Genomic DNA, 72,089 nt, shown 5'->3' on the forward strand with positions numbered 1-72,089 from the left:
TGATATGAATGCTGGTAGCCCTGAGGAGCTACAAATGAGACTTGACAGGAATAGACGCTGGATGGTTGGCTTTATCCCCATTGACTTGAAACTGAGAAATAACCAAGTCATGGCAAGTTGTAGTGATGCCTGCCCTTGATAATATGAGCAAGGGTAGATTTTGTTGGGAACATAAAGTGAATAACTGTAATTTTTACTGATTTGTTCTGTAATTAAGCTAAATTGTACCATGATCATACTGCAATTGGGAGATTGAGTTAAAGTGCCCTCATTATGTAATATCTGAGAAAGAAATAGACCTAATTGGCCATCAGTTTATTTCTGTGCTAAATAGTTCTGCACAAGCTTATCACAAGGTACAAATAGCAGTAGGTGAAGGAGAAAAAAGAATAATCAAATTAATACAAGAATATAGAAATATATATAGTGGATTTATAGGACAACAAATTAGTTGTTTATTTTAATCCACTCCTATTCCACATGACCACAGACAGATAGATATAGATAATTTCTGCCCTCAGATCTCTTCAAACTCATAATTTCCTAAGCAATAATGGTAATAGGAGCATCTTGTATTCTAATTAGGCAACTTTTGATGGGCTCCTGGATGGAGGTTGGTCACCAGAAAGATCAAGCCATTATTAGATGCTTGAAACTTTCAACCCTACTTCTCATCTTACTGGGAGGGGAAAGGTGCTGGTGATTGAATTAATAATCAATCATGTCTACATGATAACGTCTCCATAAAAATCCCTAAAGTATGGACTTTGGAGAGCTTCTAGGCTGGCAAACACATCCGCACTTGGAGGGCAGCTCATTCCACTTCTACAGGGACATGCATTTATTATATCACCTGACAATTCGATGTCTAGATATTTGCCCAGAGAAATAAAAATATATATCTTCACAAAGACTTTTTGACAAATATTTATAGAAGTATTATCTATGATGGCTTAAAAACTAGACTTAATTCAAATATTCATCAGTGGGTGAATGGCTAAATTACTATATCCATAAAATAACATATGCCTCATGCATTTAAAAAACTAAGATACAAATACACATGACAACCTGTATGAATATAAAAACATTATGTTGAATAAAAAAGCTATATGCAAAACACTACTTACTTCTTAATTTTATTTATAAGAAAATATAAAGCAGGCAAAACTAATATACAGAGATGACAGGCAGATAAGTGGCTACATTTGGCTGAGGGTGTTGGAGAGGAATGTGAATGATACTTTTGGTGTGATAGAAATGTTTTATACTTTAATTGTGATGGTGATTACATGGGTGTTATTTTTTTAAATTCCCTGAACTGTACCCTTAAAATAGGCATCTTTATTTTTTGTGTATTATTCCTAAATAAATTTTATTTGGAAAGTTAACAAAAATCATTATGATCGACAAAGCTATAAATAAATGAAAATAAAAACAAAACAAAAGCCAGATGTGGTACTTAGCCATGGAGGCTAATGATAATTTTATATAGCATAAACTATGACAGTTACTATGTATAAAAACTGCTATTAGCAGATAACGTCAATGACACTATAAAACAGGAAGACTGATTTACCCTGGGGCTTTAGAGGTGACTTTGTCAGGAAGAGACATTTGTGACAAGATATGAATGATGAGCGGAGATTAACTATGTAAAGGGGGAATGATGATGTGCAGGGGAAGAATGTTCCCAACTGCAAGAAGAGTATGCGTTAATTCCTGGTGGGAAGTAAAGTCAACCCTGACTGGGGCACAAAAGAATTGGCTGGAATTTGGTTGAGATAAAGGTGAAGACATAGACAATAACTAGACCATGTAGAGTTTTATAGGATTTTAGTCTACTAGCCTAAGGCTACTGAAGGATTTTAAGTTGGAAATGTTTATGTGTACCATGATCACATGTGCATTTTAAAAATATTGTGCTGGCTGCTGGGTAGAGATTGATGAAATGGGGTTTTGGAGAATGGAAGCTGGGAAAACATTTATGTGGCTCTTGCTATAATTCTGTGAGGAAATGATGGTTAGATAATAAGCTGTTGTGGTAGAAGTGGTGATGGAGAAAAGCGGTCAGATTTTAGAAATATTTGGGATCATAAAATCAAAGGGACCTGGTGTTATGTTGAATAAAAAGGGGAAGGAGAGTATGCTGACAAGGTTACCTCCTATATTTTCTTCTTGTAGAACAGGACATATAATGATGGCATTCACCGAGATAAGAAACGCTGGAAAAAGATGCAATTTGGTGGAAAAAAAGTCATGAGTTTAGTTTTTGGTATGTTATGTTAAGGTGTCTCTTTTTGCCCATTTGGGCTGCCATAACAAAGTACCCAAACCAGAGTGACTTGTAAACAACAAACATTTATTTCTCACAGTTCTGGAGGCTAGGAAATCCAAGATCAAGGCATTTTCAGAGTCAATGTCTGGTGAGGGCTGGTTTCCTGGCCCATACATGGTGCCTTCCATCTTCATGCTGTATTGTCACATAGTAGGAGGGCCAATTCCCAAAGGCCCCATGTTCCTTTTGCACCTTCTGAAGGTGCCTCTTAATATCATCACATGAGTAATTAGGTTTCCATATATGAATTTTGGGAAGACACAAACATTCAGACTATAGCATTTCACCCCTTGCCCCTCAAAATTCATATTTTTATTACATGAAAATTACATAAATCTTATCCCAATAGCCCCCAAAATCTTAACTCATTTCAGCCTCAACTTTAACATCTAAGCCTAAAGTCTCATCTAAATATCATCTATAAGGATGGTTAATGGGTACACACAGAAAAAAATGAATAAGACCTAATATTCAATAGCACAACAGGGTGACTGTAGTCAATAATAATTTAATTATATATTTTAAAGTAACTAAAATAGTATAATTAGATTGTTAGTAACACAAAGGATAAATGCCTGAGGAGATGCATACCCCATCTTTTATGATGTTATTATTGTGCCTGTATTAAAACACCTCATGTACCCCAAAATACATGCAACTACCATGTACTCACAAAAGTTAAAAATAAATAAACACCATCTAAATTAGATATGGTTGAGACTCAAGGTGCAATTCATCCTGAGGCAGATTGGTCTCCAGCTGCGGACCAAATTAAACATGTTACATGCTTCCAAATAATGGGAGGGGCATAGGATAGATATTTCTATTCCAGAACAGAGAAATCAGAACAAAGAAAGGGACAACAGGTCCCAAGTAAGTCTGAAATCTGGCATGGTAAACAACAGTAAATCTTACAGCTTGAGAAAATAATTTTCCTTGACTCTGCGTCACACATTCCAGACACACTCGGGTTGTCTGGTTGTCTCCAAGGTTCTGGGAGACCCCACGACCATGGCTCCATTAATCATTGCCCTAGTCGAGAACCTGCAGTGGTCCCACTCTTGCAGTAGCCCTTTGCCAAGATCACGCAACCAAAGGCTTCAGGCAGGACCATCCTTTAAAGTCTAGGTAGAAGTAGCGACACCTCCACAGCTGTGCACTCTGCACACTGGCATAGATGGTATTGCATGGACACTGTCAAGGTGTAGTACCAGCACCTTCCAAAGGGGCAGCCACCATGACCTGCACTGTACCTAGGGCCACTGGAGCCACACCTAAGGCAGCTGAGGAGCGCTGCCCCAGAATTCTGTCGGACCCTTGCACACTTGGTCTGTGATGAAAGGGCAGCCATGATCTCCAAAATGTTCAGGATCATTCTTTTATTATCTTTATGAATAACACCTGGCTTCCACTGAGATGGCCAATTCATATCAATGTCCTTATCACACAGTCACTTGGCATAGCATTGTTCTCTTCCAAATAGCATTTTAAATTTTTTCCAACATGGATAGGCCAAGAATTTTCCAAATTTTTAAGTTCTACTTCCCTCTTGATTAACAATCCTTTCTTTAAGTTTCTTTCTTTTTATGTCACACCTTCAACATTTAGCTTGGAAGTTTATTTAGCCAAATATTAAATTTCATTTCTCACAAGTTCTACCATCCACAGAACCCTAGGGCATTCAGTCACGTTTTTGCCACTTTATAACAAGGATCATCTTTCCTTCAGTTTCCAATAACATATTCCTCATTTCCATCTGAGGCATTATCAGAATTGCCTTTATCACCCTATTCCTACCAACATTCTAAACAGAATTACTCAGGTATTCTCTAAGACTAATGCTTTCTCTGTAGCTCTCCCCCTTTCCATCTGAGCCCTCACCAAAATTACCCTTACCAATCTATTTTTGGAAATGTAGGCTTTAATCAAGCATGCTTTAAACCCTTACAGCCTCTATTCATTACTCAGTTACAAAGCCACTTCCACATTTTTAGATATTTGTTATAGCACCCCCACTTCTCAGTACCAATTTTCCGTCTTCATCCAGTTGACCTGCTGTAACAAAATACCATAAATTGAGTAGCTTATGAACAATAGAAATTTATTGGTCACAGTTCTGAAAGTCAGACAGCCCAAGATCAAGGTGCTGGCAAATTCAGTGTTTGGTGGGGGCCCTCTTCTTGGTTCATAGATGGTTCCTTCTATTTGTCTCCTCACATGATAGAAGGAGCATACTAATTCTCTGGGGACTTTTTCATAAGGACACTAATCCCATTCATAAAGGCTCCACCCTCATGTCCTAATTACTTTCCACAGGTCACTACCCATTACTCAGTTTCTAAACCAATTTTACATGTTTAGATATAATCCTCATACCATCATATTGGTCATCACGTTTCAATATATGAACTCTGGGAAGACACAAAGATTCCTACCCTACCAGTGTCCCTGAGACAACTAAATGAAGTTGTTAGAGTACAGATATAAATTTGAAAATTAAACCAATTGTATTTCTCATCTTTTCCCTTTTTCTCTAGTCCTTTTTCTATTTAAAAATATTTTTCTCTTTGTTAAAAAACCCAGGGCATAATTGTCTTCCTGAAGTTAGATGATGAGCACAGTATATTACGTAGATTATCATGGAGCATTTTGCAGAGTCAGTAAAGTGCTATGGGACTGATGTCAATATGAAAGATATTGAGGTCAGAAATCAGTCTGCACTAGAGATATGTCTACAAACAATATTTTTATTTGTAAAAGTTGAGGTGAAGCTTATTAGTAAGCTCAATAATTTATAGTCAACAAATATTTTCTGAGCAACTACCAAGTGCAAGCATAATCTAGATACTGCAAGACATACTAATAGTACGTTATCTAATAATGGGTTTAAGAATAAAAAATAAAAAAGAACCAAAGACATCATGTCCTCTTGGAAATTAACCAAGTATAGTGTCAGAGTGACATTTAATTTTACATAGTACTGGAATCAAAAACAGTAGTAGAATTCATTATTTCTGCTGTCTTCCAAACACATCTATCCTCAGTTTTTTTGAGGCTTTTTATCATGAAGAATGTTGAGTTTTATCAAATGCTTTTTTAGCATCCATTGACATTATTATATTTATTTTAACCTTCATTCTGTTGACATGATGTATCACATTGATTGATTTGCATATGTTGAACTATCCTTCTATCCCAAAGATAAATCCCACTTGGTTTTGATGAAGGATCTTTCTTTCTAATGTATTGGTAAGTTTGATTTGCTAGTATTTTGTTGAGGATTTTTTCATCAGCGTTAATCAGAGACATTAGCCCATAGTTTTGTGGGGGGTTTTCATGTGTCTTTGGTTTTGGTATCAGGGTAATACCAGTGTCATAGAAAGAATTTGAACATATTCCATCCTTCTCTATTTTTCAGAATAGTTTGAATATGATTGGTGTTAGTTCTTTAAATAGTTGGTAGAATTCAGCCATAAAGTCATTGAGTCCCAGGCTTTTCTTCACTGGGAGACTTTCTATTATTACTTTGATCTCAGTGCTTGTTACTGGTCTGTTCAGGTTTTGGACTTCTTCCTAGTTCAATCTTGTAGGTTGTACATATCTAAGAATTTATGCATTTCTTCCAGATTTCCCAACTTACTTATTGGCATATAGCTGCTAATAGTAGCCCCTAACGATCCTTTGAATCTCTGCAGTATTAGTTGTGTTATCTACTTTTTCATTTCTGATTTTGTTTATTTGTATCTTTTCTCATTTTCTCTTTCTGGTTAAACATTCATCAAACTTGTTTAACTTTTCAAAAACCCAGCTTTTTGTTTGATTAATTTTTTTGCATTGTTTTCTCCACTTCAAATTTATATATTTGTGCTCTGATCTTTATCATTTCTTTTCTTGTACTAATTTAGGTTTCATTTACCCTTGCTTTTATAGTTTTTTAAGATGCATCATTATGTTGTTTATTTAAAGTTTTTCTTCTTTTTTGATGTAGGCCCTTAGAGCTAGAAACTTCCATCTTAGTATTGTTTTTGCTGTATCCCATAGGTTTGGATATGCTGTACTTTCAATAACATTTGCTTCAAGAAATTTTCCAATTTCCTTCTTGATTTCTTCATTGGCCCACTGGTCATTCAGGAGTATATTGTTGAATTTCCCTGTGTTTGTATAATTTTCAAAATTCCTCTTGTTATTAACTTGTAGTTTTATTCCATTGTGGTGTGAAAAGATGCTTGATTTTATTTCAATTTTCTTAATGTTTTAAGACTTGTTTTGTGACTTAACCTATGTTCTATATTTGAGAACGATCTATGTGCTGATGAGAAGAATGTGTATTCTGCCATGGTTGGATGAAATGTTCTGTAAATGTCTACTAAATCAATTTAATCGGTACTGCAGATGAAGTCTGATGGGTTTTTTTGTTGATTTTCTGTCTGGAAGAGCTATCCAATGCTGAAGGTAGCTTACTGAAGTTTCCAGCCATTATTGTGTTGGGGCCTATCTCTCTATATATAGCTTTAATAGTATTTTCTTTATATATCTGGGTGCTCCAGGGTTGGGTATATATATATTTGAAATTCTCATATCCTTTTGCTGAATTAACTCCTTTATTATTCTATAGTGACTTTGTCCTTTATATTTTTTGTCTTTAAATCTATTTTATCTGATATGAGGATAGCTACTCCTGCTTTTTATTTTGTTTCCATTGTCATGGAATGTCCTTTTCCATCCTGTTATTTTCAGTCTATGTGTATCTTTGTAGGTAAAATGGATTTCTTGTAGGCAAGAGATCAATGGCTTTTATTTTTTATATCCATTTTGGCACTATATGTTTTGACTGGAGAGCTTAGTCCATTTATATTCAATGTTACTATCAATTAATATGGACTTACTGCTGCCATTTTGTTATTTGTTTTTACATTGTTTTGTGGTCTTCCTTCTTACTTTACTTCTTGTTTTGTTTTAGTGAAGAGAACTTTCTCTTGTGATATAATTTAGTTTCTTGCTTTGTATTTTTGTATATCCATTCTAAGATTTTTGGAATGAGTTTACCATAAGGCTTGCAAATACTATCTTATAACTCATTACAGTAACCTGATAACTAATTAACACTATTTGCGTAAACACACAAGCAAAAAGAATAATAAAAACTCTGTGCCTTTATTCTCCCAATTTCATTTGGGGGGAATAAAGTTAAGGCTTGGGTTGTTGTCTTCTTTTATATCTTATTGTACTATGTCTTGAAAAGTGGTTGCTATTATTTTTGATTGGCTCATTGTTTAGATAGTTGTTAACTTGGTGTCCTTGCCAGGAGACAATTGGTAGAGACTTCTATTCTACCATCTTGCTCCACCTCCTCTCCCAAGATCCAGAATTTAAAACCTGAATATGGTTATAATCTAAGCAACAGAAAAATAATCGACTTTATTACATACTGTTTTGAAAAAGACAGCAAGAACAGCAGCATTGGCGGCAGTAGAAGCAGCACCCATCCCCCACCACATGGGTAGAGCTTGTGCTCACCTCACCTGTGTGGTTCACATTGCTAGAGCAGTAGCAAGAAGCGAGTCTCTCCATCCCAGTAGAGGAAGCAAGAAAATGGGAAAAATGTTGCTATCACATTCTAAACATAAACCAAATTTTAAACCAGAAGTATATGTAAACAAATGATTCAAAACCAAAGCAAATATGCACACATGAGACCAAGACCAAGAAGTATTTTGTGACTTTAACCAAGGTCTTCAAAGAAGGAACAAAAGCTGCAACCTTTCCAAAATCCACTACTTCAAATGACAGCTTAAAAAAAGGAATGTCTTGCTAGCTGCAAATGGGGTACAATCCACAACTCCGTTTAGCTATATTTTCTATGGTTCCAACTTCCTAGGTGGCCATCTGCACAAATAGGTGTGTGTGTCCCATAGACAAAAAAATGAAAAGAGACAAACAGTAGATAAGACAGGAAATCAAAAGCTGTGCATGTGAACAGAAAGATACAAACAAATGGGTGCCTCAAAAGGTCAGGAGTCATACTAATGTAAATTAAAGCAAGTATTTCAAAGTAATTTTTTAATAAATATTTCTTTTTCTTTGACTTAAAGGATTTACGTTTCCAGAGAACTGGCTCCCTGACCTGTAATCAAACTGAATCATGACAATGAAACTGTGAATTCTAGCCAGTACACTACAGGATGAACTTCCCTTTGGCAATTCTTACAGAGAATCCAAAGCAGGCAGCTTGTGCATTTAAAGGATTTTAACTTTTAAATCTGATTTCTGCTTTTAAAATTGTACCTAGGAAGTTGCTAAGGCTATATTTCTGTTGTATCTTTTCATAGGTCCTAAAAAGATAGCCATTTAAGAAAACAGCTCTCTAAAACTTTTTTTTTAAATATAGCTCATTTATTTGTCTGTGAGCTAAAGCTATGAGGACTGGCTGCTGGGCTCCACTGAAGCCTCACACACATCTTACTGTGAGCTTCTGTCTTTTGTTTTAAGACTCTGTATCCTGGAGTCTGGACAGGTGGCTATGATGATGTCTAGTGCCATACGTGTCTGCAGTGCCTGGGCCACCAGCTACAAGGAAAGCTTAGCCCAATACGGCTCTGTCCTTCCTAGCCTAGCTCTGCTTCCTGGCCATGCTGGGAGTGGTGGATCCTTTAGGCCTCATCTTCACAGCTCTATTCTTTGTCCCCGGCTCCATACCTGGTGTGTAAATCCAAAACCCAGATAGGCCTTGCCTTTCTTAGCTTCACTGGGTGCCATGTACCCAGAGAAGGGTACATGGAAACTTAGGACAAATGTGTTTGAGAAGAGAAGGAGGATGGGTGTCTGTGTCAGTATTTCATCATATTCAGTAGAAGAAATAACTTGAATGGCTAGCTTTGTTTTCTCTAAACAATTCAGATATAATTATTAAGAATGAGTAAAATAGGTACATGTAAATTAAATAAATGTTTGTAAATAAAACTTGGTTTCAAAAATCTGTTCAGTAAGTCAAACTTTAAAGATATGTTCAATTAAGTAATAGATAGATAATCATAAAATGAGTTAAGTAAAAATACTGAAACATTAATTATTAAACATAAGTTTAAGTTTAAACTTATGTACTTTGACATTTTGTTTTTATATGGTACAGAAGAGTTAAATATATCTGGATCGGTTGGAAAACATTTTAAAAATTGAGAAAAACATCTTTCTAGAAATTACAAAATGATTTTCATCCCTGAATACTGATATAAAACAATTCAAAAGTACTTGTTTCTTAGGTTTTCACTAGAAATTACAGTTACTAAGAGTTAAAATTATAATTAATATATGTAATTAAAACTACTAAATATAAGAGAAACAATTCTGTATTCATAGTGAATAATGAAAATAAGATGTTATAAGGTATGAGGATGTGTTTTTTAAGAAAAAATGATTTTTGTCTAAGTGAAAGTTATTTAAATGTTGTTTTTGAAGCAAAATTAATGAGTAAAGGAATGAATGTTATAGATAAAAATAAATGGATATTAAAAGTTGAAAAATATGGAAAATACATAAGAGATTCAAGAAGGTGTATAGTAATCTTATCTTGTATGGTAAAAGCTGACTGAAGTAAAAGGGATTTGTTTATAAAGTTTTATTAAAATTAGCTTTCAGTTATTTCTCAAACTGAGTCTCCTCTCTATCAATGAGTAAACGTTTTTGGTAATCTTTTAATATCATTTTGGTTAAATACATATTATTACAGAATGACGGTGATTCTATTTTTAATCAAGCGTTTTGAACCTTTCTTTTTGATAAATTTTCCAAATAAAATTCAAAATTGTTTTTTTTCACCTCAGACTAACTTTGGAATGTTTTAGAGGGTTCCAAAACATTTTAATCTTTTTCAAATTGTATTTGTAAGGATATGTTATTATGTACTCCATATTGTATAAGATTTCTGAAATCTGGCATGTCTTAGTATACATTATTATGAATAGTTATAATTATTATGTTAAATAATAGGCCACATGAAATAACCAGATTTTCTTGTAAATTGTGTCTTTAAGCATGACTATTTTAAGTCTTATTCTCAATTAATTGCCTTGTTTTGGTATTCTTTATAAAACCATTTTACAGCCAGTTAAAGCCCAAAATTTGCTACTTCTTCAAAGAAATGTATGGAAAGGACCCTGACAAGTACTCTTAAAAACAAGTTTCTTGATATTAGACCTTTGTCAGATGGGTAGATTGCAAAATTTTTTCCCATTCTCTAGGCTGCCTCTTCACTCTGATGATAGTTTCTTTTGCTGTGCAGAAGTTCTTTAGTTTAATTAGATCTCATTTGTCAATTTTGGCTTTTGTTACCCTTGCTTTTGGTGTTTTAGTTATGAAGTCTTTGCCCATGCTTACATCCAGAATGGTATTGCCTAGGTTTCTTTCTAGGGTTTTTATGGTTTTGGGTTTTACATTTAAGTCTTTAGTCCATCTTGGGTTAATTTTTGTATAAGGTATAAGGACCAAGTCCAGTTTCTGTTTTCTGCATATGGCTAGTCAGTTTTCCTAGCACTGTTTATTAAATAGGGAATCCTTTCTTTATTGCTTGTCTTTGTCAAGTCTTTGGATGATCAGATGGTTGCAGATGTGGTGGTATTATTTCTAAGGTCTGTGTTCTGTTCCATTGGTCTATATATCTGTTTTGGTACCAGTACCATGCTATTTTGGTTACTGTAGACTTGTCTACGAAAAACTGAAACAAATTTACAAGAGTAAAACAAACAATTCCATCAAAAACTGGGTAAAGGATATGAATAGACACTTCTCAAAGGAAGATATTTATGCAACCAACAAGCATATATAAAAAAAGGTCATCATCACTGGTTATTAGAGAAATGCAAATCAAAATCACAATGAGAAACCACCTCACACCAGTTAGAATGGTGATTATTAAAAAGTCAGGAAACAATGAATGCTGGAGAGGATGTAGAGAAATAGGAATGCTTTCACAATGTTGATGGGAGTGTAAATTAGTTCAACAATTGTGGGAGACAGTGCGGTGATTCCTCAAGGATTTAGAACCAGAAATACCATTTGACCCAGCAATCCCATTACTAGGTATACACCCAAAGAAATATAAATCATTCTACTACAAAGACACATGTACAACTGTGTTATTGCAGCACTATTTATAATAGCAAAGACTTGGAACCAACCCAAATTCCCATCAATGATAGACTGGATAAATAAAATGTGGCGAATATACATCATGAAATACTATGCAGCCATAGAAAAGAATGCGCTCATGTCCTTTGCAGGGACATGGATAAAGCTGGAAGCCATAATTTTTAGCAAACTAACACAGGAACAGAAAACCAAACACTGCATGTTCTCACTCATAAATGGGAGTTCAACAATGAGAACACATGGACACAGGGAAGGGAACATCACACACCAGGGCCTTTTGGGAAGTGGGGGGCAAGGGGCCCCATTAAAATCTAGATGATGGGTTGATGGGTGCAGCAAACCACTATGGCACATGTATACCTATGTAACAAACCTGCATGTTCTGCACATGTACCCCAGAACTTAAAGTAAAATTTAAAAGAAAGAAGTTTAATCCAAAAAAGTTATTATTATTATTATTACTTTAAGAGCATATCATTGGACTGGATAAAAATTTTAGAAGTATAAAAAAAAATAGTAAACTGATAAAATTGCTAACCCAACATGAACCAGAGCAAGAATTAATTTCATAGGTCTAAACTGGTGGGCCAAAATGATGATGTTTTTGTTTGAATTATTGCTGATTCTATGTTTTGTTTCCAGAGTTAAGAAAGCTTTCTTTTTTTTTTTTTTTTTTTTTTTTTTAGCTACCTATAGCTTTATAGTAATTTGATAAAGTATACTTTGGTTATCAAAATTGAAACCTTTACCTTTCTTCCTACCTGGTCCCCGCAGAACTTGAAAACTATTCATGAGTATTCTTATTTCATGGCAAAATATTTATTTGCATAAATTCCATTAAAAATTGTTTTCCTTTGCACAGGACACAATTGGAGGCTCTGATTATTTTATCAAGACTTTGACTGAAATGTTATGTTTTCAGATGTATCTGAATTGCTTTGAAGGAATGACGTTGACTTTATAAAGCCAATATACTTGGAAAAAGACAGGCCTGGTATCTTGTGTACACAGTTTTCTTACAAGGTTCCTGGCCTTGGGTAAGTAATAACTGTCATTTTCTGACAGTCTCAGGAACCTCAGGATATTTGAGGGACCACAAAAAGGGAAGAATTCACCAAATCCATACATGTATTACAGACACAGTCTGATGATGAGATCTTGGCTTGGCTCCTAAACTTTTAATAGGTTTTTAAAAGTCTAATCTGACATTTCTTGTGAAAATTCCAGCAAATCCAATTTAAAAGGAACCAATATAAGATAAATCATTATTCTTTCTGTACCTTATGGAAATAGTCAACCCAAGTTTATGAGTCCAAATATATTTAATAAATAAATTTGTCTTATTGTAAGTACATTTGGTAGAAATGGGGGACTGGAGAGAGAAAAATGATGTTTCTGAACAAAATCTATAGTACACTCATTATTAGATTCCAGCTCATTGGTTTTTAATATTGTAACCACCCAACAGGTTCACCTTGTCTGCTGTCTAGACAGAGCTGATTTATCAAAACAGGGAATTGCAATGGAGAAAGAATAATTCACACAGAGCTGGCTGTGTGGGAGACAGGAGTTTTATTATTACTCAAATTAGTCTCCCTGAACATTTGTGGATCTTTTTTTTTTTTTTTTTTTTTTTTTTGAGACGGAGTTTCGCTCTTGTTACCCAGGCTGGAGTGCAATGGCGCGATCTCGGCTCATCGCAATCTCCGCCTCCTGGGTTCAGGCAATTCTCCTGCCTCAGCCTCCTGAGCAGCTGGGATTACAGGCAGGCACCACCGTGCCCAGCTAATTTTTTGTAATTTTAGTAGAGACGGGGTTTCACCATGTTGACCAAGATGGTCTCGATCTGTTGACCTCGTGATCCACCCGCCTCGGCCTCCCAAAGTGCTGGGATTACAGGCTTGAGCCACTGCGCCCGGCCTGTGGATCTTTTTAAAGATGATTTGGTGTGTAGGGGCTCAGGAAGTGGAGAATCCTGATTGGTCAAGTAGGAGATGGAATCATAGGAGGTCAAAATGAGTTTTCCTTGCTGTCTTTTGTTCCTAAGTGGGATCTGGTTAAGCCAGATTATGGATCTGGGGTAGTCAGCTGGTGCATCAAGTCTTATATATATCTCAATCACTGATCTTAGGTTTTACAATAGTGATGCTATTCCCAGGAGCAATGTGAGGAGGTTCAATCTCTTGCAGCAGGAGGCTGCATGGCACCTAAACCATAATTTTTAATCTTGTAGCTAATTTGTTAGTCCTACAAAGGCAGACCGATCCTCAAGCAAGAAGGGGGCCTTTTGGGAAAAGGGCTATTATCAATTTTGTTTCAGAGTCAAACTATAAACTAAATTCCTTCACAAGGTAAGTTCGGCCTACACTCAGGAATAAACAAGGACAGCTTAAAGATTAGAAGCAAGATGGAGTTGTTCAGGTCTGATCTCTTTCACTGTCATAATTTCCTCAGTCAGAATTTTTGCAAAGGCAGTTTCAATATTTTATTATTTACCTGAAATTTGAACTGGATCTGAATTTTTATGGTTTCCTCCAATACCTGGTTGTGAGTTGCCAAATTAACATATTCATTTTTTTTCCTCCAGCTCTTCTGCATCACTAAAATTAAAATTGTGTTTTCCTGGAAGCCTTACAAACTGATAAACAGACTCCAGAGAAATCACAATGATGCCATGTGTAGGGACAACTTTTATGCTGGAAAAATCTTTCAGATTACTGCTGTTTTCCCTGCTACAAGTGAAGATGCTTCAAACCTATTTCAGAAATCTTCTAAACTTGCCGCTCTCTAGACTCTTGAAAAACTAGCTTATAGACTACTCTAGACATTAATCTTTGTTTTTCTTCTCTTTCCATAGAAATGCCTCTTAATAAAGATCTGTCTCCTGCTCATATATATAGGTTGAGCTTTCTCAGTCCAGTTGCAATGTCATCTCCTGAAATGAAACACAAGTGTTTAAATGAACTAATCTATTCCCAGGATTAAGAAACTGATTCAAAATGATATGAAACAGTTACTAAAATTTGTTCCTTTTCACTTGTTCTTCCCTTTGCCAATTTCTTATCTCATAACCTCTAACCCAAAATATTCTATAGCTACCAGTTCTACTTTAATATGTAATACTTTCTGAAAATAAAGATTCAAATGGGGAAATAAAGGAGACAAATAATATTTCACCCCAAACACACTTCTTTCGCATATTTTAGGATGACTAATGAAAGGGGCTGCAAATACAAGAATAGCTGTAAACCTGCATTTTGTGGAGGAGATTTGCATCTGTAGAGGAAATCTGCATTAGTAAAGTAAACAACAGATGCAAACATCTTTTCTCTGAACACCCACCTACTCGCCACCTTGGATTTAGAAAAGGTTATCTAACAGGAAAAGGAGTAAAGGTCTGTCAGAGAAACCTGTACCACAGGCTACCATCTTTTCTTTTTGAGAGATGCTGTGAACACAGGGAGAAGAAAGGATTTGGAGGAAAAGCTAGAAGATACTGAGTTCAGTATCCTTGTGGTACAGCCATGTAGATGTGTTTGATAGCCAATGGATATAAGTTCTGGAGATCAGGTGAAATTTTGATGCTGACAGTAAATATATTGGAATCATCCACTTATTGTGATAAGTGGTGCCACGATGGTGTATGAAACTACCCCAGAAAAGTGGGTAGTGTAAGAGAAGAAAATTTGTCTCCAGACATGGCATATGGGAAAACTAACATGTAACATGTATACGAGGGAGAAAAAAATCCCACAGAGGAAATAAATAAAAAGTGAAACACTCAGAAGAGCAGGAAGTTTGGCTCCAAATAAGTCAAGAGAGAAGAGTATTTCAAGGAGGAAGTAGAGTTATCAGTGTCAAATATTATAGAGAAAAATGTCTATAAGATTTAGCAATAAAGAAACCACTGGTAACCTTGGCAAAAGCAGTTTCAGTTGAATTAAAGTGATAAAATATTCCAAATTAAAATGATTGAAAAAATAATGGAAGATGAAAAATAGATGTATAAAGTGCACTACAGTTTTTAGAAACTAGCATTCCAAGGGAAAAAAATGGACAGAGTAATAGAATTGAGATAGAATTTTTATTGTTTTAATGGGAACAGCTTGAAAATGTATATATGCTATTAATGAAAGAAAGCAGAATAGAAAGTGAGAATTGGAACTTAGTGAATATCAAAATCTATCAAATGAATCAAATGAGTAGGTATCTGAAGGAGTGGAAAGAACTGGAATCCAAAATAGAGGTGGATGGATTCACCCTTGGGAGGCCCAAGCAGCTCCAATATACCTGGCAGCAGACTTTTCAGTGGAAACCTTACAGGCTAGGAGAGGGTCACCTGATATATTTAAAGTACTAAAGGAAAAATAAATAAATAATTTTTCACCCTAGAATAGAATATCTGGTGAAAAAATCCTTCAGACATGAAAAAGAAATAAAGGCATTCCAAGACAAAACCAAAAAAAAAAAAAAAAAGTGGAGGGATTTCACCAACACCAGAAATCCCTCCACTTTTTTTTTTTTAGTATTGCTCATTAATGTCCTATAAGAAATACTAAAGAGAAGAATTCAATCAGAAAGAAAAGGACATTAATGAGCAATAAATAATTATCTGAAAGTACAAAATCAATTAGTAAGTACAAAGAAATACATAGTATTATAACACTGTAAGTGTGGTGTTATCATAAGTAGAAAGACTAAATAATGTACAATAATGACGACTTTTCAAGACATAGTACAGTAAGATATAAATAGAAATAATAGAAAATTTTAAAGCTGAGTAACAAAGTTAAGTTTTTATTCATTTTCTTTTTGCTTGTTTATTTTGTGCACTATGTTCCTTTTCCTGTTTTTACTTACTACCATTCACCCATTTGTCGAAGACAGAAATCTGTCTAATTATTCTCTTTTAAGCACACCTCCTATCCAGTTAGTCATTGTTCTTGTCGATTGTGCATTGCTATAAAAGAATACGTGTGGTTGTTATGATTTCTGTTTTTTGTTTGTTTGAAAATAAATCTTTATTTTAAACTTTATAAAAAGCAATGCAGTACCCCATAGACTGGTGTTAAATGTTGTCTACGGTGCAAAATCCATGTTCTAACATATGTAATAATTTCCAGGAGTACAGTGCTTTTGTCGATCTTGTATTCAGTCAGGTTAAAACAATGGACAAAAGAATGAACACATTCCTCATGTGTGTGATTCACTCTTGTCTAAATGTCCCAACCTGTGACTTTTTTACTTTCCCCACCACTAGTTATCCAAAATCTTGAAGAAGTATTGAACCTCTAAAAGGCCATCCTCTGGCAGATCAGTACAGTGAACAGCATTCTGGATCTTAGTTTTACCGAAGATTGCTCTGAGAGTTCCGGGGCATAAATGCCAGGCAATTTCATGATATTCAGTCACTACTCCTTTATAAACTTCACAGAAGTCTTCAACATTAACCCGATCCATATTGAACATCTGCATAGCTGAGACTTCCAAACCTGCATCTCAGATAGCTATCAGGATCTTTCCCAAAAGTCCTTCACTGACAGCATGGGGTTTAACAATGCAACAAGTACAATTGGTAAATTTAGCAGTGTTTGCCGGCCCACAACCTCCACTTGAACGAAAAAAAACAACTCCATTTCTCTGGCAGAAGCAAAAGAATCTGGGCCATACGCTGCATTTCTTATGTCATCTGTTCCAAAGACGGCTCTAATGCTTCCAGAAGCATCTGTGCATGCCACCCCAGAGTTTGCAGGTCCCAGTAGTCTTTTCCATTCACATATAGCATCATCTCTTAAAATTTCCATGGAAATAATAGAACCAGTTGTAATAAACTGGATCAGCTCATTGTAAAAGGGCCTTGATTGATGATCTACGTGAAAATCCAATGCTTCTTTCCTTGAAAGCATCATCATTTTGAGTTTCGTTATAGTAAATCCAGCTCTGTTTATTAGTTCAATTATCTGTCCAGCGTTTGATATTGCATCTGGTTTAATCAGGGCTAGCAGTTTTTCTTTCCTACTTCCCAGCTGGCGAGCTGTATATTGATCTCCATGGTCAATTAATACCAATTGTTGAGAAAAGACATTCACTTTGTTGCCTATAAATAAATCTTCCGGCTGGGTGCGGTGGCTCACGCCTCTAATAACAGCACTTTGGGAGGCCGAGGTGGGTGGATCACGAGGTCAAGAGATTGAGACCATCCGGGTCAACAAGGTGAAACCCTATCTCTACTAAAAATGCAAAAATTAGCTAGGCATGGTGGTGCGCACCTGTAGTTCCAGATACTTGGGAGGCTGAGGCAGGAGAATTGCTTGAACCCAGAAGGCGGAGGTTGTGGTGGGCTGAGATCATGCCATCACACTCCAGTCTGGGTAACAGCAAAACTCCATCTCAAAAAATAAAAAAACAAAAATCTTCCAAGTGCAGGTTATCATATTTGGCCCACTTTAAAAGGTGCAACGATTCTTTACATCATGTATTTCAACAGACCCATCCCCTGGGTAAAATAAAAGCTCATAACATTGAAGAAGAAGCATTTGGACGACACCACTCTGCAATGAAAACGAATCTTTCACTATGATTCACTGTCTCAGGATATCAGCACTAGAAAAACCGTTATCATAGAGACAGGAAGACACCACCACCCATGATTTCTGTTCTTTTGCATTTGCTGAGAAGTGATTTACTTCCAATTATCTGGTCAATTCTGGAGTAAGTGCGATGTGGTGCTGAGAAGAAAGTAGATTCTGTGGATTTGGGGTGGAGAGTTCTCTAGTTGTCTATTAGATTCACTTTGTCCAGATTAGAACTCGGGATTAAGAAACTCACTCAAAACTGAACAACCACATGGAAACTGAACAAACTGCTCCTGATTGACAACTGGATAAATAATGAAATGAAGATAGAAATAAAGATGTTCTTCGGAACCAATGAGAACGAAGACACAACATACAAGAATCTCTGGGACACATTTAAAGCAGTTTCTAGAGGGAAATTTATAGCACTAAATGCCCATATGAGAAGCGAGGAAAGATTGATAATGAACACCCTATCATCATAATTAAAATAACTAGAGGAGCAAGAGCTAACAAATTCAAAACCTAGCAGAAGACAAGAAATAACTAAGATCAGAGCAGAACTGAAGGAGATAGAGACACAAAAAAATACTTCAAAAAATTAATAAATTCAGGAGCTGGGTTTTTGAAAAGATCAACAAAATAGACAGACCACTAGCCAGACTAATAAAAAAGAAAAGAGAGAAGAATCGAATAGATGCAACAAAAAACAATAAAGGGGATATCACCACTGATTCCACAGAAATACAAACTACCATCAGAGTTTATTACAAACACCTCTATGAACATAAACCAGTAAATCTGGAAGAAATGGATAAATTCCTGGACACTTCCACCCTCCTAAGACTAAAGCAGGAAGAAGTTGAAACTCTGAATAGACCAATAACAAGTTCTGAAGTTGAGGCAGAAATTAATAGCCTACCAACCAAAAAAAGTCCAGGTCCAGATGGGTTCACAGCCGAATTCTAACAGGCATACACAGGAGCTGGTACCATTTCTTCTGAAACTATTCCAAACAATACAAAAAAGGGAAGCCTCTCTAACTCATTTTATGAGACCAACATCATCCTGATACCAAAACCTGACAGAGACACAAATAAAAAAGAAAACTTCAGGCCAATATCCACGATGAACATAGATGCAAAACTCTTCAATAAAATACTGGCAATCCAAAAGCAACAGAACATCAAAAAGCTTATTCATCAAGATCAAGTTGGTTTCATCCTGGGGTTAAAGGCTGGTTCAACATATGCAAATCTATAACTGTAATCCGTCACATAAACAGAACCAAAGACAAAAACCACATGATTATCTCAATAGATGCAGAGAAGGCCTTTGACAAAATTCAACAGCCCTTTATGCTAAAAACTCTCAATAAACTAGGTATCGATGGAATGTATCTCAAAATAATAAAAGCTATCTATGACAAACCCACAGCCAATATCATACTGAATGGGGAAAAACTGGAAGCACTCACTTTGAAAACTGGCACTAGACAAGGGTGCCCTCTCTCATCACTCCTGCTCAACATAGTATTGGAAGTTCTAGCTAAAGCAATCAGGCAAGAAAAAGAAATAAAGGGAGCTGAATTAGGAAAGGAGGAAGTCAACTAGTCTATTTGCAGGTGACAGGATTGTATATTTAGAAGAGCCCATCATCTCAGCCCAAAATCACCTTAAACTGATAAGCAACTTCAGCAAAATCTCAAGATACAAAATCAATGTGCAAATATCACAACCATTCCTATATGCCAATAACAGAAAAACAGAGAGCCAAATCATGAGCAAACTCCCATTTGCAATTGCTACAAAGATAATAAAATACCTAGGAATACAACTAACAAGGGATGTGAAGGACCTCTTCAAGAACTATTTCCTTGAGCAAACCACTGCTCAAGGAAATAACAGATGACACAAACAGATGGAAAAACATTCCATGCTCATAGCTAGGAAGAATCAATATCGTGAAAATGGCCATACTAACCCACGTAATTTATAGAGTCAATGCTATCCTCATCAAGCTACCATTGACCTTCTTCACAGAACTGGAAAAAAAAAACACCTTAAAGTTCATATGGAAACAAAAAAGAGCACTCATAGCCAAGACAATCCTAAGCAAAAAAAAAAAAACACAGCTAGAGGCATCACGTTACCTGACTTCAGACTATACTACAAGGCTACAGTAATCAAAACAGCATGGTACTGGTACCAAAACAAAGATATAGACCAATGGAACAGAAAAGAGGCCTCAGAAGTAATGCCACATATCCACAACCATCTGATCTTTGACAAACCTGACAGAAACAAGCAATGCAGAAAGGATTCCCTATTTAATAAATGGTGTTGGGAAAACTGGCTAGCCATGTGCAGAAAGCTGAAACTGGACTCCTTCCTCACACCTTATACAAAAATTAACTCCAGATGGATTGAAGATTTAAACACAAGACCTAACACCATAAAACCCTAGAAGAAAGCCTAGGCAATACCATTCGGGACATAGGCATAGGCAAGGACTTCATGACTAAAACACCAAAAGGAATGACAACAAATGCCAACACAGACAAATGGGATCTAATTGAACTTAAGAGATTCTGCACAGCAAAAGAAACATCGTTAGAGTGAACTGGCCACTAACAGAATGGAATAAAATTTTTGCAATCTATACATCTGACAAAGGCCTAATAGCCAGAATCTACAAGGAACTTAAACAAATGTATAAGAAAAAAAAAACAAATCCATCAAAAAGTGGGTGAAGAATATGAACAGACACTTTACAAAAGAAGACATACATGAGGCCAACAAACATGAAAAAATGCTAATCATCACTGGTCATTGGAGAAATGCAAATCAAATTCACATTGAGATACCATCTCACGCCAGTTAGAACAGTGATCATTAAAAAATGTGGAGACAACAGATGCTGGAGAGGATGTGTAGAACTAGGAACACTTTTACACTGTTGATGGGAGTATAAATTAGTTCAACCATTGTGGAAGACAGTGTGTCTATTCCTCAAGGATCTAGAAATAGAAATAGCATTTGACCCCACAATACCATGACTGGGTATATACCCAAAGGATTATAAATTGTTCTATTATAAAGACAAATGCACATGTATGTTCATTGCAGCACTGTTCACAATAGCAAATACTTGGAAACAACCTAAGTGCCCATCAGTGATAGACTGGATAAAGAAAATGTGGCACATATACAGCATGGAATACTATACAGCCATAAAAAAGGACTAGTTCATGTCCTCTGCAAGGACATAGATGAAGCTGGAAACCATCATTCTCAGTAAACTGACACAAAAACAGAAAACCAAGCACTGCATGTTCTCACTCATAAGTGGATATTAAACAATGAGAACACAAGGACACAGGGAGGAGAACATCACACACTGGGGCCTGCTGGGGGATTCAGGGGCTAGGGGAGGGATAGCAGCGGGTGGAGGTATTGGGAAGGGGTAACATTAGGAGAAACACCTAATGTAGGTGATGGAGGGGGATGAAGGCAGTAAACCACCATGACATGTGTATACCTATGTAACAATCCTGCATAATCTGCACATGTACCCCAGAACTTAAAGTATAATTTAACAAAAAGAATACCTGAGGCTGGAGAGTTTATAGAGAATAGCGTTTTATGTGGCTCACAGTTCTGCAAGCTGTACAAGCATGGTGCCAGCATGTGTTTCTGGTGAGGGCTTCAGGAAGTTTCTACTCACAACAGAAGGAAAATGGGAGTGAACAAGTAGAGATCACATGGCAAGAAGTGAGAGAGGGGAGGGAGGTGTCATGTCAGGCTCTTTTCAACAACCAGCTCTGGGAGGGAGAGGTGGCTCTCAGATTCCTCAAGGATTTGGAAGAAAAGTTGGAATGAATAGAGTGACAACTCCCTCATTACTATGAGGACAGTACTAAGACCTTCATCAGGGATCCGTCCCCATGACCCAAACACCTTCCTTTAGGTCCCTCCCCTCCTCCACTATTATGGATATAATTTTATCATGAGACTTGGAGGGGGAAAATATCTAAACTATAACAGTCACCAAGTCCTGTTTCTTCTCCTAACTTAATATAATTCCTTCTTCTTTACCTACGGCTACTATCTTGGTTCAGTCCTGCATCATTCCTAGATTATGATTACATTATTCACTAAATGTTTACTGAGTGCATACCAAGTGCCAGGCACTGTTCTAAGTGCTGGTGATACAATAATGAGCAAAACATAGCAATCCCTATTCTCATGAAACTTGCTTTCTACTTGCAGGTCAATAAACAAATGAATAAATAATATAATTAATTTCAAACAATGACAAGTGTTATTTCTTTTTTTTTTTTTTTTTTTTTTTTAATTTTTTATTGGATTATAGGTTTTGGGGTACATGAGCAGAGCATGCAAGACAGTTGCCTAGGTACACACATGGCAGTGTGCTTTGCTTTTCTTCTCCCCTTCACCCACATTTGGCATTTCTCCCCAGGCTATCCCTCCCCACCTCCCCCTCCCACTGGCCCTCCCCTTTTCCCCCCAATAGACCCCAGTGTTTAGTACTCCCCTTTCTGTGTCCATGTGTTCTCATTTTTCATCACCCACCTATGAGTGAGAATATGTGGTGTTTCATTTTCTGTTCTTGTGTCAGTTTGCTGAGGATGATGTTTTCCAGATTCATCCATGTCCCTACAAATGACACAAACTCATCATTTCTGATTGCTGCATAATATTCCATGGTGTATATGTGCCACATTTTTCCAATCCAGTCTATTATCAATGGGCATTTGGGTTGATTCCAGGTCTTTGCTATTGTAAACAGTGCTGCAATGAACATTCGTGTACATGTGTCCTTATAGTAGAACGATTTATAGTCTTTTGGATATATACCCAGTAATGGGATTGCTGGGTCAAATGGAATTTCTATTTCTAAGGCCTTGAGGAATCGCCACGCTGTCTTCCACAATGGTTGAACTAATTTACACTCCCACCAACAGTGTAGAAGTGTTCCTTTTTCTCCACATCCTCTCCAGCATCTGTTGTCTCCAGATTTTTTAATGATCGCCATTCTAACTGGCGTGAGATGGTATCTCAATGTGGTTTTGATTTGCATCTCTCTGATGACCAGTGACGATGAGCATTTTTTCATATGATTGTTGGCCTCATATATGTCTTCTTTCGTAAAGTATCTGTTCATATCCTTTGCCCACTTTTGAATGGGCTTGTTTGTTTTTTTCCTGTAAATCTGCTTGAGTTGTTTGTAAATTCTGGATATCAGCCCTTTGTCAGATGGGTAGACTGCGAAAATTTTTTCCCATTCTGTTGGTTGCCGATCCACTCTAGTGACTGTTTCTTTTGCCGTGCAGAAGCTGTGGAGTTTCATTAGGTCCCATTTGTCTATTTTGGCTTTTGTTGCCAATGCTCTTGGTGTTTTGTTCATGAAATCCTTGCCTACTCCTATGTCCTGGATAGTTTTGCCTAGATTTCCTTCTAGGGTTTTTATGGTGCCAGGTCTTATGTTTAAGTCTTTAATCCATCTGGAGTTAATTTTAGTGTAAGGTGTCAGGAAGGGGTCCAGTTTCTGCTTTCTGCACATGGCTAGCCAGTTTTCCCAACACCATTTGTTAAACATGGAATCCTTGCCCCATTGCTTGTTTTTGTCAGGTTTATCAAAGATTGTATAGTTGTATGTATGTTGTGTTGCCTCCGGTGCCTCTGTTTTGTTCCATTGGTCTATATCTCTGTTTTGGTACCAGTACCATGCTGTTTTGATTACTGTAGCCTTGTAGTATAGTTTGAAATCCGGTAGTGTGATGCCCCCCGCTGTGTTCTTTTTGCTTAGAATTGACTTGGCTATGCGGGCTCTCTTTTGGTTCCATATGAAGTTCATGGTGGTTTTTTCCAGTTCTGTGAAGAAAGTCAATGGTAGCTTGATGGGGATAGCGTTGATTCTGTAAATTACTTTGGGCAGTATAGCCATTTTCACGATATTAATTCTTCCTAACCATGAACATGGAATGTTTCTCCATCTGTTTGTGTCCTCTCTGATTTCGTTGAGCAGTGGTTTGTAGTTCTCCTTGAAGAGGTCCCTTACGTTCCTTGTGAGTTGTATTCCAAGGTATTTTATTCTTTTTGTAGCAATTGCGAATGGCAGTTCGCTCTTGATTTGGCTTTCTTTAAGTCTGTTATTGGTGTAGACGAATGCTTGTGATTTTTGCACATTGATTTTATATCCTGAGACTTTGCTGAAGTTGTTTATCAGTTTCAGGAGTTTTTGGGCTGAGGCAATGGGGTCTTCTAGGTATACTATCATGTCGTCTGCAAATAGAGACAATTTGGCTTCCACCTTTCCTATTTGAATACCCTTTATTTCTTTTTCTTGCCTGATTGCTGTGGCTAGAACTTCCAGTACTATATTGAATAGGAGTGGTGAGAGAGGGCATCCTTGTCTAGTACCAGATTTCAAAGGGAATGCTTCCAGTTTTTGCCCATTCAGTATGATATTGGCTGTTGGTTTGTCATAAATAGCTTTTATTACTTTGAGATACGTTCCATCGATACCGAGTTTATTGAGGGTTTTTAGCATAAAGGGCTGTTGAATTTTGTCAAATGCCTTCTCTGCGTCAATTGAGATAATCATGTGGTTTTTGTTTTTGGTTCTGTTTATGTGGTGAATTACGTTGATAGACTTGCGTATGTTGAACCAGCCTTGCATCCCTGGGATGAATCCTACTTGATCATGATGAATAAGTTTTTTGATTTGCTGTTGCAATCGGCTTGCCAATATTTTATTGAAGATTTTTGCATCTATGTTCATCATGGATATTGGCCTGAAGTTTTCTTTTCTCGTTGGGTCTCTGCCGGGTTTTGGTATCAGGATGATGTTGGTCTCATAAAATGATTTGGGAAGGATTCCCTCTTTTTGGATTGTTTGAAATAGTTTTAGAAGGAATGGTACCAGCTCCTCCTTGTGTGTCTGGTAGAATTCGGCTGTGAACCCATCTGGACCTGGGCTTTTTTTGTGAGGTAGGCTCTTAATTGCTGCCTCAACTTCAGACCTTGTTATTGGTCTATTCATAGTTTCAGCTTCCTCCTGGTTTAGGCTTGGGAGGACACAGGAGTCCAGGAATTTATCCATTTCTTCCAGGTTTACTAGTTTATGTGCATAGAGTTGTTTGTAATATTCTCTGACGATGGTTTGAATTTCTGTGGAATCTGTGGTGATTTCCCCTTTATCATTTTTTATTGCATCTATTTGGTTGTTCTCTCTTTTATTTTTAATCAATCTGGCTAGTGGTCTGTCTATTTTGTTGATCTTTTCAAAAAACCAGCTCTTTGATTTGTTGATTTTTTGAAGGGTTTTTCGTGTCTCAATCTCCTTCAGCTCAGCTCTGATCTTAGTAATTTCTTGTCTTCTGCTGGGTTTTGAGTTTTTTTGATCTTGCTCCTCTAGCTCTTTCAATTTTGACGATAGGGTGTCAATTTTGGATCTCTCCATTCTCCTCATATGGGCACTTATTGCTATATACTTTCCTCTAGAGACTGCTTTAAATGTGTCCCAGAGGTTCTGGCACGTTGTGTCTTCATTCTCATTGGTTTCGAAGAACTTCTTTATTTCTGCCTTCATTTCATTGTTTACCCAGTCAACATTCAAGAGCCAGTTGTTCAGTTTCCATGAAGCTGTGCGGTTCTGGGTCGGTTTCTGAATTCTGAGTTCTAACTTGATTGCACTATGGTCTGAGAGGCTGTTTGTTATGATTTCAGTTGTTTTGCATTTGTTGAGCAGTGCTTTACTTCCAATTATGTGGTCAATTTTAGAGTAGGTGTGATGTGGTGCTGAGAAGAATGTGTATTCTGTGGATTTGGGGTGGAGAGTTCTGTAAATGTCCACCAGGTTTGCTTGCTCCAGGTCTGAGTTCAAGCCCTGGGTATCCTTGTTGATTTTCTGTCTGGTTGATCTGTCTAGTATTGACAGTGGAGTGTTAAAGTCTCCCACTATTATTGTGTGGGAGTCTAAGTCCTTCTGTAAGTCATTAAGAACTTGCCTTATGTATCTGGGTGCTCCTGTGTTGGGTCCATATATGTTTAGGATCGTTAGCTCTTCTTGTTGTATCGATCCTTTTACCATTATGTAATGGCCTTCTTTGTCTCTTTTGATCTTTGTTGCTTTAAAGTCTATTTTATCAGAGATGAGAATTGCAACTCCTGCTTTTTTTTGCTTTCCATTAGCTTGGTAAATCTTCCTCCATCCCTTTATTTTGAGCCTTTGTGTATCCTTGTATGTGAGATGGGTTTCCTGGATACAGCACACTGATGGGTTTTGGATTTTTATCCAATTTGCCAGTCTGTGTCTTTTGATTGGTGCATTTAGTCCATTTACATTTAGGGTTAATATTGTTATGTGTGAATTTGATACTGCCATTTTGATTCTAAGTGGCTGTTTTGCCTGTTAGTTGTTGTAGATTCTTCATTATGTTGAAGCTCTTTAGCATTCAGTGTGATTTTGGAATGGCTGGTACTGATTGATCCTTTCTATGTGTAGTGCCTCTTTTAGGAGCTCTTGTAAAGCAGGCCTGGTGGTGACAAAATCTCTGAGTACTTGCTTGTTCGCAAAGGATTTTATTCTTCCTTCACTTCTGAAGCTCAGTTTGGCTGGATATGAAATTCTGGGTTGAAAGTTCTTTTCTTTCAGAATGTTGAATATTGGCCCCCACTCTCTTCTGGCTTGTAGTGTTTCTGCCGAGAGATCTGCTGTGAGTCTGATGGGCTTCCCTTTGTGGGTGACCCGACCTTTCTCTCTGGCTGCCCTTAGTATTCTCTCCTTTATTTCAACCCTGTTGAATCTGACGATTATGTGCCTTGGGGTTGCTCTTCTTGCGGAATATCTTTGTGGTGTTCTCTGTATTTCCTGCAATTGAGTGTTGGCTTGTCTTGCTAGGTGGGGGAAACTTTCCTGGATGATGTCCTGAAGAGTATTTTCCAGCTGGGATTCATTCTCTTCGTCCCCTTCTGGTACACCTATCAAACGTAGGTTAGGTCTTTTCACATAGTCCCACATTTCTTGGAGACTTTGTTCATTCCTTTTTGCGCTTTTTTCTCTGATCTTGGTTTCTCGTTTTATTTCATTGAGTTGGTCTTCGACTTCAGATATTCTTTCTTCTGCTTGGTCAATTCGGCTATTGAAACTTGTGTTTGCTTCGCGAAGTTCTCGTATTGTGTTTTTCAGCTCCTTTAATTCATTCATATTCCTCTCTAAGGTATCCATTCTTGTTATCATTTCCTCGAATCTTTTTTCAAATCTTTTTTCAAGGTTCTTAGTTTCTTTGCATTGATTTAATACATGATCTTTTAGCTCACAAAAGTTTCTCATTATCCATCTTCTGAAGTCTAATTCCGTCATTTCGTCACAGTCATTCTCCGTCCAGCTTTGTTCCCTTGCTGGTGAGGAGTTTTGGTCCTTTCTAGGAGGCGAGGTGTTCTGGTTTCGGGTGTTTTCCTCCTTTTTGCGCTGGTTTCTTCCCATCTTTGTGGATTTGTCCGCTGGTCGTCTGCGTAGTTGCTGACTTTTCGTTTGGGTCTCTGAGTGGACACCCAGAATGTTGATGATGAAGTATTTCTGTTGCTTGGTTTTCCTTCTACCAGTCTAGCCCCTTCGCTGTACGACTGTTGAGGTCCGCTCCAGACCCTGCTTGTCTGGGTTGCACCTCTAGTAGCCGTGGCACAGCGAGGGATGCTACCAGTTTCTTTTTCTGCTCTCTTTGTCCCAGGATGATGCCTGCCTAATGACAGTCTTTTGGATATAGAGGGGTCAGGGAGCTGCTTGAGGAGACAGTTTGTACTTTATAGGGGTTTAATTGCTGAGCTGTGCACTCTGTTGTTCATTCAGGACTGTTAGGCTGCTATGTTTGATTCTGCTGCAACACAGCTCATTAAACAACCCTTTTTTTTTTCTCAAATGCTCTGTGTTGAGGGGTTTGGGCTTTATTTTTGGATGTCCGATCAGGTGTCCTGCCCAGCTCAAAGGCAGACTAGCCACTGTTTGGCTGCCGAGGCTCCGCCCTGCTGTTGTGTGATTCGCGCTGTTCCTGCCGGCTCTGCTGTGGTCTCCGCCACGCCCTGCGGCGGAGTCTCTTCGTTGTAGCGTGTTGCCTCAGCAACGGCAGGCTGCGTCAGCAGTGGGCATGTATCTCAGTAGGGACGGGTTGCCTCGGCAACGGCTGGCTGCGTCAGCAGTGGGCGTGTATCTCAGTTGGGGTGGGTTGCCTCGGCAACGGCTGGCTGCGTCAGCAGTGGGCATGTATCTCAGTTGGGGCAGGTTGCCTCCGTAGTGGTGGACGCCCCTCCCCCACAGAGCGTCTCGGACCGTCTGCCCGGGATAGTTTGAAATCGCGGTTTTGTTCGTCCCACTGGGTATCCCAAGCGATCTGTCCCTGCAATCCCCTGAGCTGGGCTACTGTGCAAGTCTCGTTCAGTCTCAAGTCCAGCCCTCTCAAGTCTCGGGTTGCCGGTTCAACAAGGCACCCGGACAAGCGCGCCCTGTGGGGATTGCTGGGTAGGGCCGGCCGCCGCCGCCCCGGCTGCCGGCTTCGCCAGGCAGACCTACTGCCTGGCGTCCCGTGTCTTTTTATACTTGGGAGTTTCCCCGTTCTGTGGGCAACAAAGATCAGTCTGGAAATGCAGCACTGACTCACCGTTTGCGAATTCAACGCGGGCTCCAATCCTGGGTTGTTCTCACAGCGCCATCTTGAGTCCCCTCCGACAAGTGTTATTTCAAAAAAAAAAAAGTAAGATAAGAGAGCCAGTGTCAAGTGTGCATGTGTGTTGTGTGTTTTTAAACAGGGAAACCAGGAATGGCCTTTATGAAGAAATGTTATTTGAATAGACATCTGAATAATGAGGGGGGGGTCAGCCAAATAAATGGAGGAAGAACATTCTAGAAAGAAATAGCCAATATGTCTTAGAGAGAAAAATTAGCTTAATGATTTAATAAATAGCAAAAAGGTCACCATGACAAAAGCTTAATTGTGAAGAATGGAAGGAGATGAGATAAGAAAGGAGATCAGATCATGTAGGTCCTTTAAGGTTATGCTATTTAGATTGGTTTTCTAGTAAAGATTTAATGGAAATACAAATAAAGGAAGGATTCCCATTTACATTTTAGCTTCTGTGTAGAAAATAGACCATAAATGAGCAAGTATAAACATGAGAGCAAGTAAAAAATTAATAAAATCTGTGAGAGATTAAAATGATAGCTACTGAAATGGTAAAAAGTGGTTAGTTAGATATCATATATATCTCAGAGTTAGAGCTAACAGGACTTGTTAATGGAAGAGGTAAGAAAAAGTGAGGAATCAAGGATGTTTCTTAAAAGCTGACCTTTCTTTTTCTGGTTTTGGCCTCCTTTAAATTCATTCTCTAAAATAGTACCACTATGGTTTTTCTAAAAGAATATTCTGATAATGACACTTTTTATCACAGTCGTTATTAATGAGGGTTAATTTTGCCCTTCAGGACAGGTTTGGCAATGTCTGGAGACATCTTTGTTTGTTACAACTTGTGGGGAGAGGGCTTTTGACTGGCATCTAGTGGGTAGAAGCTAGGAATGCTTCTAAACATTCTACAAAGCAGAGAGCAGCTCCCCACAACAAGAAATTATTTGGCCTCAAATGTCAATGGTAACAAAGATGAAAAATCCATCTCTACTTACTTTAAATGTCACCTTCTCTGGGAAACCTTTTCCAGTTTAACAATATAGCAATAATAGTTAACATTAGCTAAGACTTGTTATGCCTCTAGTATTAAGAGGCATGCATGCATTTGTGAATTAGGAATTATCCTCATTTCACAGATAAGAAAACTGAGGCTAAAGGGATGGAAAATTTGCCTAAAAATAAAATGTTAGAGAGAAATAACAAAGCTGAGATTTGAGCCCAGACAAATTTGACTAAAGGTTTCTTAATAAAAATATTGCCCCTCCACCCTGAAGGTTGAAATAGAGGTGCTCCTTCATGGTAAATGGTTTGATTTTAGAGCCAATTACATTGTCTTTTAACTGTTTATCTGGCTGTCCCTGCACTAAACAGTGAGCTCCTTGAAGGCAGGCAATGTGCCCTTTGTCTATGTATTCATAGCATATAGAATGGCACACTATAAACCCTCAGTAAATGTTTACTGAATGAATACTTACATTGTAGAGATGTGTGTACAGATTATTATTTCTCCAGAGTAGCCATTTGAACTTCATTAAATTCACAAATATATTTCACGTTTTAAAGATGGGATTAGTTTCTAAGGGAGATGGCAACGGGCAAAATTTACATTTGTAGTCATATTTTGAGATTTTGTTGGTGGTAGTGTGGTAGGAGTTGAGGAAGAGACGAGCAATTGCTATTCATTTTATCAGCTTTAAAGTGTGGTTTCAGAATGCTGATAGCTTCTTTTTGTTACAGAAATTTAGGGCACTGTATATCTTAATTCTCTGAGAAAGATCTGAGTTTCTGTGTCTGGCCCAACACTCACTTAATAAGAAAATATATGAAGGAGCAAATAAGATTAATTCAGTTCATGTTTTCAGAAGAATGCTGGTGACCTTGCAAAGTTAGACACAGATTTAGAAAACAAACAGAACAAATAGATACAGTTGGTAGAAAACTACCATACTAACTACAAATACACAAAAATAACAATTTTCTGGATTTACTTTAATACTAGAATTGTTGAATATCACGTGGCTGTGCTGATATAATAGGTCCATTTTGCTAATCATTGCCTAACCTTGCCCTGGCATGTCCAAGAGATTCTTGATTTTAAGAAAAAGGAAAAATAAAAGGCATAAGGCTATTTTAACTCTCTTCCTGGACCACTCTCTGGATCCAGAGCCTGGTACAGGTTTTAGCCTGGCTTGGCTACCTACCCAATTTTGAGAATTTAGATGATCAGGTCTTCTCGTTAAATTATACTGTGGACTCACACATAAATAATCAGTAACTTTGATGAATAACTAGTAATAATTAATGATAACTAGGGATTTATTCAGTAAGAGAGCAGTGCTGACACAGGAGGAGGGCAGATCTAGGACACTTAGAAGAATACCAGCAAGCAGCAGGCAATTATGATCACAATCATAGAGCTACAGACTGTCAGTCAATGGAGAAGAGGCCAAAGCTAATGTTGGAGAGATCCAATAAAAGGTGGCAGGGAAAAAGGTTTTAAGATTGAATGTACAAAGAAGACATTGTTCCTAGGGTAATTGGCAAAAAATGAAAATGGAGATCCAGGAATTAGGGGAAAAGACATGAGTTTTAGAATGAGGCAAGAAAACCAGTGTTGAAATGTAAGAGTGTTATCAATAGCTAGATTGATTTGATATTGAATTATTGAAAAATAATGGTCAAAAACACCTTCTATTCATCTGGACCAGGAATATGACTGGTTCTAAAACCTAAGAAAGAAAAGTTTTAATTTTCCAGAGCTATAAAATTTAAGGGAATTCAGTGACAGAAACTTATCATATTATTTTATATCCCCCTCCCTGGGGTTGAAAAACAGGGTGGATGACTGTTCCCTTTCTCCCATTGGATGACTCACTCTGGAGGTGGAGAGGAATGAAGGGGTCTGGTGGCCTCCAGGTAGAAAGACTTTCCTTAGCCCAGTGCTCTATCTTTCTGTTGATGTCACTTAATGCATTTTTTTCTCTATGTGGAGATTCAGAGTTTTCTCCATTAACTACACAAATGCCACAGTGCTGTTCTTCTCTAAGATAACTCCTGATATGTCAAGCTCATTATGTGTCTTCATTGAATGATGGTATTTCTGAGGTTATCTTTCTCTACATACAGTTACCAATATCCTATATTCATTGACTGAATCTACAGGATGCTGGTCAGCATCACCAGTCTCCTTTCCTGGAACACCATTTGTAGCTATCTTCCAGCACCTTTCCAGGAGAGCCAGTAGAAATACTATAATTTACCCTTCTCATAGCAACTATGAAATCATGCAGTTTTTTTTCAGGCTATATCTGATTTAAATTAACTCCGTATACCTTAACTTGGCCCAGATAGTTAAACCTAAGTCAAAGTAGAAGGTAGATCTACTGAACAGCCCCTAGTCTCCCCTACCCTCAAATGTAGGTTATGTGTCGGTTGACAAAGTGGAGTATATTATTTTGTCTTTGTAAATGTCATATAAAATTATGTTGGGGATTTGATAACAGCATCCAAAATATCTTTTCACAACATACGACTTAGAAGGCTGGACCCAGTGGCTCATCCCTGTAATACCAGCACTTAGGAAGGCCAAGGCAGGTGGATCACTTGAGGTCAGGACTTCGAGGCCAGCCTAGCCAACATGGTAAAACCCCATCTCTACTAAAAATACAAAAATTAGCCAGGTGTGGTGGTGCATGCCTGTGATACTAGCTACTCAGGAGACTGAGGCAGGAGAATCACTTGAACCTGGGAGGCAAAGGGCAAGGTTCATGTAGAGAGTCAAGAATTGAAGATACAGGAGATAAAATGAATAAATGATGATGAAAGTCATCAGAGAAAATAGTGTTGGGGTAATATAATGAGCATTGGAGAAGAGGTTAGGCTTTTCACAAAATAGAGATACTGGCTGGGTATGGTTGTCCATGCCTGTAATCCCAGCACTTTCGGAGGCCAAGGTGGGTGAATCATGAGGTCAAAGGATCGAGACCATCCAGGCCAACATGGTGAAACTGCGTCCCTACTAAAAATACAAAATTAGCTGGCTTTGGTGGCACTTGCCTGTAGTCCCACCTACTCAGAAGGCTGAGGCAGGTGAATCGCTTAAACCCGGGAGGTAGAGGTTTCAGTGAGCCGAGTTTGCCCCACTGTACTCCAGCCTGCTGACAGAGCAAGACTCCGTCTCAAAAAAAGAAAAAAATCCAAAATAAATAGAGATAATGTGTTTTCTTTCAGGCAAGAGCACAAGAGTTTAGATCAGGAAAATAGGAAGAAATTTTCAACCATGAAAGAGTCATGACATCTCAACCCTTAGCTATAATAATACACTTTTAAACCTTTCTAAAGAGCTGAAGTTTTCTGTTCATTATTGTAAAAGGGGACACATATGACATGGAGTACTTTATAACTATATTCAGGAAATTTATAGATACGTTCTTGTTGGGAAATGCAGCCGCGTGCATCCAGTCTTTTGAGTCCTGCACAGTGGCATGAGCGTGTGTCTTGGGGCCTAGATCATTCCCTTGCAAAGAGATAAAGAGCCCTCAGAGTTTGTATTGGGCATATCTTTTTGCTTGGGAATATTATTCCCTATTCTGGATTTGATTTGCACTTCTTTGTTCTGATTCAACATGCATGTCATATGGTACCTAACCAACTCTACAGCAGAATCTGTTCCCAGTTGGGAGGCAATGGAGTCCTTCACCTGTAGCACAGGAGGGACCCATCCAAACCCCCTCACTGTACTGGCTGTGGGGTGAGATCTGCTGGTCATGGGGTACCAACACTGTCTATTGAGCTAATCTTGCTCTGTCTCTTCTCTATGTTAATATAGTGTTATTCAATCCAGGGCCTGAATGAGCTGTATCTTTCTTGGCAACCCCAATACCTGCAAATTATACAGTGAGTTGGCATACTCAAACTGCTGCTCTTGGTGGTAGACAACAAATGTTAATTGCTCATCAATTTCAGCCTGGCCAGTCTTTTTAAAATAAAGCAAAAGACGAGGCTTTGCTCAATATGTTACTGATTCCCTGAGAGCCAGACTCATTTGGGGGCCTTGCTGCACTTTGCTAGGTCCAGACTCTCAACTGAAATTGCATTTTCCAAGATCAATTGCTTTTAGGGCTTACTTCAGTGATAGGTTACATCTCTGAAATAATAAAAATGGATCTTTCCCTTGGAAAAGAATAATGTTTGGCTTGCACCAAACCCTATGGTGTAAGATACTGAAGTACAGTGATGAAGTTCTAAATCACATTGATAGAGGTTTACTCATGGTGAAAAATTATTTTTGCAGTCACTGAGTGATTGAATGTGTAGTGAGAGGAGGGCAAAGAGAGGGTGAGGAAGTACTACTACAATCAAGAGTTACGTATACCAAAAAATTATTTTCTGGACTTTCTGGGTTTTGTTTGATAAAACTACAAATAGCTATCACTTCTAGATTGCTCACTACATGTTACAAACTGGACTATATAGATTTGCGTATTGTCCATTCAGGCTGCTATAACAAAATGTCATAAATTGGTTGGCTTATAAACAACAAACATTTATTTCTCACAATTTTGGAGGCCAGGAAGTATAAGAGCAAGGAGCCAGCTAGTTTGTTTGATGAGGGCCTGTTTTCTGGTCCATAGGTGACACTTTCTCACTGTGTCTTCACATGGTGAAAGAAGCTAGTTTTTCGCTTTACATATGTGTCTCCTTTATAATAATAAACTGAAAACTTCAAATCTTTGATTATCTAGGAAGCTTTAAAAGTGTATTAATTGATAATAGACTGGATTGGAAAAATGTGGCACATATACACCATGGAATATTATGCAGCAATCAGAAATGATGAGTTCGTGTCGTTTGTAGGGACATGGATGAATCTGGAAAACATCATCCTCAGCAAACTGACACAAGAACAGAAAATGAAACACCGCATATTCTCAGTCATAGGTGGGTGATGAAAAATGAGAACACATGGACACAGAAAGGGGAGTACTAAACACTGGGGTCTATTGGGGGGAAAAGGGGAGGGCCAGTGGGAGGGGGAGGTGGGGAGGGATAGCCTGGGGAGAAATGCCAAATGTGGGTGAAGGGGAGAAGAAAAGCAAAGCACACTGCCATGTGTGTACCTACGCAACTGTCTTGCATGCTCTGCTCATGTACCCCAAAACCTATAATCCAATAAAAAATTAAAAATAAATTAAAAAAAAAAAGTGTATTAATGTCCTTTTAAAAGAGATCTGGGATCCCTTCCACTCATGAGGACTCCACCCTCATTACCTAATAACTTCCTAAACACCCCACTCATAATACCAACAACTTAGAGGTTAGAATTTCAACATATAAATCTTGCAAGAACAGAAACATTCAGACCACAGCACATATATTAACTCATTTGTTCCTCATATAACACTGTAGAATAAATATTATCCTTCTGAGATTTGCAGTGGTTAGGTAATTTGCTTAAGGTCATAGGCTGACAAGGCATAATCAAGTTTTGAATACAAATCTATGTGGCTTTGAAGTTCATTCTCTTAACTGATATTGTATCTCATTTTTTTCTAAGACCCAGTTAATCATTCTTATCACCTGGAGAGCCTTAGAAAAAAAGATTCCAACATAAACCAAGTTTCAGAACAAGTGTTCTATACTAAGGAGGAAAGAAAGATGCACCACATACTACAGCACTAGACTATTATCACCCCCAACCACCCCACTCTACCTTAAAATAGCAACACAAAACAAAGAAATTAATACAATTCTGTGGGTAATGATGTAAGTGAAGTGAAAAGTATACTGATAACATTCTTGGACCTGTGATTTTAGTTGAATCCTAGCCAGGTTTCCATTGTAAAAGATTTCCTATTCTACCATATGTGGTTAGGAATATAAAAGGTAATCCTTCTGCTACATACACATGTACTTCAGGAGCAAGCTTAAGGGAATGTGTTCTTTTTCTGGATTCACAAGGGGGCACAGATTTAAGGGCAAGAACTTCCCAGCACAATGCCCTGCTCCCATCTCTCTCCATCCAGGAGATTTCACGGTTTTTGTTTGAATTTCATGGGCACGGGAAGAAACTAAGAGCCAATTGCTCCAGCAGAAGTTCTAAGGAATTCCTTTCATTGGCCCGGGGTCTTAGAGAAGGTGGGGGTTCCTACCAGGTTAAAAGTCCCCTACTTCCATGCCCCTCGGACTCCATTTTGGTCCCCTTCCATGAACATTCTCTCATGGAAGCTGCTTCTCCTCTGCTAAACTCCATCTGTCTCCTCAATTCCCTTCTACTCAGTGTGGAAGCTGTCTTTCCTCTCCTTGATTCCATCTTTCTGGATTCTCTCACTCAGTGTGAGAGTTAGGTGTTTCTTTCTCCCTCTCCTGTTTCTCTCTCTGTTTTAAATTACTTTCTACAAACACTTTTGAGTCAGGCATTTACTGTGCACTGCACTGTGGTCCCCTCTCTCACTCTTGTAAGGCCAGGAGATTAAGAACCTGGAGAAACATCCTCTCAGGGGAGCTGAGGGCACCCTGAACCCCAATATTACAAGCTCAAGAAAAATTAGACAATGATGACCAATATTTTAAGTAGGTGGAGACATCCTACTCAGTAAGATATAAGAAAGGATTTAACCATGTTTGTGTGAAGACAGACTTTGGATGGTATTATTAGAGTGGTTAGTATAATATGGCTTCCACAAATTCCTATAGCTTCAGTAAATTAGTCTAATCCATTCTCTTAGAATATTTTATCTTGTCAAATTCTCCTTTAAATTATTCTATAAAATATATACTACAACCTTCTATTCAAAAGGTAGTAATACTATCTAACCTCTGTTGAAAACCGGTATTCATTCTAGGCCAGTGCTCTGCAAGCTGCCATCCCTTTTAGTCCTCAATGTTTTCTGAAAACTATTTTTACTTAGTACTCTTTCCTCTAAACTGTGGTACCTCAAAAGATGTCTACTTTTCTGCATGGAAGCATTTTAGTCATTACTAAATCAAAATCACAGACACACACAATGTCTATGATTTATATGTTTTAACATGAAAATGGTAAACATGAGTAGAAATTAAATGAACATAGAAACTATGGCAATCTCACCAGATATTAACATATTAAAATGAGAGTTAAAACCTTAGTTTGGTTTTATATGGCTAGAGATAAAGGTCAATAGGATTTGGCAAGGCACCTGTCAGTGAATTGATTTCTTCTCATTCTTTCAAGGATCTGGATTATCACAAGCGTTTTTGTCTGATGAATCTAGAAACAGAATATCAAATAAAACTTTTTGAGAAAGCCTTTATTAAAAGAGTTTTTCTCACCCACACAGAAACATAGCATGTCTCAGACTATAGTAGATAAGAAAAGGAAGTGTTTTTAGGTGAGATAGTTAGAAAAATGGTTTTTTGTCCCTAATATTATACCAAAGAATCATTCATTCAATATATATTTATTGAATTACTACTATATACCTAACACTGTAGCAGAGAGGCTAGAGATGAGGCTTTTAAATCACCCAATACCTACTTGCAATCCTTGCCATATTCTGTGATGGCATTTCCATTTTATTGCTGTTGAAATTTTTTTATCTGAGCTCATATTTGCAGATAATTCTGAGAGTCTGTTTTCTTCTTAGATCAAGCCTGAATCCAATCACAGAGTAACTGACAGGGAGAGTAGAAATTTTAAACCTGTTTTTTATGCAGGCCATAGCTGGCATAGACTTCCAAAGATGGAAGGTGACCATGAGGAATCTTGTTGTCATACAAGATAAGAGAGAAGAAAGAACATCAGAAATTCGCTTAATCTGTTTCCAAGGAACTTGCTGGATTTTTGTGTTGCTATACATACGAACCTTCACAATTTCCTATATCTCTTCCCTGAAAAATAAGAGGATTTATGTTTTGGGTTTTTTTTAAGTTTTTTTTTTTTGTGTGTGTGTGTACATAGTAGGTGTATGTATTTATGGGGTACATGAGATGTTTTGATATAGGAATTCAATGTGAAATAAGCACATCATGAAGAATGGGGTATTCATCCCCTTGAGCATTTATTCTTTGAGTTACAACAATCTGATTACACTCTTTAATTTATCCAGTTATACTCTTTAATTTAATTTTATTCTTTAAATTATTTTAAAGTGTACAATTAAGTTATTAATATTGGCTATTAATATATTATTGACTCTTTAAATTATTTTAAAGTGTAGAATTAAGCTATGTTTGCCTATAGCTAGTGTTGTGTTATCAAATAGTAGGTGTCATTCATTCTGTTTTTCTCTGCACCTATTAACCATCCCCACCTCCCCACCACCCCTCAGTCCCCCACTAACTTTCCCAGCCTCTGGTAACCATCCTTCTACTCTTTATATCCATAAAATAAACTGTTTTGGTTCTTAGATCACACAGACAAATGGAAACATGCAATGTTTTTCTGTGCATGACTTATTTCATTTAACTTAATGATCTCTTCCATCCAGGCTCTTGCAAATGACAAGATCTCATTATGTTTTATGGCTGAATAATACTTCACTGTGTATGTATACCACATTTTCTTTTTCCATTCATCTGTTGATGGACACTTAGGTTACTTCCAAACCTTAGCAATTTTAAATACTACTGCAGCAAATGTAGGAGTGCAGATGATATACTGATTTCTTTTCTTTTGAGGTTGCTGGATCATATGCTAGCTCAAATTTCAGTTTTTTGAGCATCCTTCAAACTATTCTCCATAGCGGTTATACTAATTTACATTCCTACCAACAGTGTATGTGAGTTCCCTTTTTTCCCAACATCCTCAGCGGCATTTGTTATTGCCTGTCTTTTAGATATAAGGTATTTTAACTGATGCGAGATAAGAATTCATTGAAGTTTTGATTTGCATTTCTCTGATGCCCAATGATTTTGAGCACCATTTCAAAAAGCCTTTTGTCATTTGTATGTCTTCTTTTGAGAAATGTCGATTCAAATCTTTTGCCCGTTTTTAAAATCAGATTATTCCATTTTTTTCTGTTAGAATTGTTTGAGCTCCTTATATATTCTAGTTATTAATCCCTTGTCAGATGGGAAGTTTGCAAATATTTTCTGCATTCTGTACGTTGTCTCTTCACTTTGTTGATTGTATCATTTTTTGTGCACAAGCTTTTAAACATGATGTGATCCCATTTTTTGAAGTTCACTTGGGTTACCTGTACTTGTAGAGTATTGCTAAATAATTTTTTGCCCAGACCAATGTCCTAGAGATTTTCCTCAATGTTTTCTTGTAGTATTTTCATAGTTTGAAATTTGAGATTTAAGTAATTAATCACTCTGATTTGATTTTTGTATATGGCAAGAGAGAGGGGTCTAGTTTCATTCTTCTGCATATGGATATCCAGTTTTCCCAGCACCATTTATTGAAGAGACTGTCTTTTTTCTAGTGTATGCTTTTGGTACCTCTTTCAAAAATGAGTTCAATGTGGGAGTGGATTTATTTCCGAGTTCTCTATTCTGTTCCATTGGTCTATGTGTCTTTTTTAATGCCAAAACCATAGCGTTTTGGTTATGATAGCTCTGTAGTATAATTTGAGGTTGGGTAATATGATTCCTCCAGTTTTCTTCTTTTTGCTGTTGGTAGCTTTGCCTGTTCTGGGCCTTCTGTGGTTCCATATAAATTTTAAATTTTTTAAGATTTTTAAAAAATTTCTGCAAAGAATGTCATTGGTGTTACACTGAATTTATACATTGCTTTGGGTAGTATGGACACTTTAACAATATTGAGTTTTCTAATCCGTGAACATGTAACATTTTTTCATCTTTTGGTATCTTCTTCAATTCCTTTCACCTGTATTGCATAGTTTTTATTATAGAGATTTTTCAATTCTTTGGTTAATTCCTAGGTATTTAATTTCATGTGTGACTATTTTAAATGGGATTACTTTTAAAATATCTTATCCTTACACAATGTTTAAAATAACTTTTCTCCTTTGTGCCCTCAAAAAAGTTACACCTTCGGAAAAGGTACCTCATAATTTTGTGTAATATCAATGTGCCTATCATTATTTGAAAAGGAAGGTTTTTTCATTGTATAAACTCAAATCTTTTAGGTTTTCAAAAGAACTGAAATAACTTCCTTAATAATATATTCCATATTGCTTCCTCTCTCTTGTATTTCTTGTATTCTTTTGTTTTGGGGGAGTGTGTCCTGGGTGATTCCTGAGATAGGGTAAAAAGGAAGCAAATCTTTTAAGAACATGCATGTTTGAAACAAATTTCATTCTACATTAATATTTTAATGGTATATTTTCTCAGAATAGAATTATAAATGGGGAATCATCTTCCAGTTGTGATGGCATTTCTCCAAAATCTTTTAGTTCCCACTGTGGTAGTTGAGTAGTCCAGTACAATTCTGAGTTCTACTCCTTTGCATGTGACTTAGTTCTCGAAGTTTTTAAGATCCTATCTTTATTCCTAGTATGCTAAAATGCAGTGAAGATGTGTCCTGATCTGGGATTTTTTTTTTTTCATTCTTTTAGTTGGAGAATAGGGGAGGAGACATAAGATAAGTCCTTTAATCACCAACCATGTCCTTCAGTTATGGGAAATATTTTTGGAGGAATTGTTTGATACTTTTATTCTCTTCCTATTTTCTGTGTTTTCTTTCTTCAATCTGACAGACTTCTTTAATTCATATTGTCGGTTTTGTACCATTTCCCTCTATTATTTTTTTCTCTAAGGAGGGAATGTAGTAGTTAGATGCACATCCTTTGGAGCTACAGGTTCTGGGTTCTAATATGAACACCATTTACTAGGTGTCGACTTTGGATAAGTCACTTGTCTTCTCTGTTACACAGTTTTCCTATATAGAAATTGAATAGTGTCTATCTTCAGGTTTGTTATGAACAGAAAATGAATTAATGCATGCAAAGTGCTTATAACAGTGCCTAACACATTATAAGAGCTATATTGAATTTTCTATTATATTGTAATCATTACTTTATCACTTTGATGTTCTACCTTCTGTACATGTCTTCAACTTTGTCTTAAACTTTTTCCGTTGATATTTTCTTTTTTTAGAAATTTTGATATTATTTAATTTTCAAGATTTTTTCTTGAACAGCATGATGACAGTACTTAGTAATACTGTATTGTATACTTGAAATTCACTGAGAGAATAAATCTTAAATCTTCTCACCACACACAGAAGAGATATGTGACATGATGAATATGTTCATTGGCTTATAGTAATAATGTCACAATGTGTGAGTATATATGGAGATATATATATATATATATATATTATACATTATACACTGTAAATGTTTATAATTTTTGTCAACTCTACCTCAGTAAAACCAGACAAAAAGAGATTTTTCTCTGCTTACATGTCAATCTATAATTTTATCATGGATGCTATATCTTTTCTTTCTCTAAGGCGTTAATTAGAGTTTTACTTAAAGCTTTCTTATGCTTTCTTACACTGTCTCTGCTTCTGTTTCTTTGCTTTTTCTATTTGTTAATTTCGGCCTATGTTTCACATTGAAAGTTTTCATCAAATATCGGTTATCCTTGGCTCCCTACTCACATTTAAGAGTGAAGAAAGAACTGTCCATTTATATTTAAGAATAAAGCTAAAAAGCTATTTGAAAGGTCTTTGTTATTGTCTTAGTTAACTTGTGATATTCACTTTAAAGTGATTGTATAGAGACAATAGATACCTGGAAGGAGGACTGCCAATTTCTTGTGTATGAGGTTTTTCCCCTTTGAGAAGGCACTAATTCTTCAAAAATAAATTCTCTCAATTCTTGCCTGGTTGCTTGTGTTTGAGACGAGGTTAGACATTTCGATTCTTCCCATGAAATAATTCACTTAATGTCAGTGTTTTTTGTTTGTTTCTTTCTTCCACCTGCCACTGTGCTTGAAATGTCAATCTGGAGCATTTCTTAAATTTTTCCAAGGAACAGACATCTGATCACCTACTAGGATGAAGAGGACCTGGAATTCTAGTATCTCCTTATATAGTCTTTAAATAATTACTCTGTTTTCTGCCCCTACATTTTTCTTCCATTATCTTTTGAGATACTTGGTGTTTCAAACTCCGGAGCCTTTCCAATTTCCATGGGCTGTACTAATTTGCTTCTCACCAGCATTTCTTCCTGTAAGCATTTTGATCTTGATTTAATTAGCTTTGTTCAGCCAAGATGATTCCATCTGTTTTCTATATTTCAAATTTATGCTATTATTTCTCATCAATTTTTGTCTCATCTTGTGGTTCCTTTATCCTTATGGATTTATGCCTTTTCATTTCTCATAGTATTTGTGGATACAGGTTCTAAAACTGAACTCTTTGTGTTAGAAGCCTTGCTGTATCATATTACCAGCTGAGAGAGCATAGGTTATTTATTTAAGTTGTCTGCATTTCTATTTTATCTTTTCATGTATTTTCTTATTGAAAAACATAAATTAAAAAAAGCACCTGTATCATAAAAGTGAATACATGCAAAGTACTTAGAACAGTATCTGACACAAAGTATCTGTTCAATAATTGTCAACTGTTACTATTGTTATCACTATTAACATATTACCATTGTTTAGAAGTTTCAGATAGGAGTAGAGGTAAACATGTGCATTTGATTCTCTATATTTAACCATTAGTTTATTTTTAAAATGTAGATGAGACAAGTGAGGACTCTATTATTATTGTCCTAGAGAACTGAGAAGAACAGGACAAAGTAATTGTGGTCAGCTTTTATATATGATATTCCTTAAGAGCTTGGAATGAATAAACTTTAAATAATTGGTACATGAGTCATTGCATTTCTCTACTTTCCTGAACTCATTACCAGTTTCATCTTAATGATGGTTTCCTTTACGGTCACAAGATGGCTATAGCAGTTACATATCTCTCATGCAGATATGACAATGTCTAGATGCAGAAAAGGTGCAATGTTATTTATATCTTCTTCTGAAGAGTGAACAAATCTTTCTCAGAACCCCCCAACAGATCTTCACTCATATATCATTGGCTACAATCCATTAATTACCCTTAAATCAATCACAGGCAATAAAAATAGAACCACAAAAATTGGCATAGATTGATTAAGGCTTATGTCTTGGCCTGCGACTAGAATCCTAAGCTCTTGGGTCATATGGGGCAGGAGTGCACACATAAAATAAATTGTGTTGTTGTAAGAAAAAAGGCTGGGTACAGCGGCTCATGCCTGTAATCCCAGCAGTTTGGGAGGCCAAGGCAGGGGGATCACTTGAGATCAGGAGTTCAAGACCAGCCTGGCCAACACAGTGAAACCCCCATCTCTACTAAAAATACAAAAATTAGCCAGGTGTGGTGGTGTCTGCCTGTAAGCCCACCTAATCAGGAGCCTGAGGCAAGAGAATCACTTGAACCCAGGAGTGGAGGTTGCAGTGAGTGGAGACTGCACCATTGCACTCCAGCCTGGGCGACAGAGCAATACTACATCTAAAAAAACAAAAAACAAAAAGAAAAAGAAAAAAAAGGAGGGGAAGGAGATGTTCAGTAGGCAAACAAGTGATGCTAAGAAATGGATTCTCCAGGTTGTTCTATCAAGTCATAAATATTGAGTATACCTCAAGAAGATTAAGACCTATAATTTTAATGAGCATATTGGGAAAGCAAAAGTGGATTTCCCTAATGCCTAGTAAGTATTCTGTAATGCCTAATACTAGGCCTATTGGTATTCAAATCAAATTGCCATTGTAACTTAAAGCTTGCTTGCCACAGTGTTGCAAATAGCCAGCTTCATTGTTCAGATAAAAACAGATAAACTTTCCCAAGTTAACTACTTCCTTGCCCTTTAGGCATTATGCATGAGATAGATGAAAACTGGGTAAAATAAATATAAATGTATATTGCATTCAGAAGTGAATGTCAGTGCAGTTTCCTTACTCTTACCTATGCCCAAAGAGTATCTGAGAATAGTGAATGAATCGCTTACCTGACTTCCTGTCTTCTTGAGTATAATTCAGAAAATGAATTATAATTCTCCAATTTGCCTTACACACTGTAGTGAGCTAATTACACTTTTACAGTTCAGCCTCCTTAAAAATCAAACTGTGGAAGTTGTGATAAACCTACTGGCAATTAAGAGACAGCAAAATGGATTATCTCCAGATGCTCATGAGACTTCCTGAAGTTTGGAGAGTCACATCTGTTTCTGCTATACTTTGGTCCTTGTTGTTGTTGTTGATTATGGGAGCTTTTTGTGGCCCTGTTGAGTTGCAGATATGCAAATGAGCTTTATCCAAGCATGCTTACTTTCTGGGATGAAAAGTTTCCAGGCAGATACACAGCAAGAAGTCACAGTACATTCATTCTCAGAGCCTGAAAAATGTATGTTAGGTCTCATAACTAAACTTCCAATTTTGGAGAGAGACAGTAGAAGCTTATGATATTTTTCAGTGTGATTTGGATTGGAAAAGAGGTGAAACATTTTTCTACTTTGGAATGCACTGATAAGAACAAAAATATTGCCCCTAAATAAGTCCAATACAGCCTGTAGTATTCTTTCTTTCAGTTTCCTATTTCTTCTTCATTCAGGTTTCCTACAAAAATTTCATTTAATTCTGCATTAGGAGCACGTATGCAGAAAGTTATAAAATGCAGAGACATTTTTCTTTGGCACAGATATTTCAGTGACATTAAAGTTTAAAGTGATTTTTTTTATAACAGTTTTGCTAATCCACATGTAGAGTCAGTTCTGAGATGATCACTTATAGCTGAATCAATCATTTGAGATGGGTTTGGGGTTAGGAGTCAGAAATGACAGCTAATTGAACCATCAGCAGAACAACACAGCTATTTCTACAAGCAAAAGAAATGAATCAACCACGTATATTTGTTCATATAGACATGACATTTGCTGATACTATGTCAAAGCCCCAATCCATCCACAAAATAGTTGCTTTATTTTATCTTATAAACACTGCACATGACTCCATTAATGTAAATTTCCTTTCAACTTATCCAACTACTTATAGGAAATTTTAGTTGTCCATCGTTTGTAGAAATTTATCACTTGAGATTATAATAGATTTATTTTATTAGCTGTATGTCCAGACTATACTGTCTGGTACAAGAAACTAAGCCTATGATGATTTTTAAAAATTTAGTTCTATGCACTGAATAGTTACATGATTGGGTACAATAACTTACACTTAACATTTGTAATATTTGTCATACATAATATTTGCAATAGCAAATGACATTTACAAAGTTACTGTTGTATGTCTACTGCAGGGATAAATGTGATGCAAGATAGGTAAGAGTTGAAACACACAGTTTGTATACCTAATTCTGGTTAGGCTTCTTTGAGAGAAGTAGAGTGTCTGGAATGAAATAGATTTATTCTAGTGTGTGATGGTGAGCCTATGTTATGGTCTAAATGTTTGTGTCCTTGTGCCTCCCAGTTGATGTATTGAAACCTAATCTCTAAAGTGGTGGTATTAAGAGGAGAACCCTTTAAGAGGGGATGAGGGCTCTACCCTCGTGAATAGTATTAATGCCCTTATAAAAGAGGCCCCATGGAGTTTCTTCACCCCTTCCACCATGTGAAGATACAGCAATAAGGCACCATCTGTGAAGCTGAGCAAGTTCTCACTGGACATCAAATCTGCTGATACCTTGATCTTAGACTTTCCAGTTTCCAGAACTGTGAAAAATAAATTTCTGCCATTTATAAACTATCCAGTCTAAGATATTTTGCTATAGCAACCCAAATTAACTAAGGCAGCCTATACCTTGAATAATATGTTTATTTCTGGTTGTCACACTAAGAAAAGCCATCTAGAGGCTAGAACTGTGTATGTAGAATAAAAAGGACCTAAGAGGGTGAGACTGTCATGGGCATATGTGAAAGAAGAATTGTACTTGTTTTGTGTGATAGAGGATATAACTAGGACCAAGGATTGGATGGAGATTATGTGAAGAAAGAATTCATTATATTTTAAGAACTTGTTTTCTTATTGCTACTCTATTGAGGAAAGTGGAGTTTATTACACTCCTCAGTTGATGGCACACTGATTATCATTGCTGCTTGCAAGGACCACATTTATTTGATTGTTTTTATCTATTTTTATTTCTCATACCACTAGGCAATTATTCTAATCCTTTACTGTTTGTCTACTTGTAAAATGTGTTTTGTTGTTTTTTACTTGCATATATAGTTTACATAAGTAATATTTTGTATAGATGTCATTCTATTTATTTCCTTTTTCACTCCACGTTTTCTAAGTTCTGTTTAGTTTGCTGCATGTATTTTGTCATTTGTAAATGGTACATAATCTCCATAGTACAGCTGCCACACTTTACCAATTAAATTGGCTGATTATGTGATTAACTATCATTTCTGACTCCTAACCCCAAATCCAGTGATGAGTATCCTGATCACATCCAACTTCCTGCCACCATAAACGACATTGCAATGAATAGCCTTACACATCCCATTTTATACTTTTGTAAGCCTATATCTTCAGGGTCATACAGTGTATGCATAAATAGCTCCCTTTTGCTCTATAAAATGACTTCTATCAATAGTGTATGAAGGGTTCTGGAGCCTAGGGCTTAGCAAACTTTTTCTGTGAAGAACCAGATAGTAAATATGTTAAGCGTTTCAGACCACTAGAGAGTCTTTGCCACCCTTCCTCTTTCTCCTCCTCCTTCATCCTCTTCTTCTTTGAATCATCCAACAAAAATGTTAAAACCATTCCTATCTTATGAGCTATACAAAAATGGGCCAAGAACCTCATTAAACTCTTGGGCTATATAGATCTAGCCCTGCATTTCTGCCAACATGTGGCAGATGATTCACTTCTCTAATTTTGGCCAGTGTCGTAAGTATCAAGCGAGTACTTACTATTTTAACTTCCATTTCTCTGATTATCAATTAGTTAGATCATCTTTTAAATTATTTGTTAACATTTGAGTTTTCTCATCAGTAAATTTCCTATTACAACTTTTATATTATTGGTTCTTAGTGGTTTCTTATACATTGGAAACTAATTCATTGTCAGTTTTAGGCTCTTTAAGTCTCTTTTTAAATCCGTTATTTGCTCACTAATGTTATACATGGTGTCTTTCATTGAACAGAAATACTTAATTTTGATGTGTTTCAAGAGTTTTCTAACAGTCTGAGCTACAAACAGAGTAAATGGACCACCACAACAGGTAGTGAGTTTCTGAGCACTAAAGTGTTTCTTGAAAGGCTGAGTGGTCATTTGGCATCATTGTTGTATTGCAGTGTTCCAAATATTAAACGCTACAATGTTTGGAAAAGAGTATTATGGTCTTTTTTGATACACATGAAATTATTTGAGATTATTTGATACACATGAAACAGTTTGAGAGCATCTGGAAATCACAGGATTTGTGCAGTAAAAGAAATATTAGTGATTCATTTAATCCAGATTTCCCATTTTCCATGGTAAGAAACCAAGGCCAGAACAGGGGAGATACTTGCTCAAATTTCCCACAGCTAGTAAGTGGCAGAGGCTGGACCAGAATTTCTTGCTTCATAGTCCACTGCATTTTCCATTACCTCAAGATAAATTCTAAATTTAATGGGCCAGCAGTAAACACTCTAGGTGGTTTCAGTGGTGGGAGAATAGCACTGAGGTAGAAAACGTATGCAGAATGGGGCATCTACAAGTTTTCCTAGAATTGACTGGTTCATGGTAAATGCTAATGCTACTTTTATGACTATATATAATCTATGTTGTTGCCATTTATGAAAACAATTATAAAGTCATTATCCACATTTTTCTCTCACCCAAATTATTATGAAGCCTGAAGCTTTTCCAAGCACCCCAGGCACAAATTGTATTGTCTTTTTCCTCTAATGCCAGATACTAAAGAAAATACTGTGCCTTTTCAGCTGAACTAGAACTGTGTAACAAATGAAAATATTGCAGAATCCTTAAGATCATGCATTTAAGAGAGCTACTAGCTGCCAATACTTGATATGCGCAGATCGGAAATTCAATCCCTTCCCACAGTGCTTGGCAACAAAGTCTTTCAAGATCTGTGCACTATTATCCACTCTAGTGGAAAAGCTTATGAAAGAATTTGAAGTTTTTTTAAGGCGGTGCCACCCTAAGTAAAATCAGCTTATTTTAGACCTGCCCTGGCACTGCTAAGAAAAACAAATAGTTTCTCTAAACGAGTTTTTTTTTCCTACCCTAAGTTTAAGACTTTTGGTGCTTTACACATTGTTAGATCACAAAATAAGATTGTGAGACTCTTTCTGTGAGGTTGTATCAACAATACCAAGCAACTCTTATACTGTACTGATACTTATATATTAATTTCTAATATTAGAGATTTTTGTGTTGGTGGAGGGTGAGGGGCAAGGAGTCAACAGGCTGGGAAAATGTCATTATATTATATGACAGCCATACTTTGAGTGGGCTTTTTAGGTACATGTAAATGACAGGAGTTCAGATAAGATACTCCTGGTTTGTTTTTGGTTTTTTTTTCCCCCTCAATAGGAATAATGCTTGAATGAGCTAGTTTCCTTTTCTGAGCAGCACAGTGGGAGATTTCACAGTTTTCTCCCAGGCCTTTTCGAAACTTGACAGCTAACTGGAACAGTACAAAGGCCACTTTCATAACCTTTGCTCAGCTGCAATTCTTCTCTTGCCTACTCACTTCCACAATGTGTCTAATTGTCCTGTACAAGAGTGTCTATTTGATGTATCTTGAGTACTGTGACTGTCCCGATAAGTGTTGGCAAAGTTCAGAGTGACTGGGAGCAATTCTTTATACCACACGTGTTCTTATTTTTCAGTGTTGTCTACTTTTGACCTGGACTAGCTGCTATGCTGAAACTATTTCTATTGCCCTTTCTCTAGGAAAACTGAATACTGTTCTGGGATTGAATAGTTTTCCTACTGACCCCTTCCCCTAGCACTACATCTGCTTCCATTATATTTTCTTTTTATTGTGTAGCTTAAATATACAATTTAAACACCCTGCTTATTTTTTCCACAAGTCAAAACATTCCCTGCTTGAAATGAGAAGAAATAAAAACAAAAGAAATAAAAATGGAAAGGAAGAAGAAGGAAGTCTGTCTTCATTGGACCCTCCTTGGGCAACAAATGGCATGTGTGAGAGTTCTAGCTAGAAAGAAATGCTGATTAATGATTGAACAGTGCTAACTCAGTTCCACTTCCATTCTAAAAGCTGAAAGAGTAGGTAAGGAACTAGCAGTCCCTGTAGTATGGTGAAGCACGCTTCCTTTTCTATGTAAAAGCAAATGAACTTACATATAGAGTGCCTCAAACCACTCCCACTGCTGCTCATGATTGGCCTAAAGCACCTAACTCTGTTCTCCCTGAGGAAAGAGGATACCAACTTGCCACTGTCCGCATACTCTTTTAGGTTTCCAACTCTCTTCTCTAGCTCATCACAAGTATGGGTGAAGCCTAGATAAATATATATATAATGACTAGGGATATAGTTAATAACTGCTTCAAGAAAGGCAGAATAGGGTGCCAAAACATAATTCCCTGCTGGGACTATAATAAATTGAGATAATATATTAATTAATAAAATCTTACCTGTACCAAATATGACTCCTGCAGGTTATAACTCAGGGTTCTATCCTTTTCTGTCCTTAAGAGAAAGTTAGGGGTGAAAGATGACACATTTATTAAGATTCAGTGTGTGAGATGTCTAGACATCCTGAATGAAACACAGGTAATCCTAGTCATCCGTGATGAGATATTAAATACGTATAATAAACTGTCAAAAGTATGGTCTCTCCCAATGACCTCTAGGAAGAATGCTATTGTTTTGATAATTCATGATTTTCTTATCGGTTTCCAACACAAGAAAAAATCTTGTGTCTCACTACTGGACTTCTTCTCACCATGAGAACTACTCTGAGTACCTGGCTGCCCATGTTGACATTGTTTTCCACATGCATTCATGAGTATGAGAGCAGGTCTTTCCATATATAAAAAAAAAAAAAGCTAATTGTATCAGGTGCAGTATGAATTGACTATCAGGTATATTAACCCAGCTCTCATTATTAGGAGTCTTTCGTCACCTATGGGCCTTTTTCCCCCCAAAATATATTTATTTTTGGAGGACAGTAAAGAGGTAAATGGTATGATGAATCATTGCTGTTTCTTATCACGAAAACATTAAATAGAATCATGAACTACCAGAAAAAGTTCATCAACCCTTGCTCTACTGCCTTTCTTTATGAGGATAATGCAGCCCCCTAAATCAGGACGTGTCAGCGGTGAAAACTGGAGTTGCCAAGTCTCCATCGGAAACTTCATGGTAAAAAGCATAAACATTATTTTTTTTCCTTTTATGACATTCAGATAAAGCCTTAAAAATTTATTCTCTCTCTTTCTGTTTCAGTGATCTGATACTCTGTTCGAGATTCATTAAGTTAAAGGCTGACATTTTCTCTGATCACAGACTCGACTTCAGTCTGCAGATACTATCCTGCAATTCAGCACACATTGCTATCTATTCATCGTGGAGGAAAAGCAAATTGCAAATATTTTACTCAGCCAAATCATTATGTGCTTAGGATATTCAAAGTTACACAAAGCTAAGTAACATGTACCTTCAGATGCTTGGCATTGTAGTTACAATGTAGTGCAAATAAACAAGTATTTATTGGGCACTTATGTGTCTAGCATTGTAATCATGGCTTTTCTTTAAAAAACACTTGACATAGCTGGATGGATACAAGAGATTTTCTGGGCAGAATTTCTTCTGAAATTTTCCCTCCACTGGCTCATTATTTTGCTATTGGAACCTTTTTTTTGGATCTCAAAAGGTGTTGATTTTCAGATCCTCTGAGGGTAATCAAGACACACTGGATATGACAATTAGAGCAATCATTGCAGTTTTTACTGGCAGGAAACAAGAGTCAGAATTGGACTTGAGATGAATATCGAGACTGAGAGAAAGTTTTAATTTGAGAGGGAAGATGTACATTAAATGAGAAGGGAGAGAAGGTGGAGGTCATCTCTGACTAGCCCTCTCTCCCTCTTAGTTTTGCTAATAATCTGTCTTTTGTGTGGGTTAAAGAGTGTAAACTTCCAAAAAGAAGCAGAGCCAGTTATGTCTAAGTTGAAGCAAAAAGTACATTTTACTGTTGAAGACTTGTTTGATTATCCAAGCCACTGCTTTTTTTAAAAAAAAAAAAAATGGATGATGTTGAAAAGTTCAGAATCTAGTACATTCTTGAGATGTTGCTTTGGGTAACATGTGCCAAATCATTCTCAGGCACAATTAACAAAAATATCTGTATCACAATGATTGAATGTTCTCAACTAGTTTGTCCCTTTTGCTTCTCTCTCTTTCTGGCAAGCCTTTGAATAAGTTGGAACACTGAAATTGCATGCAGATTTTAAAGACACTGATGTATAATTCAATAGCACCTCATTGTTTTTAAACATCAAGATTTCACTACTGATTTTCTTGAGAAAGAATTCATTCCCACATTTGTCATTCACAGAGGAGATACAAGGCGACCTCTTTTGTAGTGATTTTCATGAGTAAATGATAGAAAATATGAAGGAAAAACATTATTTCTTGTGTTTTATTTGTAATACCCTATGTATCTGCCTGCACTCTAATAGTTGAGGACACAAGAAAGGAAGTTTGATGAGAAAGATGTAAAATATAGAGATGAATTTTCACCATATTATGTAGTCAGCAGTAAAGGTAGAGAAGGCCAGCAAGACAGCATCTTCATGAGTATTATAGTGGGCTCAGAGTGAAGCAGGTATTCAAGTATTTCATAATACCATGCCGCCACCTTCTCGGATGATGTTATATTGACCTGAGTATAGCAGCAATCCTGTAGTATAAGGTTTCATCTCAAATCATTCAAAGTGGCTTGAAATTATACACTGGCTGATTTTAAAAGGTGGGTTAGAATCATAACTTGCTTATTTGTTTTAAAGAAAACTATGCCATCTGCTTGCATAATGATTTGTAACTTAATGCTTTATTCAATCTTTCTATATAATTGAGCCTAATTGTTCTCTAATATTGAAAGGCCTAAGCTTTATATGCAACAATTACTATCTTTGATATTTCTCTGAAGGTGCTTTTGAATAATAAGTACATACACCTTTTAGATTATCAATGTTTTATATTCCAAGACTGCTATTTATACTTATTTGTATTCTTAGTTTATAATATATAGTATTCGGGAGAATAAACCCTTGGGAAAGCTATGCAATAAGGATTCTAAGAGACATTTATGTCCTATTTATTTTTAAAGTTTCCATACAAAAGTGCTTGTTGTACAGAAATAACCAGAATAGCTTATATATATATATGATGCTTGGAAAGATCCCCAGGGTCTTCATTATTTACATTGTTTGATAGCCACATTCTAATTGTTGATAGGTTAAGGCCAGTGTTCTTAGACTGATGTTGTCAAGATTTTCTTTCCTCTATCTTAAAAGTTAAAACATTCAAAAGAATTAATAATATGTATTGAGCAATTACTACATGAGAGATACAAAGGATGGATAGAATTTTTGTAATTAGAGAGCAAGAAGAAGTTTTTGGATTTGAAATAAACAGTACAAATAAGACAGAGTGCAGGATATGCTGTAGGTCAGTGTTTGGTTGAAATAGAGGAAGACTTTCGTGCAGGATAAAAGATGGAGAATTGGCTAGAAAGGTTAGAATTAGATTGTAAAAAAGCCTGAATGTTAAACTAAGCAATTTGTTTCACCTTATAGGCAATGGGGAGCCATGGAGTACCATCAGTAATTCACTTATTTTGAAAGTAGAAACATTTCGGCATTCTATCATCTATAACTTATTATAGAATGCAGACGTTTATTTGGAAACGCAATAATCCTTTAACTCTTAGCATGACAACCCATGTTGATATACAGCATTACATTTTCCCTATATGAAATACTATATGAAGAATAAAATCGATTTATATTTCAACTTTCTTTTTATTTGGAAATGGTGATCAACGTTGATCTTGATCTTTAGGCAGTGATATTGATCATTATCATTACCTTTATCAAATTCCAACAATGTGCAAATAGAAGTGTAAACCATACAACTTGGCAAGGTAGTTCTCATGGTTGAATAAGTGGAGATATTTCAAAGTGAATAAGAAAACTGTTAACCTCTTTGGATTTTTCTTTTGGTCAGAATCATTAAAGGGATTGGTATTGGGGTGAGATTTGAACTCTGTGAGATCAGAAACTATGACATACTTAGTCTACTATTGCCAATATTCAGCACATAATTATATGCCTGGCACATATTTAAGAGACTAAAAGGAACTTATCAAGTGAATGAGTGAATGAATGATATTCTGGACTTCTGTGATTTTTCCTAATACGATTTCACCCCCTTTTCACTTCAGTCACCTATCACCACTTGTACATTGTTATCTCTAAAATTCATCCACTCTTAAGACATGTTAATTAATGCAACACATGATCATAAATGGATCCCAGACAAGAAGGAGCCATTAGGAGGAAAGTCTTAGGCAAGTGTGGTGGCACACTGCTACTGTAGTCTTAGGTACTGGGGACTCTGAGGTGGGAGGATTGCTTGAGCCCAGGAAGTCAAGGCTGCAGTGAGCCGTGATGGTGATATTCGAATAAGAATTTTAGATATTAAAATTATATAATTGCAAATTTTGTGACATAGATCATTGTTCTTTGATTACATAAGATGGTAACAGAATTTTTGCAGAAACTGGATAAACATTATACAATAATTATTTTATAATTTTGATAACACTTGTGAAAACCTAAAACTTTTAAAAATTGTAAAAATTGAAGGAAAAAAATTTTCTTAAACTTTTTCACCCTCAAGATATTATTATTACATTGTATTACTCATTTCATTCCCCCTGAGTTTCACTCCTACATATACCCTCATAATATTTTTGTTAGTCTATTTTTAAATGTATAATTGATATATAATGATTGCAAATATTTATGGGTATGACGTGATGTTTCAATGCATGTATACAATTTATAATGATCAAACTGTGGTAATTGTCAATTACTATTAATGTTTATAATTTATTTGTAGTGATGACATTCAAATTACTCTCTTCTAGCTATCTTGAAATATATGTTGTATTATTATTTGCTGTAGTCACCCTACCGTGTAATAGAACACCAGAATTTATTCTTCCTCTTCTTGAGGTTCAGAAAACAACATCCTAAAAAGAAAGCCTCAGTGGCAGCTTCAGAAACAAGTTTTTCTCTGACCTTCTCCTGCCCTCTTCAGTTCCATTTTCCTCCTCACTCTGTCATCCCAGAAGTAGGCATAGAGACTAGAATCGCTCTTTTCCAAGCTGGGTCATAGAAACCAGTACCCCTTTTCCCCAAAGCCAGACATAAAATCTAAAAATATTCTATGTAAAAACTGGTTGTAAAGAAATAATCTGACCTACTTTGTTTGACTGTAGGTCATAAGACCCACATTCGAGAAAGGGCACACTCAGAAGGAAGGACTACAGGTTCGGAGAGGCCGGGAAGATTCTAGACAGACAGGCCTTGCTGAGTTTCCCTACTCAGTCTATTAGCATTAGATCATACCTTTTTCTTCAATCATACTTCTAGACCACTGTCCACACTTCATTAACCTCAGCTTTATAAAAGTTAACAATTTCCCCTATATTTTTGAGGTCATCATTCTGAAGCCTCCTGTGTACACATGTTAAATAATTTGTATGCCTTTTCACCTAATTTGTATGCCTGTCTCATGTTAGCGATTTTTCAGCAAACCTTGGCCTCTACACTTTCTAACTGTAACTTTGTACCTGTTGACCAACCTCTCCTGATTCCATGTCCCTGCTCCCCTCCCCAGATTCTAATAATCATTATTTCACTCTCTATTTCTATAAAATCAACTTTTTAAGATTCTGCATATGAGTAAGATCATGTGGTTTTTGTTTTTTATGCCTGGCTTATTCTACTTAGCATAATATTCTCCAGGTTCATCCATGCTGTCACAAGTAACAGGATTTCATTCTGTTTTATGGCTGAATAATATTACATTGCATATATGTACATTTTATTTATCCATTCATTTGTAGGTAGACATTTGGTTTGACTCCATATCTTGCATATTGTGAATAGTGTTACAGTAATTATGGGTGTACACATATCTCTGATATATTGATTTAATTTCCTTTGGATATATATAATCAGTAATGAATGGGATTGCTGGATCATATGATAAATCTATTTTTAATTTTTTGAGGAACCTCCATACTATTTTTCATAGTGGCTGTACTAATTTACATTTCTACCAACAGTGTAGGTTTTTTTTCCTCCCTATCCTCCCAATGCTTTTTAGCTTTCATTTTTTTTTATAATAGTCATTTTGATGGGGGTAAAATGATATTCCATTGTGGTTTCTGTTTGCATTTCTGTGATGATTAGTGGTGTTGATCATTTTTTTTCATATATCTGTTGGCCATTTCTATATCTTCTTTTGAAAAATGTCTGGACTTCTGCTTCTGAGTCAGAGCCATGGTGGCGACAGATTCAAGCCCTGTCCCCCATGGTGTTCTTTGATGTCAGTTTTGGCAGTCAGGAAGTTGGCCACATGACGATCCAGCTCTTTGTAGACATTGTAGGCAGTCCTGCATCACAGAATTCAGAAAAGATGGGGTTCCAATAGGATATAAAGGAAGCACCTTCCACAGCATCATAAAAGAGTTCATGATCCAGGGTGGAGATTTTGTCAATGGAGATGTTTACTGGTGTCACCAGTATTTACCAGGGCCCATTTGCCAATGAAAATTTTAAAATCAGATACTCAGCTCCAGGTCTGCTTTCCACGGTGAACAATGGTCCCAGTACAAATGGCTGTCAGTTCTTTATCCCTGCTCTAAGTGCAATTGTCTCAACTGGAAGCATGTAGTGTTTAGAAAAATCACTGATGGACTTCTAGTGATGAGAAAGATTGAGAATATTCCCACAGGCCCCAACAATAACCCCAAGGTACATATGATGATCTCACAGTGTGGGGAGATGTAGTCCAGACCAAGACTGAATCAGGCATTCCCTTCCTCTTGGTGATGTTTTTCAGTAAGATAATCTGGACTGGCCCATGTGTTTGCTTCCCTGCCTGCTGCTACCCCATTTGATCAACAGACTCTGGAAGTATCAGAGATTCAGAATCCAAAATTGTGTTTAGGTTTTCAACTATAAATGAGGTTTTTTGTATGTTTAAAAACAAGAAAGAAAGAAAAATGTCTATTCAGATCTTTTGCCCATTTTTAATTGGATTATTTGGTTGCTTCCTATTGTTTATATATTTTGTTATAAGTCTCTTCTCAGATGCATAGTTTGCAAATATTTTCATCCAGTCTATAGATTGTCTTTTCACTCCATTGATTATTTCCTTTGCTATGCAGTAGCTTCTAGTTTTATATAATCTCATTTGTCTATTTTTACTCTTTCTGCCTGTGCCTTTGAGTTCTTATTAAAAATTCCTTGCCCAATCCAATTTTATGAAGTATTTCCCCATATTTTCCTTTACTAATTTTATAGTTTGGGACTTATATGTAAGTCTTTGATATATTTTGGGTTGGTTTTTGTATACAGTCAGAGATAGGTGTCTTCTTTCCTCCTTCTGCATGTGGATATCCAGTTTTCCCAGCACTATTTATTAAAGAGACTGTCTTTTCCCCATGTGTGTTCATGGTGCCTTTGTTGAAAATCAGTTGGCTATACATGCATGGATTTATTTCTGTTTCTATTCTGTTTCATTGGTCTATGTGTCTGTTTTTATGCCAATACCATGTTGTTTTGGTTACAATAGATTTGTAGAGTATTTTGAAGTCAGGTAGCATGATGCCTCTCACCAGCTTTTTTCTTTTTACTCAAGGTTACTTTGGCTATCCAGCGTCTTTTGCATTTCAATACCTCGTTATGATCTTTGATCCCTTGCTCTTATAATATTTTCTAAATCAATCGCAACGGTTTTTAATATCATTGGCTTCCTTAACTAGCCTGTAGAAACAAAGTCTACAGTTTTGAAATTATTAAATGCTTTAATTGATATCCTTGCATGGTCCCTAGACTTAGTCAGACTTTTGGCCTTTACCATTACCCTCATGTCATCCACAAACCTGGGCCACCAACTTCTCACCTGTTCTTCAAATCCTAAGAGCTACTAGGAAATTAACAAAATTGTGTGACAAGTATCTACTACTTTCTTGCTTCAACTTTAGATCTTCTAATTTTTTTTTACAATTCTTTTATTTATATCTTACTATCTTCCAATCATTTTCTGCTTACTCTTTCCACAAATCTCAAACAGCCTTAATTCTACCACATAGACATAGTAACCACAGTTAACCCTAGGGGGTATATGCTGTTAATATGTAGAAAGAGGATATCTCATTACTGAAATTTTCTAAATAAGTTTAGCCTCAAGTGCACATATTCTTTGTAACTTAATTTTCTCATTTGATAATATAACTTGATAATTTCCAATACCATGAAATATTATTGAAGACAGTAATTTTTGAATGTTACAATATATTTCATGTCACAATAATGTTGCAATGAGAATACACCCATTTCTGATTCTTTTTTAGCATAAATTTTCAGTAATGGAATAATAATAGAAACAAGAGAAATGTGTATTTTTAAGACTTACTAGGCCAGACGCAGTGGCTCTCACCTATAATCCCAGCACTTTGAGAGGCTAAGGTGGGAGGATGACAAGGTCAGGAGTTTGAGACTAGCCTGACCAACATGGTGAAACCCTGTCTCTACTAAAAATACAAAAATTAGCTGGGCATGGTAGCATGCACCTGTAATCTCAGCTATTCAGGAGACTAAGGCAGGAGAATCGCTTGAACCCAGGTGGCAGAGGTTGCAGTGAGCCGAGATCACGCCATTGCATTGCACTTCAGCCTGGGCAACAGAGCAACACTCTGTTTCAAAAACAAAAGCAAAAAAAAGAAAAAGAAAAAGAACTTACTGATCCATATTGTGAAATTTGCATTCTTGCCAGCAGTATAAAAAGCATACTTATTACAGAGAAAATGCATTACTATAATTTGTATTTTAATTTTCCTAAAGAACAAAAAACAACAATAATTACAATAATATCATAGATTCATTTTGCATTTCTTTGGATGAAAATATTTTTAATATTAGTTGGTTATTTGTCTATTTTACTTTTCTTTCTTTTCAACCTGTGTTTCTTTACCTGCAATTGCATTATATGTCCATAATTTATCTTGGCGGACTTAAGTATAAAATGAGATAATCTATTTAATATATATTTAGTATTAATGGTAATAATATTTAGCCTACCATATACAGAATAAATTTTTCTCCAAGTTTATTTTTCTTTAAAGTTGAGTTTTTAATTTTTAATATATACCTTTTTAATGTGAGCATAACTTTTAATATTTCATTTTATGATTTGCCTCTTTCCTTTATACTTATGTATGTGTCTAAAATTAATCCTTACAAATTGAAATACAAAGCATACTTGTATTTTTATTATTTTTTATTTTTTGTAAGCAAAGGTTTTTCTTTTTGTCTTTTTTTGCTTAATTTTCTTTTTTTGTTTGCTTGTGTAAATGTATTGAGTACATGAGAAATTTTGATACATGTGTATAATGCATAGTGATCAAGTCAGGGTATTTAAGACATCTATTGCCTAAGTACAATACGTTTTTTGTTCAGTAGAATCACCCTACTCTGCTATCAAGCATTTAATCTATTCCTTCTCTCCTACTGTATGTTTGTATCTTTTATCCCATTCTCTTCATTCTCTCCCCTTTCCCCTGACTCACCCTTCCCAGTCTCTATTATGTGTCTTTACACTCTACCTCCATGTGATCAAATTTTTTAACTTCCACATATAAATGCAAACTTGCAGTATTTGTCTTTTTAATTTTTACAATCATTTACACAATTCCAAGTACCATTGACCTGGTGAACAAGGTTTTTTCTCCACTAACTTAAAATGTGACTCTTGCATTAACTAACTTTGGTAACCAGTTCATGATGAAATTTTTTTTCTGTTTTATGGATTTCCCCACCAATCTCATGCCATTAGCAGACTATGGAAATTATTGTGGTTTATACATACTTTTAATATCTCAAAGGGCCAGTCTCTACTCAGTAATTTCTTCAATCTTTGACAAAACTTACACATGTATTTCTCCACTGAAACATTTATAATAATTTTGAAAATTAAAAAAATATTCTTGGCCGGGCATGGTGGCTCACGCCTGTAATCCCAGCACTTTGGGAGGCTAAGGCAGGTGGATCATGAGGTCAAGAGATCAAGACCATCCTGGTCAACATGGTGAAACCCCGTCTCTACTAAAAATACAAAAATTAGCTGGGCATAGTGGTGCGTGCCTATAATCCCAGCTACTCAGGAGGCTGAGGCAGGAGAATTGCCTGAACCCAGGAGGCGGAGGTTGCGGTGAGCCGAGATCACGCCATTGCACTCCAGCCTGGGTAACAAGAGCGAAACTCCGTCTCAAAAAAAAAAAAATTCTTTATATTTTTATTCTAATTTGGAAAAAAAGATCCATATATACTCTAAAGGGTCATGTCCTTTGCAAAATAGTATCTTTAAGGCCGGGCACAGTGGCTCACGCCTGTAAATCTAGCACTTTGGGAGGTTGAGGCAGGTGGGATCACTTGAGGTCAGGAGTTTGAGACTAGCCTGGCCAACATGGTAAAACCCTGTCTCTACCAAAAATACAAAAATTAGAAGGGCATGGTGACATGCATATGTAATCCCAGCTACTCAGGAAGCTGAAACAGGAAAATCACTTGAACATGAGAGGGAGAGGTTGCAGTGAGCTGAGATCTCGCCACTGTACTCCAAGCTGAGTGACAAAGTAAGACTTCATCTCAAAAAAAAAAAAAAAAAAAGGTTGGGGGGAGGAAAGGAAAATAGTGTCTTTTCATTATTTCTTGTATAATTTTATGTCACTCCAAGTTTTATGGTTTCTTCCATATAGGTTCTATAAGATTTAACAGTAAATATTTATTTTGTTTGTATCTTGAAAACTGTATTAAGGATCTTCAAAAAGTTTTCTCAGATTCCTGAGCAAGATGGCTGAATAGCAACAGCTCCAGTCTGCAGCTCCTAGTGAGACCAACACAGAAAGTGAGTGATATCTGCATTTCCAACTGAGGTACATCTCATTGTGACTGGTTAGATAGTGGGTGCAGCCCATGGAGATTGAGCAGAAGCAGGGTGGCGCATCACCTCACCTAGGAAGTGTGAGGGGTCAGGGAACTCCATCCCCTAGTCAAGGGAAGTCGTGAGAAACCCTGCCATGAGGTACAGTGCTATCCTGCCCAAACACTATGCTTTTCCCATAGTCTTTGCAACCTACAGACCAGGAGATTCCCTCAGATACCTAAACCAGTGTGCTGTATTCCGGAGACCCGTCTCACATGCAAAGACACCCATAGGCTCAAAATAAAGGGATGGAGAAAGATTTACCAAGCAAATGAAAAGTCAAAAAAAAAAAAAGCAGGGGTTGCAATCCTAGTCTCTGATAAAAGAGACTTTAAACGAGCAAAGATCAAAAAAGGCAAAGAAGGGCATTACATAATGGTAAAGGGAAACAATGCAACAAGAAGTGCTGACTAACTTAAATGTATATGCACTAAACACAGGAGCACCCAGATTCATAAAACAAGTTCTTAGAGACCTACAAAGAGACTTAGGCTCCGACACAATAATAGTGGGAGGCTTTAACACCCCAACTGTCAATATTAGAGAGATCAACGAGACAGAAAATTAACAAGGATATCCAGGACTTGAACTTAGCTCTTGACCAAATGGACCTAAGAGACATCTATAGAACTCCCCACCCCAAATCAACAGAGTATACATTCTTCTCAGCACCACATCTCACTTATTCTAAAATTGATCACATAATAGAAAATAAAACACTCCTCAGCAAATGCAAAAGAATGGAAATCATAACAAACAGTCTCTCAGACCACAGTGCAATCAAATTAAAACTCAGGATTAAGAAACTCACTCAAAACTGCACAACTACATGGAAACTGAACAATCTGCTCCTGAATGATTACTGGGTAAATAACGAAATTAAGTTGGAAGTAAATAAGTTCTTTGAAACCTATGAGAACAAAGACACAACGTACTGGAATCTCTGGGGCACAGCTAAAGCAGTGCTTCGAGGGAAATATATAGCACTAAATGCCCGCAGGGGAAAGCAGGAAAAATCTAAAATTGACACCCTGTCATCACAATCAAAAGAACTAGAGAAGCTAAAGGAATTAAATTCAAAAGCTAGAAGAAGACAAGAAATAGCTAAAATCAGAGCAGAACTGAAGGAGACAGAGACACAAAAAACCCTTTGAAAATCAATGAATCCTGGATCTGGTTTTTTGAAAAGATTAACATAATAGATAGACTGCTAGCCAGACTAATAAATAAGAAAATAGAGAAGAATCAAATAGACACAATAAAAAATGGTAAAGGGGATAACACTACTGATTCCACAGAAAAACAAACTACCATCAGAGGATACTATAAACACCTTTACACAAATAAACAAGAAAATCTAGAAGTGGATAAATTCCTGGACACATATACCCTCCCAAGACTAAACCAGGAAGAAGTTGAATCCCTCAAGAGACCAATAACAAGTTCTGAAATTGAGGCAGTAATTAATAGCCTACCAACCAAAAAAAAAAAGCCCAGGACCAGAGGGATTCACAGCCAAATTCTACCAGAGGTACAAAGAGGAGATGGTAACATTACTTCTGAAACTATTCCAAACAATATAAAAAGAAGGGCTCTTCCCTAAATCATTTTATGAGGCTAGCTTAATCCTGACTCCAAAACCTGGCAGAGACACAACAAAAATAGAAAATTTCAGGCCAATATCCCTGATGAACATTGATGTGAAAATCCTCAATAAGATATTGGAAAACCAAATCCAGCAGCACATCAAAAATTTATCCAACATGATCAAATAGGCTTCATGCCTGTCATGCAAGGCTGGTTCAAAATATACAAATCAATAAACATAATCCATCACATAAATGGAACCGATGACAAAAACCACGATTATCTGAATAGATGCAGAAAAGGCCTTCTATAAAATTCAGTAGCTCTTCATGCTAAAAACTTTCAGTAAGCAAGGTATTGATGAAACATATCTCAGATAATAAGAGCTATTTATGACAAACCCACAGCTAATATCAGACTGAATGGGCAAAAGCTCGAAGTAGTCCCTTTGAAAACTGGCATAAGACAAGGATGACCTCTCTTACCACTCCTATTCAACATAGTATTGGAACTTCTGGACAGGGTCATCAGTCAAGAGAATGAAATAAAAGATATCCAAATAGGAAGAGAGGAAGTCAAATCGTCTCTATTAGCAGATGACATTATTGTATATTTAGAGAACCCCATCATCTCAGCCCAGTATCTCCTTAAGCTGATAAGCAACTTGAGCAAAGTCTCAGGATACAAAATCAGTGTGCAAAAATCACAAGCTTTTCTATACACCAATAATAGACAGCCAAATTATGAGTGAACTCTCATTCACAATTGCTGCAAAGAGAATAAAATACCTAGGAATACAACTTACAAGGGATGTGAAGGACCTCTTCAAGCAGAACTACAAACCACTGCTCAAGGAAATAAGAGAAGACACAAACAAATAGAAAAACATTCCATGCTCATGGATAGGAAGAATCAATACCATAAAAATGGCTATACTGCCCAAAGTAATATATAGATTCAGTGCTATCCCCATCAAGCTACCATGGACTTTCTTCACAGAATTAGAAAACACTACTCTAAATGTCATATGGAACAAAAAAGAGTCTGTATAGCCAAGACAGTCCTAAGTAAAAGGAACAAAACAGGAGGCATCATGCTACCTGACTTTAAACTATATTACAAGGCTACAGTAACCAAAACAGCATGGTATTGGTACCAAAACAGATATATAGACCAATGGAACAGAACAGAGACCTCAGTAATAACACTACACATCTACAACCAACACTGTTTAACAGAAGACTTTTATGAGGCCAAGAAACATATTAAAAAAAGCTCATTATCACTGGTTATTAGAGAAATGCAAATCAAACCACAATGAGATATCATCTCATGCCAGTTAGAATAGTGATCATTAAAAAGTCAGGAAACAACAGATGCTGGAGATGATGTAAAGAAGTAGGAATACTTTTACAAAGTTGATGGGAGTATAAATTAGTTTAGCCATGGTAGAAGACAGTGTGGCAATGCCTCAAGGATCTAGAGCTAGAAATACCATTTGACCCAGCAATCCTATTACTAGGTATATACCCAAAGTATTATAAATCATTCTAATACTAAGACACATGCACATGTATGTTTATTGCAGCACTATTCACAATAGCAAAGACTAGGAACCAGCCCAAATGTCCATCAATGTTAGACCAGATTTTTAATATGTGGCACATCCACAAAATACAATGCAGCCATAAAAAATATTGAGTTCATGTCCTTTGCAGGGACATGGATGAAGCTGGAAACCATAATTCTCAGCAAACTAACTCAGGAACAGAAAACCAAACACTGCATGTTCTCACTCATAAGTGAGAGTTGAACAATGAGAACATATGGGCACAGGGATGGAATCAACACACACCAGGGCCTGTCAGGACTTGGGGGGAAAGGGGAGGGATATCATTAGGAGAAATACCTAATGTAGATGATGGGTTGATGGGTGCAGTAAACCACCATGGCACATGTATACCTATGTAACAAACCTGCAGGTTCTGCACATGTATTCCAAAACTTAAAGTATAATAATTTTAAAAAAGAAAATATGAAAAGAAAGTTTTCTTAAATTTCTCCTTTAAATGCTTTTATGAGTGGAGATTAGATTTTCAGTTTTACCAATTGCCTTTTGGGTTTCTATCAAAATCATATGTGATTAATATTTTAATAATTACCTCATATTAAACTCTCATGTTGAACTTTCCAGACATGCCTGAAGTAAATTTTGTCTTTTTATAATAAAACATACCTTAGTATCAATTTTTTTCAATTAGGTTCATTGAGGTATAATTTATATACATAAAATTCATCCTTTTTAGTGGTGCAGTTCTATGATTTTTAACAAATACATGCATCCATGTAATCGCTACCGAAATCAAAATATGAAACTTCTTCATTAAACCCAATAGTTTCCTGTTATATTTTGGATTCCATCATCTTTATCCAGTCCCAAACTCTGGCAACTATTGACTCTACCTTTACCAATAGTTTTGCATTTTCCAAAATAACATATAAATGGGAATCATAATATATATAGCTTTTTCAGTCTGGTATTTTTCGCTTAGCATAATGTATTTGAGATTCAACTTTGTTGTTCCATGGCAATTTCCAAGTGCTATTCATTGTATAGCTGTACAGCAATTTGTTTATCCATTAAAAAGTTGATGGACATTTGAATTACTTCTTGATTTTTACACTATAAATAAAGCAACCATAATTACTTCTGTACAGATTTGTGTGAACTTATGCTTTTATTTCTCTTGGATAAATGCTTATAAATGGGATTGCTGAATCACATGATAAATAAATGTTTAACTTTATAGGAGATTGCCAAAATTCTAAGTAGCTGTAATATTTTACATTTTCCACCACAATGGATGAAAATTCCAGTTGCTTCATATCCTTACCAGCACTTTGCAATGTCAGAATTTTTTCTTTTAAAATATATTTATTCATTTGAATATATCTGTAAGCATATCTTATTTTATTTTTTGAGAGAGAGTCTTGTTTTGTCACCCAGTCTAGATTCCAGTGGCGCGATCTTGGCTAATTTTTGTATTCTTAGTAGAGATGGGGTTTCACCATATTGGCCAAGCTGGTCTTGAACTCCTGGTCTCAGGTGATCAGGCTGCCTCAGCCTCCCAAAATCCTGGGATTGAAGGTGTGAGTCACCACACTCAGCCCTCATTTTATTTTTTAAGTTTTATGGAGATTTAACTTACATAGCATTCAATTCTTCCATTTAAGTGTATAATCCAAAGGTTTTCAGTATATTCACAGATATGTGCAACCACCAACATGCAGTCAATTTTAGAACATTTTCACCACCTCAAAAAGAAACCCCATACCCTTTACCTAAGGACTGCCTGTCTCCCCACTGCCTACCCCCAGCCTTAAGCAACTAAATCTACTTTCTATCTTTCTATTGCTATAGGTTTCTCTGTTCTAGACTTTCAGTTGAATGAAATAACATATTGCATAGTCTTTTGTGACTGGCTTCTTCCACCTAGAATAATGTTTTTGACATTTATCCATGTTTTAACATGCATTAATGCTTCATTCCTTTTTATAGCCAAATAATACTCCATTGAATGGATTCCACATTTTTAATCCATTTTCCATTGACAGACATTTGTGTTGTTTCCCCTTTTTGGCTGTTATGAATAATGCTTCTATAAACATTCATATACATTTTTATGGACATATGTTTTTATTTCTCTTAGGCTAAAATTGGTTTTAATAAACAATGTTTAGGTTCATAGCAAAACTGAGCATAAAGCACAGAGATTTCCCACATACCATCTGCCCCCACACATGCACAGCTTCCTTACCATCACATCTCACAGGTAAGTAGAATATTTGTTATAATTGATGAACTTACATTGATACATCGTTATCATGCAAAGTCCATAGTTTACATTAGGGTTCACACTTGGTATTGTACAATCTATGGATTTGGATAAATTCATAATACTTCTATCTACAGCTATAGTATGATATAGAACAGTTTCACTATCCTAAAAGTCCTCTGTGTTCCACCTATTAATCACGTCTTCTAACCCCCCGGCAACCACTGATCTTTCTACTGTCCCCATGGTTTCACCTTTCCAGAATATTATGTAGTTGGGATCATCTCTGAATGTCTTCTTTCACTTAGTAATATAAAGTGACTGTTTCTCCATGTCGTTTCATGCAGTCATCTATATTTATTTTCATATTTTCTATTTTTTGGTGCTTGTTATTTCCTTCTGTAGTTTTGTGTTTCCATCTGGTATCATTTTTCCATCAGCACTTATAATTTCCTTTAACACTTTTCACAGTTTATGCCTCCGTGTGAGAAAATCAGTTTTCATCAACCCGAAAAGATCTTCATTTCTCCTTCATTTTTCAAAGATATTATCACTGGATATAAGATGCTGTTCCACAGATTATTGTTCTAGTGTTGTTGTTCTTCTTGTGTTCAGGTTTTTTACTTTGCGGCACACAAGAATTTGAGAGCAAGTTCAGAGTAAGAATAGGCAAGAAGTTTACTGCAAAGCAAAACTGCACTTTGATAGCTGGGTCAGAGCAGGCTCCTTGAGAATGAAACAGTGCTACTGGCACTGGGCAAACTCACTTTATGGGAGTCTTACATGATTATTCATGAAGGGGAAGGAATGGACATTGTTGTTAGACATGTCCTGGGTGGTCTCCTGGGCCCACATGCACAGTCACCATACATGCTAGCACATACATTGCATATTTCGTTAGCATTTTAAATTTCCACTGAAGGGTGTGTTTTTTACTATTATAATGCTTAAAGTTCATCTCAGGGACATGATTCTTTGCTACTACATATGCTTGGCCTTTGGGACTTTACCTCCAACAGTTCCTCCTTGACCAAGAAGTTGCTAACTGCAGGTGGCCACAGATATCTTTCCTGGCCTCTTTCGGGAACATCATGTGTTTGTTACTGACTGGGGTTCTTGCACTAACCTGTTTGGCCTCATTTGTATTGTTCTTAACCATCGGCGAATAATGATGCCCATTCCTTCACTGCCTGCCTGCCTTACTATTACTTGAAGGATGTCATAGGTGTCATATTTTCACTGTCCTCTACTGTATCTGTTGAGAATTCAGATGTTCTTTTTATTTTTTTTTCTTTATATAATGGATCATTTTTCTCTAGATGCTTTTAAGGTCTTCTCTCTTTGTATTTCAACATGTTGAGTACAATATTTTCTTTGTATCTTTATTGGGCTTGTAAAATCTGTTAAGCTGACCTATAAGTACAGAAGTAAAGATCTGTAAGTTTATTTATTTTTTTTAAGTTTGGCCATGCTTTCTTCAAATAGTTTATCAGTAAAGATCTGTAAGTTTTGTTTTGTTTTTTTAAAGTTTGGCCTTGCTTTCTTCAAATAGTTTATCTGTCCATTCTCTCTTTTTTTTTTTTCCTGCTGGGACTACAAAAACATCTATTAGGTTATTTAATAGTATCCCAAAAGTCACTGAGGCTCTGCTCATTGCCCTCTTTTATTCTTCAGACAGGTAATTTCTAATGATATATTTTCGAGTTCATTGGCTTTTTATTTTGCTCTAATCTGCTGTTAAGATCATCCAGTAAATTCTACATTTTAGTTATGCAATTCTAAAATTCCCATTGGGTTTATTTTTATAATTTTATGCTTTGCTGATATTGTTTATGTTTAGATATCATGACCATCATTTCCTTAAAATTCTAGAACGTATGTTAGCCATTTTAATCTATTTACTAATCCCAACATCTTTGACATTTTGTGGTTGGTATTAGAGGTATTTTTTTCTTTTTATTATATTTCACATTGTTTCTCTTGTGTGTCTTATAATTTATATATATATATATAATAGTGGACATAGTAGGTGATACATTGCACAAAACATGGACTGGCCTATGTTCTACTAACAATTATATTGTCTGGACTCGAACTTTTAAGTCTGCCTCTCCTGTGGTGGTAACCAGACGAAATTACCATTCAGTTTGTCTTCAAGACCTGTTTTGTGCAGGATATTCTTGGAAGCTTCTCTGCACACATGTCCTTTGATAGTTACAATTTGAGCAGGGTTCACACATTAATTTTGGGGCTCACCCCTCTGCATTTCTCTTTGTTTCAGGATTTTTAACCTTATTTTTCCAGCCATTGTGCCATCATTAAACTCTCCCTCTAAAATGTCAGAACAGTGAGAGTGAGATTATATGCTGCCACATGCAATATGGATCAGAAAGTGCCCTTTGGCAAAATGGTGTAAAGACTCAAAACTCACTAAGTGCGATTCCTGTCTTTCAGTAGTTGACTTCTCTTTCATTTCTGCCTGTTTTTAGTTGCTGTCCACTGTATTCAAATCACTAGATTTGAATGCAGATTTTTTGGTATTTTGGTAGGTTTTATTGTTTTTTATTTTTCCAGATTTTAAAATTGTTTTTTGGAGGGTTAGTATGACTAAAGTGCTATACTATAAATAGAAGCTGGAATTCTTGTATATAGTTTTAAATTTCCTTTTTTATGATTTTATTTCTAAAAAAATTAATTTGCATATTTTTCACATCTGAAGCTTTTTTTTTTCTTTTTTCATTTTTGAGACAAGGTCTTGCTCTATTGCCTAGGCTGGAGTACAGTGGTGCAATCACAGCTTACTGCAGACTCAAACTCCTGGGCTCCAGTGATCCTCCCACCTGTCTCCTGAGTAGCTGGGTCTATAAGCACACACCACCATAGCTAATTTTTGTGTGTGGGTGTGTTTTTTTTTTTTTTTTGTAAAGATGGAGTTTTGCCATGTTGCCCAGGCTGGTCTCAAATTCCTAGGCTCAAGTGATTTGCCCACCTTGGCTTCCAAAGTGTGGATTACAGGCATGAGGCACCACGCCCGGCTATAGCTCTTTTTTATGGTCACTTGGGCTTTATTCATATTGTAATACTATTTTATTTAAATCCTTTAGATATATATTGTTTTTGATATATTTAGAATCCTTCTGTATCTAAATATATATCTGATGCTTGTTTTATTCATGGTGCCTTGTTTCCTTGTGTGATTTATCCTATTGATTATAAGTTTAAAATTTTTGGAAGTTGTGGGACATTTTTGAAACCTAGGAAGAAGAGTAGAAGCATCTTTCCTTTTGAACACCTATAGAAGTTTATACCTCTGTTATTGAACTTATGGCATTTCACTGTATAGGTGTTTACATATCTCCTTCATTTAGAATTAAGGTTGCCTTCACAGAAAACTCCAAATGATGGTAGCTTAAACAAGATTGGATCTTATTTAAGTTCCAGTTTTTGCCCTTTCCAGTATTTTGTGTGACTCAGCTTAAATTAGTTAGTTATGAGATATAATTATGTTATTAATGTAATATTTTTAGGGCTGTATGTTGATGATAGGGGATTTAAGTAGTTTGAGTCAAAATTTTCTAAATGACTGTATGAGTTATCTACTCAAGCTACAAGAATATACTTAGATATTTACTTAAATAAATTTAATTTTATTTTGTTATTTTATACATATTCTTCTATTTTATGTGTATATGTATGTGTGTGTATATATACATATGTAAATAAACATATGTATATATATGTATATATACATTCTTCTATTTTATTTGTATATGTATGTATATATACATATACATACATATACACACACATACATACACATACAAAATAGAATATGTATAAAATAACAAAATAACAAAATTAAATTTAAGTAAATATCTATGTGTATATGTGTGTGTATGTATATATATATATATATACACATACATACATAAAATAGAAGAATATTTATGCTGTAATAGCAAGCACGTTCACATGTATTTCTCATACTAATTTTTTTTCTGGTACTAATTTACCACTCAAGATAATGCTATGAACTTTATGAGTAATATTGAATAGAAAATGAAGAATAGATACTATAGCTGTCTTCGCCAAGGTAAAACATCAGCAGGAAATATTAAATAGGAATATTCAAAGAATCAGTTTTAGAGTTCATCATCAAGTTTCAGAAGGTTACGATTATGGCTTGTTAATAGCATCTAAAACACCGGTATTTTTCATTCCTCACACAGGTTTAAGCAGCTATATGCTTGGCTCTCATTCGTCTAATTGTGAAATTCTGTTATCACCTTAATTATTCCCTTTTGATTATCTTTTGCTAAGATCCTGAAATTCTTTCTATTTCTCCCAGTACCTTACGACACTCACAGATGAGACACAACAGACCATGAAGCTAAGCAGATCTCTGTAGTTCATGTATTTTTCTGAAGCTATTAATGTATGAAAATGTAATAGTCTCTGGTCTGCAATTATCTTTAGCAGTCTACTCTCTGCCGGTGGTAGAGGTTGATTACAGGCTAAAACTTATAAATTAATCTTTCCTATATGAGAAATCTAAATCTCTAAGTGAGATTAAATACAAGTGTCTTTAAAAGATATTCTGATACTGCTGATTAAGAAGCATTCTTTCTAGCTGGGTATAGTGGCTCACTCCTGTAATCCCAGCATTGGGATTAGGAGTGGCTCAGTGAGGCTGAGCCAATCCCAACACTTTTGGAGGCTGAATACTCCTGACACTTGAGGTCAGGAGTTTGAGACTAGCCTGGCCAACATGATGAAACCCCATCTCTACTAAAAATATAAAAAATTAGCCAGATGTGGTGGTTTGTGCCTGTAATTTCAGTTACTTGTGAGGCTGAGGCAGGAGAATTCCTTGAACCTAGGTGGCAGATGTTGCAGTGAGCCAAGATCGTGCCACTGCACTCCAGCCTGGGAAAGAAACATTCTTTCTTCTTCAATATATAGCAATGAGAAAGAAAATCTAATAAGAAAAAGAAAAGGAAAAAACACAATACATAAGGTAATCATCTTTATGGACTAAAAATAGCATGAAAATATGCAAAGTGAACGGCAGGGCTAAATAGGCTCAACTGATAGTCTCCAGGTCCAAATGAAGGGAGAGGCAGCTGAGAGATCATTTCCCATGTTAAATAAGCCAAAAGTCCTTCAGCCAGGGTGTGAGTCCAGATCCAGGCTCACTGCCACAGACCAAAGCCTTGGGAAGTGTATCCCTACTCACTGGTGGAGGTTGAATTAAGTTACTTCTGAACACTGCCTAGTGATGGACACAGATAGAAATTTATAATTAGTAGCTTAGCCAAAATGCCTGCTGAATTGATCATTGGATCAGCAGTACTCCATGGACACTCCTCAGTTAGAAGCACCAGAAGAAGGCAACTCTAAGACCATTGGGCAGGAAGAGAGTAGGGAGAGATGGTAAGAAATGAAAGAGAGTTACTAATCAAGACTAGACTAAAAAGTCAGACTTAAGATGAAAATATCTAACACTGAGAAAGGAAGATTAAATAATCAGCAATCAAAAGATGATTTTGTTCCAGTGAAACCTTAAAAAGGAGAGCCAAAGACTTTAAGTATGTTTACTATCCTCAGAGAAAATTGATATAAGAAAAACTAGAAAAATAAGAGAAATTATGGAAAAATCAAATGTTAAACAATAACAAGGACATATGAAATTATTTAGTTAGATAATTCAGAAAGTAAATCTCTATTTTTCTCTCAATATATTCTGTGTTTATGTGTGTGTATGTAGTTATTGAAATTAAACAAAAATGAAAACAAAAAAACTCAGCTGGGCTCAGTGGCTCATGCCTGCAATCCCAGCACTTTGGGGGGCCGAGGCTGGCGGATCACCTGAGGTGGGGAGTTCCAGACCAGCCTGACCAAATGGAGAAACCCCTGTCCATACTAAAATACAAAAATTGGTCAGGCATGGTGGCACATGCCTGTAATCCCAGCTACTGGGACGCTGAGGCAGGAGAATCACGTAAACCTGGGAGGTGGAGGTTGCAGTGAGCAGAGATCACAGCATTGCCCTCCAGTCTGGGCAACACGAGCAAAACTCTATCTCAAAAAAAAAAAAAGAAAGAATAAATGAATAATAAAGAAACTCAGCAAATGAAGTAAGCCCTAGAATGAGTATATTAATATAAAAATAAATTCATGAGTTGAAAGTTAACAATGATGAATACCGCACAGAGTATAGTTATATTTCCTGCACTACACAGTACAAATATCCAAAAGATGAAAGTGATGCTCAAGTTGGTCTAATTTTTTCTATTATGAGTTCCCGAGGAAAAATAAGATATTTAGAGTTGAAAAAGTATATCATTAAAAACAACTCCTAAATTCCAAGCAAATTTTAAAGATAAATCCACATGGAAAAACTTAAAAATATTGAAGGAAAAAAAAAAAGCAAAAATGGTACCAGAGAGAAAAGCAGATTATCCATGAAGGAAAAGCAAGCACTCTCATCACCAACTTTATATTTGGAACAATAGCTAAGTAATAATAGATGATGACATAATACTGTCAAAATGTTAATGGAAGATAACCTCCCACCTGAAATTAATTCAAGTGTGGGGCTTAAGATATACTTTCACACCAATCAGGACAAAGTTTACTAGCAACAGACCCTTACTGGAAGGCATATAAAAGCAAAAATTGAAATACTAGATAGCAA

The 72,089-nt window shown here is 36.4% G+C and overlaps 2 pseudogenes; one reads left to right on the forward strand and one right to left on the reverse strand.

Annotated features, from left to right (window-relative positions):
* Nucleotides 1-16,491: 16,491 nt before the first annotated feature.
* On the reverse strand, nt 16,492-49,659 carry LOC100400751 (nucleoside diphosphate kinase homolog 7-like; annotated as a pseudogene).
* A 314-nt stretch (nt 49,660-49,973) lies between these two features.
* LOC118150484 (peptidyl-prolyl cis-trans isomerase H pseudogene) lies at nt 49,974-55,771 on the forward strand (annotated as a pseudogene).
* Nucleotides 55,772-72,089: the final 16,318 nt, after the last annotated feature.

The sequence above is a fragment of the Callithrix jacchus genome, chromosome X (genome assembly GCF_049354715.1).
Source record: "Callithrix jacchus isolate 240 chromosome X, calJac240_pri, whole genome shotgun sequence".
Classification (NCBI taxonomy): domain Eukaryota; kingdom Metazoa; phylum Chordata; class Mammalia; order Primates; family Cebidae; genus Callithrix; species Callithrix jacchus.